The sequence below is a fragment of the Neofelis nebulosa genome, chromosome X (genome assembly GCF_028018385.1).
Source record: "Neofelis nebulosa isolate mNeoNeb1 chromosome X, mNeoNeb1.pri, whole genome shotgun sequence".
Lineage (NCBI taxonomy): Eukaryota > Metazoa > Chordata > Mammalia > Carnivora > Felidae > Neofelis > Neofelis nebulosa.
This window is the reverse complement of record NC_080800.1, coordinates 82,307,820-82,379,908: the sequence shown is the minus strand read 5'-3', so window position 1 is coordinate 82,379,908 and position 72,089 is coordinate 82,307,820. Positions and strand designations below refer to the sequence as shown.

Genomic DNA, 72,089 nt, shown 5'->3' with positions numbered 1-72,089 from the left:
CAATGGGGAAAAACTAAAAGCTTTTCCCCTAAGTTCATAACCAATGACAGGGATATCCACTCTCATCATTGTTGTTCAACATAGTACTAAAAGACCTAGCCTCAGCTATCAGGCAACAAAAAGAAATAAACGGTATCCAAATTGGCAAGAAAGAAGTCAAACTTTCACTCTTCACAGATGACCTGATACGTTACGGGGAAACCTGAAAGACTCAACCGAAAAATTGCTAGAACCGCACTCTCAACAATAGCCAAATTATGGAAAGAGCTTAAATGTCCATCAACTGATGAATGGATAAAAAAATTGTAGTTTATATACACAATGGAGTACTACGTGGCAATGAGAAAGAATGAAATATGGCCCTTTGTAGCAACATGGATGGAACTGGAGAGTGTGATGCTAAGTGAAATAAGCCATACAGAGAAAGACAGATACCATATGTTTTCACTCTTATGTGGATCCTGAGAAACTTAACAGAAACCCATGGGGGAGGGGAAGGAAAAAAAAAGAAGTTAGAGTGGGAGAGAGCCAAAGCATAAGAGACTGTTAAAAACTGAGAACAAACTGAGGGTTGATGGGGGGTGGGAGGGAGGGGAGGGTGGGTGACGGGTATTGAGGAGGGCACCTTTTGGGATGAGCACTGGGTGTTGTATGGAAACCAATTTGACAATAAACTTCATATATTGAAAAAAAGAAAAATTGCTAGAACCGATACAAGAATTCAGAAAAGTTGCATATATAAAATCAATGTACTGAAATCACTTGCATTTCTTTTTTTTTTTTATTTTTTAATATATGAAATTTACTGTCAAATTGGTTTCCATACAACACCCAGTGCTCATCCCAAAAGGTGCCCTCCTCAATACCCATCACCCACCCTGCCCTCCCTCCCACCCCCCATCAACCCTCAGTTTGTTCTCAGTTTTTAATAGTCTCTTATGCTTTGGCTCTCTCCCACTCTAACCTCTTTTTTTTTTTTTCCCTTCCCCTCCCCCATGGGTTTCTGTTAAGTTTATCAGGATCCACATAAGAGTGAAACCATATGGTATCTGTCTTTCTCTGTATGGCTTATTTCACTTAGCATCACACTCTCCAGTTCCATCCACGTTGCTACAAAAGGCCATATTTCATTCTTTCTCATTGCCACGTAGTATTCCATTGTGTATATAAACCACAATTTCTTTATCCATTCATCAGTTGATGGACATTTAGGCTCTTTCCATAATTTGGCGATTGTTGAGAGTGCTGCTATAAACATTGGGGTACAAGTGCCCCTATGCATCAGTACTCCTGTATCCCTTGGATAAATTCCTAGCAGTGCTATTGCTGGGTCATAGGGTAGGTCTATTTTTAATTTTTTGAGGAACCTCCACACTGCTTTCCAGAGCGGCTGCACCAATTTGCATTCCCACCAACAGTGCAAGAGGGTTCCCGTCTCTCCACATCCTCTCCAGCATCTATAGTCTCCTGATTTCTTCATTTTGGCCACTCTGACTGGCGTGAGGTGGTATCTGAGTGTGGTTTTGATTTGTATTTCCCTGATGAGGAGCGACGTTGAACATCTTTTCATGTGCCTGTTGGCCATCCGGATGTCTTCTTTAGAGAAGTGTCTATTCATGTTTTCTGCCCATTTCTTCACTGGGTTATTTGTTTTTCGGGTGTGGAGTTTGATGAGCTCTTTATAGATTTTGGATACTAGCCCTTTATCCGATGTGTCATTTGCAAATATCTTTTCCCATTCCGTTGGTTGCCTTTTAGTTTTGTTGGTTGTTTCCTTTGCTGTGCAGAAGCTTTTTATCTTCATAAGGTCCCAGTAATTCACTTTTGCTTTTAATTCCCTTGCCTTTGGGGATGTGCCGAGTAAGAGATTGCTACGGCTGAGGTCAGAGAGGTCTTGAAATCACTTGCATTTCTATACACCAATAATGAAGCAAAAGAAAGAGAAATCAAGAAGTCCATCCAATTTAAAATTGCACCAAAAAACCATAAAATACTTAGGAATGAACCTAACCAAAAAGGTAAGAAATCTGTATGCTGAAAAGTATAGAATGCTTAAGAAAGAAATTGAAGAAGACACAAAGAAATGGGGAAACATCCCATGCTCATAGATTGGAAAAACAAATTTTGTTAAAATGTCAATATTAACCAATGCAATCTACACATTCAATGCAATCTCTATCAAAATAACATCAGCATTTTTCACAGGATTAGAACAAATTATTCTAAAATTTATATGGAAGCAGAAAAGACTGCATAGCCAGAATAATGTTGAAAAAGAAAACCAAAGCTGGTGGCATCACAATTCCAGACTTCAAGCTGTATTACAAAGGTGTAATCATCAAGACAGTATAGTACTGGCACATATATCAACAGAACAGAATAGAGAAATCAGAAATAGTCCCACAAATATATGGCCAAATAATATTGGACACATCAGAGAAGAATATCCAATGGAAAAAAGACAGTCTCTTCAGCAAATGGTGTTGGGAAAACTGGACAGCAACATTCAGAAGAATGAAAACTGACCACTTTCTTACACTATACAAAAAGATAAATTTGAAATGGATGAAACACCTAAATGTGAGACAGAAAACCATCAAAATCCTAGATGACAACACAGGCAGCAACCTCTTTGACCTCAGCCACAGCAACTTCTTACTAGACATGTCTCTTGAGGCAAGCAAAACAAAAGCAAAAATGAACTACTGGGTCCTCATCAAGATAAAAACTTCTTCACAGTGAAGGAAACAATCAACAAAACTAAAAGGCAGCCTACGGAATGGGAGAAGATATTCGCAAATAGACACTTTTCCAAAGAAAACATCCAGATGCCTAACAGACGCATGAAATGATGCTCAACATGACTCATCATCAGGGAAATACAATCAAAGTACAATGAGATATCATCTCACACCTGTCAAAATGGCTAAAATTAAAAAATCAGGAAGCAACCGATGTTGGCAAGGATATGGAGAAAGAGTAATCCTCTTACACTGTTGGTGGGAATGCAAACTGGTGGAGCCATTCTGGGAAACAGCATTGAGGTTCCTCAAAAAATTAAAAATAGATCTACCTTACAACGCAGCAATTGCACTACTAGGTGTTTATCCAAAGGATACAAAAATGCTGATTCAAAGGGTACATGCATCCCAATGTTTATAGCAGCACTATCAGCAATAGCCAAAGTATGAAAAGAGCCCAAATTTCCATTGACTGATAAATGGATAAAGAAAATGTAGGGCACGTGGGTGGCTCAGTTGGTTAGGTGTCCGACTTCAGCTCAGGTCATGATCTCATGGTTGGTGGGTTTGAGCCTCACATCAGGCTCTGTGCTGACAGCTCAGATCCTGGAGCCTGCTTCAGATTCTGTGTCCCCTCTCTCTCTCTGTGCCTTCCCTGCTTGTTCTCTCTCTCTCTCTCTCTCTCTCTCTCTCTCTAAAATAAATAAACACTTAGAAAAACTTTAAAAAAAGAAAAGAGAAAATGTAGTGTATATATATGTGTATACACTACATTTATATATATATATATGTATGTATATATATACACTACACACGCACATACACACGCGCGCGCACACACACACACACACACACACTGGAATATACTCAGCAATGAAAAATAATGAAATTTTGACATTCGTAGCAACATGGATGATACTAGAGTGTATTATCCTAAGCGAAATAAGTCAATAAGAGAAAGACAAATATTGTATGATTTCACTCATATGAAGAATTTAAGAAACAAAACAGATAAGCATAAGAGAAGGAAAGGAAAAATAAGATAAAACAGAGAGGGAGACAAAGCATAAGGTTGCTGGAGGGGAGGTTGGTGGGTAAATGGGCTAAATGAGTGATAGGTATTGTTGGGATGAGCACTGGGTGTTATACTAAGTGATGAAACACTAAATTATACTCCTGAAAACAATACTACACTATTTGTTAACTATACATGAATTTAAATTAAAAATTAATAATTATTGAGGAAAATGAAAATGACCATCAGAGAAAAGTAGCGTGGAAAAAAATGTGTACTAGTGTGTGGCAAGTGAGGGGAATTGGGAATTAGGTAGTAGATAATTCATGAGCTGAAAGTGGCAAGATAATGATGAATCCCGGATTGATCCTCATTCATATCTTATGTGTGTTCCCTAGACTTCTGGTCTTTTCTCTTTTTCACCAATTATCTCTTGTCAGTGTCTGTTTTCATTTGGAATACATAGAACTTTGCCAAATAGGATGGATGATAACTCTTTTCCTCAGATTAGCATGGAGTTATGATGAAGGAGTAGGCTCTGACATTTGGATTTTGCTAAGAATACTGAAATCTTTCCATAATTTGGCTATTGTTGAGAGTGCTGCTATAAACATTGGGGTACAAGTGCCCCTATGCATCAGTACTCCTGTATCCCTTGGATAAGAGCCTAAATGTCCATCAACTGATGAATGGATAAAGAAATTGTGGTTTATATACACAATGGAGTACTACGTGGCAATGAGAAAGAATGAAATATGGCCCTTTGTAGCAACGTGGATGGAACTGGAGAGTGTGATGCTAAGTGAAATAAGCCATACAGAGAAAGACAGATACCATATGGTTTCACTCTTATGTGGATCCTGAGAAACTTAACAGAAACCCATGGGGGAGGGGAAGGAAAAAAAAAAAGAGGTTAGAGTGGGAGAGAGCCAAAGCATAAGAGACTGTTAAAAACTGAGAACAAACTGAGGGTTGATGGGGGGTGGGAGGGAGGGCAGGGTGGGTGATGGGTATTGAGGAGGGCACCTTTTGGGATGAGCACTGGGTGTTGTATGGAAACCAATTTGACAGTAAATTTCATATATTAAAAAATAAAAAAATAAAATAAAATAAATTAAAAAAATAAAAAAAAAAGAATACTGAAATCTTTTCTAAGTGAGGCATTGGCAGAAATGAGTTAGGTGCTCTTCCCAATTTTCCAAAGGATTCACTTTAAAGTCTAGATCCCAAGAATAATTCCAGGAATATCTCTAGAACAATACACTACTTCCCTATACCCATCATTTCCACCAAGGTTTGTGTGGCTTTTCAAAATTACATGAGAGCTATTTGAACACTTTTAATATCCAAGATTCTTCTGGGGACTGCCTAGGATAATTAAAGGAGTCTTATCGGGGGAAATATGAAGGACAACATTTGAAGTATACATGTTTGATGATTAAGAGTGCAAGTTGAGGGGCTCCTGGGTGGCTCAGTCAGTTAAGCATGTGACTTCGGTTCAGGTCATGATCCCATTGTTCATGAGTTCGAGCCCCATATTGGGGTCTGCACTGACAGCTCAGAGGCTGTAGCTTAATTCGTATTCTGTGTCTCCCTCTCTCTCTGCTCTTTCCCCACTCGTGCTCTGTCTGTTTCTCTCTCTCTCTCAAAAATAAACATTACAAAATTAAAAAAAAAAGAGTGCCAGTTGAGGCAGCAGTTGATTTCTGGGGTTTTATATGATTATATATGCCAGAATGTTTTTTTTTATCATTTTAGCCCTTTTCATAGGTCCCCAGTAACGTTCAATGTTTACATTCAACAAATATTACTTCTCCATAATTTCTTCCAGTACATCACTCCTCAGTTCTGTCCTCCCCCTAAGATGCAGTTGCTCTTTGCCAGAAGGAATCATCTACTCAGATCTCCTGTATAACTGAGCAAGGATCTTTTCAGAGTTGTGGCCAACCTCTCCCCATTTCTTAGCAAGCTGCTTTTGTTTCCCCTAGAAGTGAGTGTCTCAGGATTAATTGATTTAATTAGTCTGCTTTTCTAAACTAGGAATTCTTCTGAGGCCTCCAAACATTTCACCACATGGATCTTGGAACAAAGCTCTCCTCTATCTGCTTGTCCATTCTAAACCATGAGACCATTTTTGTTCCTAAGCTGCACCTAAAATTTTGACATCAGGTGATCCCAACATGCCCCATATCTGTTACCTCTTCCCATAATGTTAACTCTTCCAGTCTCTCATGATTTTGTAGCCAGAATACTCCCCTTCCTCTGAAACCTATCCATTGGCTGAAAATGCCACTGTAATCTCCATCTCTGCAGAAAGCTTGTAACTGACACTCAGCTCTCATTTGAGGACATTCCTTTTCTTGCAGCTTTTATCAGAAAATTGATAGTTCTTTCAATCCCCCATACAACAGTTTTAGGAATGACTCTGAAACCCAATTGTTACTGCCATATCATTACTCTTACAACATATAAAAAAGTCCATGCCATCTTATTTTATATAATTATCTACCTTTGATGATTATTACTGTCTCTGTCATTTACCCTATATTCATGTCCTTACTATCTATCCTATATTTTTCATCTTCACTGCCTTCAATATCCATTTACACAAATGAACTAATTCACTAACTTCACAGATTCTTGGTTTACTCAATTCCAGTTGTCTTTACCTACCCTCTCATGTCCATATGCTGGACATAATCATCATTCATAATTTCTATACTTCTGACACCTTAAACTCTAGTACTACTTACTAATCACTATATCCTACCTTTTAATATCTTTCTTTCATCTCTCTTCACTAAAATTATTATATGATCTAATAGACACCTCAAGTAATTGACTCTCTATTTTCCCTATCAATGATATCCTGTCCTCATTTCCTTTCTCATCTGCAAGTTCATAACTTTACCACGTTTTGCCAATACACTCAAACTTCTATCCTTCTTGACTATTTTATCCTCTTGCTTGGCTGCATTCAAACTTAATTTTCTTTAACTTTTTTTTTTTTCCTATTTCACCTTGGTATGCCAATCACAGCTAACAAAACTAGCATATCTCTAAGTATATGTGCCTCTACAAACTCCAGTCCTACAGCCTCAATTTGGATTTCAGTGCTATCCAGAAGTGCTCCACATATCCCTCATTGGTTCTCTCTCCCCTTTAACCCAGTCATTATTTCAGACATGCACTTCTGTCCTTAAGTCCTCTGCCTTCATAAAATGACTTCATTTCCTACTTGTCAGAGAAAACAGAGACCAGAACATGGGATTCCCTAAAGTTCCTCTCCCTATCGTCACAGCACTATCTGTATTTGCACTCATCATTACAATCATCCCTAGAAGTTCAGCGGGATGGGAGACCTCCCCTTTCAAATCTAAATCCTTCATACATGTTCTGAAACCTCCCTCCCATTCTATTACTTCAAGAACTTGCTCCTTAAATTGTCCTCTTTCCTCCCTCGATCTTTGACATTTCACTATCCACTGGCTTTTTCATCATAGTTAATAAACAGGATGGAGATTATTTGATCATTGTTTTCACAATCGAGTTTTAAATTTTTTAATGTTTATTTATTGTTGAGAGACAGAGAGAGACAGCGCATGAGCAGGGGAGGAGCAGAGAGAGAGGGAGACACAGAATCCCAAGCAGGCTCCAGGCTCTGAGCTGCCAGCACAGAGCCTGATGTGAGGCTCAAACCCACAAACCATGAGATCGTGAGACGGTGACCTGAGCCGAAGTTGGCTGCTTAACCGACTGAGCCACCCAGGCGCCCCCACAACCGAGTTTTTCAAATAATTGTCTCATTTATATGCACTTTTTTTTTCATCTTTCCGTTCCATCTTCAACCTTTTGTAGACTACAGCCCTCCCATCCCTATAGTAAAATGGCTCCAGCCGAGGCAAACTCCAGCAGATACTTTCAATTTTTATATTATTTGAATTCTTCATCAATTGATACTTACTAACATTGATTCTGTGACACAAATTTCTTGTGGTTGTCATACAATGTTGCTAGTAGTTCTCAATCTCTTATGCTGGCTTTTCTTTCTCCTAACTGCCCCTGACATATTAGCCTTTCCTGTGGTGGGCTTTATTTTTAGCTCATTCTCATTTCACTTTATACACACTTGTTGCCTGAGCTCAGCCAGGTCTTTAGCTTTAACAACCACCTATAGGCTGATGATTTGAAAAACCAAATCTGATCTTGCTCCTAACCTGTAGACCTACACTTTCTGCTGCTTCTAAGACACTCTTCAGGCACATCAAACTGTGTGTGCAAAATAAATGTCTCCCCATTTTTATTTTATTCTCCTTCCTCCAAATCTGTTTATCTTTTTTATGTTTTTTTTTTCTATCTTAACAAATAGCAATACCAGCCACATAGTCCAAGTAAAAATTTTGGAGTAATTTTTTATTACTTCTTATCATTATCCTTCATCCACTCAGCTGCCAAGTCCTACTTCCTATTTATCACTTGGATTTGCCCTCCTCTCTATTCCTATTATCAGTGGCTTAATTCTAAGTATTGTTACATCAATAAAATTAGATTACAGCTAAATTTCTTAACTGCTTTGTCCCCTTTCCTACTTAAATTAATCTCAGCAGTGCTCCCAAAGTGATATATCTCAAATACAAACCTGATTCTATCACTTCCCTGCTTTAAATTCTTCAAGCAGCCCCAAATGACCAAAGAATATAATCCAGACCTCTTAGCATATCACTCAAGGCCCTTCATAATTTGACTCTTGACATTCCCTTCTTTAGCTTCTTCGCTATGAAGACCTTACACTTCATTAAATCCAGTCACTCACTGACCTTTGAATGGATCATATTTTCTCATATCTCCCTAATGTCACACATACTTGTTTCTTTTGTATTTTATTTTATCTTATTTTATTTTATTTTAGTTTACTTTACTTTAATTCCAGTATGGTTGCTATACAGTGTTATATTAGTTTCAGGTGTACAATACAGTGATTCAACAATTACATACATCACCCAGTGCTCATCATGTGTTCACTTATTTAGAATTTTGAAGTATCAGGTCTAGAATACCCTGAAACTGGTCTACTGTTTTTCATCCTTAAATGCCCAGTTTAAGTCACTTCTATGTGAAGTCTCACTGAATTTTCTGTATTTAGTTAATTACCCATTTGGGATCTCTCATTTCACCCTGAAATATCATCATAACACTCTTTACATGCATTATAAGATTGATTACTCATACACATACTCCATCCATCTATAACCTCCCTAAAGACAGGAACTATGCCCTCTTATTCATTTTCCTATCTCCAACATCTAGTACAACTCCTGAAACACAGTGGGTATTTAGTAAGTGTATGTTGGATTAATAGATCGAATTTACTTATCACAGCAAAAGCCTTCCCTTGGGTTTTTATTACAAAAAAAAAACGGAATTTGATTTGATTTTCCTCCCCCAAAAAGACATATTTTTAAGATTATAACATATTCATTATTTTTTCAGAGTTCCCATCTTCCTTTTATTCTCATCCTGTGCCCGTATTGTTTAAATGGCTATGTGTGTGGAATGGTGGTAGTCTCCCTTTTCGAATTTGTCACATTAAATGGTATATAAAAGAGCCTGGGGGCAGTGGGTGGGAGTGAAATCCTCTGGCAGGATTTAGCTTGGCATGTACACCTGTTTTCCAAGGCAGACTTGGGCCAGTTGGAAAACAAACAACCTATCCCAATTGTTTTGGCTGTTAAGGATGGTAAATAACTTCCTTGTTATAACTCCCCTGTGATGTTTAAAAACTCCCTATCTGCAAATATTAGGTTCATATATTGAAAATCATGACAGTAACCCCCCTTTGGTACAATTAAAGAAAGATCTCAAGGCAAGAGGCTGAGAGGATGAATCTCTGGGAAAAGGTCTGGGACAGAAAGAAACACACACACACACACACACACACACACACACACAGGTGAGGGCACAGGCATTTTATCAAAGGGAATGCCCACTACCATGAGATTTTAAAAAGGCAGCAGCCAGCATAAAGTTTAAAAGAGTCCTCAAGAAGGTGCATGAACTTGTGGAGTGTGTGTAGACATGGTGAGTCTTATCAGGATGCTGAAGTATGCAACAGCCACAAGTAGAAAATGTGGCTTAGAGTTTGCTGGCACTAAATCAAACATCAATGGGGATACAAGTTTTTTTTCCCTGTAGTCTTCACAGCTTATCCCTTATCCCTGAGTTAGCACGGCAACCTACCAGGTTTCATGTAAGTAAGCTTATGCTTGAGAAGGACCAAATTTGCAAAGCCAACTCAAAATAACTAGGCCAGTAATTATTAGAGTTTCCTGAAAGATAATACAGAGATGGTCACTGCAGGCAGAAGGAAACAGACAGGAGAAGAAATCAGCCAGGGTCCAAGGAATCTCTTAGAGTACCTTGTAATATTATTTATCATTTTGGTTTGTCCTATCTGTTGAAATATTCTGAAGACCTTCCCTGTATCTCCTGCAGCAGAAGGTCCCCTTTAAGGCACAAACTTTACCTTGAGATGTCAATAGACAGTCCAATGCTAATCTTTTATCAGGTATCATAGCAGCTAAAGATATTCATGCCACATTAAGAGCTTCTAAGGTTTAAGTTGCTTGATATATATGGTCTTCCAGAAGTCATGACATTGTATGGGTGGCCTCTATGAATTGAGCTTGTGCTAACAAATTGTAAATACCCAAACATGTGCCTGTTACACCAAAGATTGTGATGAGACCCAAAATAATAGATAAAAAGATAGTTTATTACTTTTTTGTATGGGAAGGCTAGATGTGAAAAGTGGATTTTCTAGTTGGATATAGGGAAACCTGAGTACTACATATGCATACAACAAAGGTCAATTTGCATAGGGTAGATGCGGAGGAATGAAGGAGTACAATATATGACCCTGATGAACAAGTGGTACCACATGAGAGCAAGTAGCCCAAGAGCGCTTGAAAGGTAAAGTTTCTGGTGGGAAAATTTAGATCAGTGCAGACATGTAAGGGCCAAGTAGTCTTAATGGAGGGACGTGGCTATGTATAATATTGATTTATGGTGGGAGGCAGGAAGAGTGTTTAATTCCATGAAAGGAATGTTAATGAGGTAAGGAGAATGCTGGGAAGAGATGCAGGGACCAGAGGGGGAGAGGATGATAAGTAGTAAGTATGGATATTGAACATCTCCAAGAAGACTGGAATTAATTACATAAGTAGTCGTCCAGGCTGGAGCACTAGGTAGCAGGCCCATCATTGCTAGATGTTTAGTTCTTAGGTGACATGCTGTTACATAGATATTGTCCAACAGATCTAAAAACATAGAAAGTGGTGATGATAACTGAGAAATAGTGGACAGTGATCTGTGGGTTGTTAGACAAGGGAAAATCATAGTTGCTGCAGTTGTGGGGGGGTCACAATGGGAAGTGATGTGGGTGTAGTTATAGGGATGGTTTCATTCCTAGGTCCCAATTGTTAAGCACAGTAGAGTCTTAGGATTTTGTGAATGGATAATTTCCTTTCAGGTACCAGGAAGGGAAATTAAATGGCGTGGCACCAGTTGGAGTAAATCAACTAATTTAAAGGCTGTTAGCTTGCACAAAGAGGGCACGCGTGAAGGTGGAAAAGAGTGGGTCAAGAACAAATATAAATGATATACCTGGAATTCCTTGAAGCATCAGGGATAGATAATGGAGACTGCCAATAAGCTTTTGTTCCTCACAAGGTGTCTTTATCTTGTATAAGAGAGGATCTGAAATTACAGGGACATAGACAAGCAAGATGGGTGGGATCTTCAATTAAGCAGTCAACAATAACCATGGTGGCATTTGTATGTAGGTAGGGAACAGAACCCTTATATATTGAAAAGAGATGGAAAGGAGAGAGAAAAGAGGGCAGTTGGGAAAATTATAGGGCATCCAGATGGTCATCCAGGTGAGGTGGAAGAGCCAAGGGTTGAGTTTAGAAACAGAGAAGAGGTTAGAATCTTTACTTGGTGGGTTTTGGCATGGGACTGTAGTGGCAGAACATCTTAGAGAATCAACATGGAGGCTTGAACTGCCAAGTTATGCTGAGATCAGTAGTTATCTAATTGGTAGGTTTATAGTCTTTGAACACCGGGGTGCCTGTGGGAAGCCCAGGGCAGCTTTTAGGAACGTTTCGTATGTTCAGCTGGTGCTTGTTCATTCAGACAGATTAGAAAATGTGGAGGTAGAAAGGAGAAAACAGTATCACAAATAAGCATCACATCCAATCACCGTTCTGAGTATGTCCTTCCAGACACCTTTTCCATAGAACATGACTGCATTGCTCATAGCTGCTTCCTTCCTTCCATGGCTGTTGGGTTAAGACTGTTACTTCTGAGGTGACAGTCATTGTCTGTGTCATTGTCTGTTATTGGCTTGTGGATGATACCTGTAAGGACTCTATGTGGTAGAGGCTGGGAACTCCTGACATGAATCCTGAGCTAGCTTCAAGACCTTGAGGCAAAGTTATAAATTTGAAAAATTATTACAAAAGTGGCTGAGTATTTTCCTTTTGCCCCCCCCACCCAGGAGTTACAGTGTAATTTTTATGGAGAAACTGTGAACTACTTGAACATTTCAAACAATTGAGATAAAAAGGAGCCCAAGTATTTTGGCATTGAGTTGAAAGTAAAATTCCAGATTCAAGCCACAAGCCAAGTAAGGTACAGAGAGGACAAGCAGAACCACAATGCCTCACATTTTTGGGCCTTTGGCATATAGTCTCTTGTGTGCTAGGGGTGCCTGTTTATTATAATGAGAGTCACATTCATTGTCATCTTGGATCCTGTAGTGGCTCCTCATTTGATATCACTGAAATGAGGTGGATCCAGAGCTTGTATCCTATTTAATGATGCTGACTCTTTGTACTCCCAAGTATTCATAGTATTCCCAAGTTGGAATATGTTGTCTCCACAATCTGAAGTGGTCTGTCAGCTTGGTCATGTATCCAAACTGATGGTGGATAGATGAAAATGATGTAATGTGTCTTCTGTTTTCATAGTGTTGTTTCAATATGCCTAAGCTACTATACCCCTAAACACTTCACTGATACGAATTTGTGATGGGTTTATCTCCCACTCTCTGGAGCATATGTGTTTTACTAAGGACTCTAATGTACCTGCTAGTTTTTTCTCATATGATCCAATTAACATGATATCATCTATACAGTAAAACAAAAGGATGTTTTGCAGAATGTCCACACGTTCCACATCTCTTCAGACTATGTTGTAACACAATGTGAGTATTAACATGTACCTGGGACAAAGTCACAAATTAATATGTTGTTTAAATCATGTGAATGTAAACTGCATCTGGACCTTTTTCATGGTTAAGATGAGAAAAAATACATTTGTTAGAACAATAGCCACATAGCATGTACTTGAAGCCATGTTAATCTGCTCTAGCAAAGATATAACACTCAACACAGAAGCTGCAATTGGAGCTAATAACTTATTTCAGGTTGTGGTAGTTTACTTTCTTCTTTCATAATGCCTCTGGTCCAGATTTATGAATAAAATGGAAAAATGAGGGGTGCCTATGTGGCTCAGTAGGTTAAGAGTCTGACTTCAACTCAGGTTATGATCTCGCGATTCGTGAGTTCAAGCCCCGCATTCGAGCCCTGCCTTGGGCTCTGTGCTAACAGCCCAGAGACTAGAGCCTGCTTTGGATTCTGTGTATGTGTCTCTCTCTCTGCCTCTCCCCTGCTCACACTCTGTCTCTTACTCTCTGTCTCCCTCAAGAATAAACATTTAAAAAAATGGAAAATTATGGGAAACGTTATTTAAGTCCATCATCCTTTAAGTCTTTAAGGTGGCAACAAATTTCTGCCACTCTCCACTGGATTTTGTATGCTTTTTTATTTGGTGTCTTGACTGAAATGTAGAGCTTCAAAGGCTTCCCCTTGGATTTCCCTAGAATGATAACTTTTTCCTCACAGGCTAAGGAACAAATGTGGAGGTTCTGCCACTTTTTATTTATATCCATTTTAACTATATATTTGTGGATCAGGAAGATGACAAGCAGATTATATCATGGAGATTATTAGAATATCAGTGAGCCAGATATGGACAAACTCATTAGAACTGCAATGAGTCCGCCTGGGCTAATTCATATGCTCCCTTGCCAACAGAAGACCATGAATAGGCTTCAGGCCTTCAGACATCAATGTCAACTAGAGTCCTAGGTCCCAAAGCTAAAAATGCCCCCAGTGCACAGTTAGCTAAGGAAATGGCCGTAGGTCCCTTTGGAAAAAGACCAAGAACCATTAATATATAAACTTGCTATAGAGTTGCAGTGTCCTTCTTTCAGTGTACCTGATATCTGTGTTATCCCTGCAGGCTGACAAGATAATATACTCAGGGGAGTAAATCTGTTGGATTAAATGCTAAAGGGGGAGTCAGCAGGTATGTGCCCCATATTCAGACCCATCAGTTTTTGTAGCATATGAGGTAGGTCAAATCCTCTCTCACCATGTTCAGTGCCTAATAAATTCCAACTCTTATCTTACAGTGAATTAAATGTCCCACGGTGCCTTTGAGTAATTTTGGAATACAAGGCCCATAAAAATATTTAGACCCTCACCCAAGCATTCTAGAATGGAATTTTTATTTTATTTTTTATAAAAAGGTTTATTTAAAAATTTTTAATGTCAGTATAGCTAACACACTATATTACATTAGTTTCAGGTGTACAGTACAATGATTCAACAATTCTATACATGACCCACTGCTCATCATGACAAGTGCACTCTTTAATCTCCATTACCTATTTAACCCATTCCTCCATGCACTTACCTTCTGGTAACCATCATTTTGTTCTCTAGAGTTAGGAGTCTGTTTCTTGGTTTGTCTTTTTCACTCTCTTTTTTTCCCTTTGCTCTTTTGTTTTGTGTCTTAAATTCCACATATAAGCAAAATTATGTGGTACTTATCTTTCTGTGACTTATTCCACTTAGTATTATACTCTCTAGCTCCATCTACATCATTGCAAATGGTTAGATTTCATTCTTTTTGTGGATGAAAAATCTTCCATTATATAATACACTACTTCTTTATCCATTCATCTATCAATGGATACATGGGCTGTTTCCATAATTTGTCTATTGTAGATAATGCTGCTATAAATATCTCTGTGCATGTATCCCTTAGAATTAGTGTTTTTGTGTTTTTTGGGTAAATAGTAGTGCCATTACTGGATCTTAGGATAGTTCTATTTTTAATTTTTTGAGGACTCTTCATACCATTTTCCACACTGGTTGCACCAAGTTGCATTCCTACCAACAATGCATAATGGTTTATTTTTTTCTAATGTTTATTTATTTCGAGAGAGAGAGAGACAGAAGGGGAGGGACAGAGAGAGGGAGAGAGACAATCCCAAGCAGGCCCTGTGCTGACAGCAGGACTCAATCTCACAAACTAGGAGATCATGACCTGAGCCAAAATCAACAGTCAGAGGCTCAACCAACTGAACCACCCAGGCACCCCATAGTGTTTCTTTTTCTCCACATTCTCGAAACACTTGTTTCTTGTGTTTTTGATTTTGAACCATTCTGACAGGCGTAAGCTGGTATCTCATTGTAGTTTTGGTTTGCATTTCCCGATGGTGAGTGATATTGAGCATCTCTTTACATGCCTGTTGGCCATCTGGGTGTCATCTTTGGAGAAATGTCTGTTCAAGCCTTCTGCCCATTTTTTAACAGGATTATTTGTTTTTGGGGGGTGTTAAGGTATATACTTTTTTCTATATTTTGAATACTAATGCTTTATTGGATATGTCATTTACAAATATTTTCTCCCATTCCATAGGTTGCCTTTTAGTTTTGTTGATTGTTTCCTTTGCTGTGCAGATATTTATTTTGATGTAGTCTCAATAGTTTATTTTTGCTTTTATTTCCCTTGTCTCAGGAGACATATCTAGAAAAATGATGCTATGGCTAATGTGAGAGACTTTACTGCCTATGCTGTCTTCCAGTATTTGTATGGTTTAAGGTCTCACATTTAGGTCTTTAATCCATTTTTATTTTATTTTTGTGTATAGTGTAATAAAGTGGTCCAATTTCATTCTTTTGCATGTAGCTGACCAGTTTTTGCAACACAATTTGTTGAATAGACTGTCTTTTTACCATTGGATATTCTTTCCTGCTTTGTCAAAGATTAATTGACCATATAATTGTGAGTTTATTTGGGGGTTTTCCACTCTGTTCCATTGATCTATTTTTATGCCAGTACCATATTCTTTTGATTACTACAGCTTTGTACTGCAACTTGAATTTCGGAATTGTGATGCATCCAGCTTTGCTTTTCTTCTTCAAGATTGCTTTGGCTATTCTTTTGTGGTTCCCTACAAATTTGAGGATTGTTTGCTTTGTATCTGTGAAAAAAGACTGTTGGTATTTTGATGGGGATTGCATTGAATGTATAGATTGCTTTGGGTGGAATAGACATTTTAACAATATTTGTTCTTTTAATCCATGAGCATGGAATATCTTTGTATTTGTTTGTATCATCTTCAATTTCCTTCATTAGTGTGTTATAGTTTTCAGAGTACAGGTCATTCACCAATTTGCTTAAGTTTATTCCTAGACATCTTATTATTTTTGATGCAATTATAAATGGGATTGTTTTCTTAATTTCTCTTTCTGGTGTTTCATTTTTAGTGTATAGAAATGCAACAGATTTCTGCAAATGGATTTTGTATCCTGTGATTTTACTGAATTTATTTATCAATTCTAGTAGTTTTTTGGTGGAGTCTTTCAGGTTTTCTCTATATAGAATCATGTCATGTGAAAATTATAAAACTTTGACTTCTTCCTTATCAATTTGGACATCTTTTATTCCTTTTTGTTGTTTTATTGCTGTGGCTGGGACTTCCAGTAGTATGTTGAATAAAAGTGGTGAGAGTGGACATCCTTGTCTGGCTCTGACCTTAGTGGGAAAGCTCTCAGTTTTTCTCCATTGAGTAGAATGTTCACTGTGGATTTTTCAGATATGGCCTTTATTATGTTGAGGTATGTTCCCTCCAAACCTACTTGATTGAAGGTTTTATCATAAATGGATATTGTACTTTGTCAAATGCTTTTTCTGCATCTATTGAAATGATCATAGGGTTTTTGCCCTTTCTCTTACTGATGTGATGTATCACATTGATTGATTTGTGAATATTGAACCACCCTCGCATGTTGGGAATAAATCCCACTTGATCATAATTAATGATTTTTTAATGTCTCGTTGAATTCAGTTTGCTAGTATTTTGTTGAGGATTTTTGCATCTATGTTTATCAGAGATACTGGTCTGTAGTTCTCTTTTTTCTGTGGTATCTTCATCTGGTTTGGGTATCAGGTTAGTACTGGTCTCATAGAATGAATTTGGAAGTTTTCCTTATTCTTCTATTGTTTGCAATAATTTGAGAAGATTAGTTATTAACTCTTTTTTAAGTGTTTGGTAGAATTCACTTTGAGGCATTCTGTTCCTGGACTTTATTGGGATTTTTTTTTTAATTTTTTTTTCAACCTTTTTTATTTATTTTTGGGACAGAGAGAGACAGAGCATGAACGGGGGAGGGGCAGAGAGAGAGGGAGACACAGAATCGGAAACAGGCTCCAGGCTCCGAGCCATCAGCCCAGAGCCCGACGCGGGGCTCGAACTCACAGACCGCGAGATCGTGACCTGGCTGAAGTCGGACGCTTAACCGACTGCGCCACCCAGGCGCCCCGATTTTTTTTTTTTTTGATTACTGATTCAATCTCAGTACTGATTCAATTCAGCCTGTTCAAATTTTCTATTACTTTCTGTTTCAGTTTTGGTAGGTTATATATTTCTAGAAATTATCCATTTCTTCTAGGTTGTCTAATTTATTAGCAAATTCTTGTTCATATTCTCTTGCACTCATTTGTATTTCTGTGGTGTTGTTATTCCTCCTCTTTCATTTGCGATTTTGTTTGAGTCTTCTCTCTCCCTCCTTCTCTTTCTGTCTCTCTCTCTCTCTCTCTCTCTCTCTTGCTGATGAGTCTAATTAGAAGTTTATCAATTTTGTTAACTTTTTCTTTTATTTTTATTTTTTTTTAACATTTATTTATTTTTGAGACAGAGAGAGACAGAGCATGAACAGGGGAGGGGCAGAGAGAGAGGGAGACTCAGAATCTGAAACAGGCTCCAGGCTCTGAGCTGTCAGCACAGAGCCCGACGCGGGGCTCGAACTCACAGACCGTGAGATCATGACCTGAGCCGAAGTCAGACGCTTAACCGACCAAGCCACCCAGGCGCCCCTCAATTTTGTTAACTTTTTCAAAGAACGTGCTCCTGGTTTCATCGATCTGTTATACTGCTTTTTAGTTTCTATATCTTTATTATTAATAAATCTAAACAAATAATTTCTAATCTTTATTATTTCCTTCTGTTGTTTTTTGGGTTTTGTTTCTTTTTCTAGCTCCTTTAGGTGTAAGGTTAGGTTATTTATTTGGAATTTTTCTTGCTTCTTTTTTTTTAAATCTGATATTTTAGATTTACTTATTTATTTACTTACTTACTTTATTTATTTATTTATTTATTTATTTATTTATTTAAATTCAAGTTAGTTAACATACAGTGTAGTATTGGTTTCAGGAGCAGATCCCAGTGATTCATCACTTACATATAACACACAGTGCTCATCCCAACAAATGCCCTCCTTAATGCCCATCACCCATTTAGCCCATTCCCCCCCACACCTCCCCTCCAGGAACCCTCAGTTAGTTCTTTGTATTTAAGAGTCTCTTATGGCTTCCATCCCTCTCTGTTTTTATCTTATTTTTTCTGCCCTTACCCTAGGTTCATCTGTTGTGTTTCTTAAATTCCACATATGAGTGAAATAATATGATATTTGTCTTTCTCTGACTGACTTATTTCGCTTAGCTTAATACATTCTAGTTCCAACCATTTTGTTGCAAATGGCAAGATTTCATTCTTGTTGGTTGCCAAGTAATATCATATATATATATATATATATATATATATATATATGTGCGCCAAGTAATATCATGTATATATATGTATATGCGCCAAGTAATATCATATATATATATATATATATATATATATATATATATATATGATATGTATGACATCTTCTTTATCCATTCATCAGTAGATGGACATTTGGGCTATTTCCATAATTTGGCTATTGTTGATAGTGCTGCTATAAACATTGGGGCACATGTGCCCCTTCCAATCAGCATTTTTGTATCCTTTGGATAAACACCTAGTAGTACAATTACTGGGTCGTAAGGTAGTTCTGACATAAGCCTGTATTGCTATAAACTTTCCTCTTGGAACCATTTTTGCTGAATCCCAAAGGTTTTGGACTGTTGTGTTTTCATTTTTGTTTGTTTCCGTGTACTTTTTTTATTTCTTCCTTGATTTCTTGGTTGACTCATTCATTGTTTAGTAGCATGCTATTTAACCTCCATGTATTTGTGGTCTTTCCAGATTTTTTCTTGTGGTTGACTTAGTTTCATAGCATTGTAGTCGGAAAAGATGCATGGTATGACTTCAATCTTTTGTGATCTAATATGTGATCTATTCTGGAACATGTTCCATGTGCACTTGAAAGGAATGTGTATTCTGCTGTTTTAGAATGGAATGTTCTGAATATATGTGTTAAATCCATCTGGTCCAGTGTGCTGTGTAAAGTCACTGCTTCCTTGTTGACTTTTTGTTTGGATGACCTGTCCACTGATGTAAGCAGGGTGTTAATGTTATTATATCACTATTGATTAGTTTCTTTACCTTTATTATTAACAGTTTTATGTATTTTGGTGCTTTCATGTTGGGTGCATAAATATTTATGATTGTTACATCTTCTTGGTGGATAGTCCCCTTTATCATATAGTGTCCTTCTTTGTGTTTCTTTTTAGTTTCTATATCTTTATTATTAATAAATAATAAAGTCTTTGTTTTATGTCTCTTTTGTCTGATATAAGTATTGCTACTCTGGCTTTATTTTCAAATCCATTTGCATGGTAAATATATCTCTATCCCCTCACTTTCAATGTGCAGGTGTCTTTAAGTCTGAAATGCATCTATTGTAGGCTGGATACCAATGACTCTTGTTTCTTTATCCACTCTGTCACCCTGTGTCTTTTGATTGGAGCATTTACTCTATTTACACTCAAAGTAATTATTGATAGATATATTTATTGTCATCTTGTTACTTGTTTTTTGTTTGTTCTGTGATCCTTTCTTCTCTTTCTTTCATGGTTTGTTAGTTTTCTTTAGTGATATACTTGGATTCCTTTTTCTTTATTCTTTGCCTATCTACTAATGGTTTTTGATTTGTGGTTACTATTAAGTTTGTATATAAAATCTGTATATAGAAGTCTATATTAAGTTGATGGTTGCTTAAGTTCAAACCTCTTCTTTTCTCCTCTCTCCTCCCAAAAAATTTAGGTATATGGTGTTATATTTTACAAACTTTTATTTTGTGAATCCCTTGAATTATTTTTGTAGAAATACCTATTTTTGTTGATTTTGTGTTTTCTACTTTTCATACTCTGACTTATGGCCTTTCTTTTCCACTCAAAGTGTCCCTTTTAATATTTTTTATAGGGGTGGTTTAATGGTCATGAACTATAGTTTTTGTTTATCTGGGAAACTCTTATCTCCCCTTCTATTCTGAATGATAACCTTGCTGGATAGAGCATTCTTGGCTACAGATTTTTTTCTTTTCAGTACTTTGAATACATCATGCCACTTCTTTCTTGCCTGCAAACTTTCTGCTGAAAAATTAGAAACAAGTGTTTACCTTGTGTATAACTGTCATCTTATCTCTTGCTACTTAAATTACTATGTATCTTGGTGTGGACCTCCTGGGGTTGGTTTTGTTGGGGGATCCCTGTTCCTCCTGGATCTAGATATCTGTTTCCTTCCAAAAGCTAAATACATTTTCAGCTATTATTTCTTCAAATAAATTTTGGGCTACCTTTTCTCTCTTCTTCTTCTGGGATCCCTAAATGTGAACGTTATTATGTTTAATGGAATCACTGAGCTAATAGTCCTTAAGTCTATTATCATTTTGCATAATTTTTTTTCTCTCACCTGCTGAGCTTGATTACTTTCCATGAGTCTGTCTTCCAGGTCACTAATTCATTCCTCTGCTTCCTCTAACTTGCTATTTATTCCATCCAATGTATTTTTAATTTCATTTATTGTGCTTTTCATCTCTAATTTGTTCTTTTTGTCTCTTTGTTAAGAGTCTCACTGATGTCCTCCATTTTTTTCCCAAGTCCAGTGAGTGTCTTTATGATCATTGTTTTAAATTCTCTATCAGGCATGTTACTAATATCCATTTCACTTAGGTCTCTTGCTGTGGTTTTGTCCTGTTCTTTCATTTGTGGCATATTCTTCTGTCTCCTCAGTTTGCCTAACTCTCTGTGTTTGTTTCTCAGTATTAGAAAAGGCAGTTCTGTCTCTTGCTTTTGAAAGTAGTGGGCAGAACATGCACTTTTAATTAGGTGGCACTTGTTCTTCTCCACAGGAAACATGTAGCTCTCAGGGAGACCTGGGCAAGCTTGGGCCACTCCACAAAGCAAGCACAGGTGGGCAGGTGGGAGCATGGTGCTGTAAGCTGTGCATACCAGTACTCCTCTACGAGGGATGCACAGCTGCTGTGAAGACCAGGGTGGTAGAATGAAGCTATTTTAGAGAAAATCTTTCCTGGAGAAAAGTTTTAATGAGTGACTGTATTAAAAGGGAATTCAAACACTTGATCTAGTCTATTCAGTACACACGCACACACACACACACACACACACACACACACACACACACCAGATGTCAAACTAAATTCTCAGACCCTTCTTGTAGGATAAAATCTTCTACAATCATGTTAAGTAGATCTATTAATCTACCTATCTAATCTATCTATATATGTAAAGAGAAAAGGAGAGAGAGAGAGAGAGAGAGCAAGTAGGGGAAAGGGGCAGAGGGAGAGAAAGAATCTTAAGCATTAAGCAGACCCCATGCTCAGAATGGGGCCCAACGTGGGGCTCAATCCTACTACCCTGAGATCATGACTGGAGCCAAAATCAAAATCAAGAGTCAAACACTCAACTAACTGAGCCACCTAAGCGATATGTGTGTGTGTGTGTGTGTGTGTGTGTGTGTGTGTATAATATTACATTATTATATATTATATCATTATATTATTATTATATATTTTATTTTATAGAGAGAGAACAAGTAGGGAAGAAGGCTAAATTTTTCTTTTAAATGCTTGTGTGAAGTAGTACTCTTTAGCAATAAATTAAAATGGCTACAGTGACATTTATTCTCACATTCTTTACATCCAGAAAATAATTATTAGCTGGGTGGTAAGATTAGTTCTAAAAGTTAAAAATCTTCTAATGCACACTGTTACTTGTGCAATTACATTTATTTAACTTCATTGTCACTTGAGTGGAGAGAATAGTCTCTAGCTGAAAGAACTCTAGATGAGACCTAAGCTGATATTTCTTAAAGTAAGAGCTGCATGGTGCTGTAAAGAGAATGGACAGCACAAAATATAAAAATCAGAGATCAGGAAAACACATGAAACAAGAGGGAATGAAGTGTGGAAATTGTTCCATGACTCCAAACTCCATTGGGTGATTGAGTGATGAATACCAAAATTTGTTCTTCCTTCAACCAATCATAGAAATTAAATTTATGTTATGGAAAACACTTTCCTATAGTTCTCAAGCATTGAGAACCTTCTGAAACTTTCTAGATATTTATGTAGCATAGGAGTCATTAAGAGTAATTTTGGCAGAGGTCTGGATACTAAATTATATGGTAGGATGTTGCCTTCAGACGCTCTGTAGACCAAAAAGAAAAGTTGTGTGTGTGTGTGTGTGTGTGTGTGTGTGTGTGTGTGATGGTGGTGGGGAGCAGAGAACAAGAAAGAGAATATATGAAGGTGTATACTGAAACAAATATTAGTCATACACAGATATATTTTCTGTAAAAGCTCTGTATAGCCTCCTTTCACTTAACTATATATTTGGCAACTTTTCATGTCAATACAAATTTACTTCTATAACATCAATTCCCAATTGATACATTCTATGCTATCATAATGTTATCTATAACCTTTACTGCTTAAACAATTAAGAAATATGTGAATTGTCTTATATTTTAGTTGTAACCCTGATTTGCTATACACTCTGTACTCAGTATTTTTATATATTCTCCACATATATTTTATGTTTGTATATAATTCAAATGCTATATCTATATGTTTATTTTTATTTATTTATTTATTTTTACTTGATCAGGCCTGAGACGGAGACCACAGTAATGTCTTTTTATTTATTTATTTATTTATTTATTTATTTATTTGTATTTATTTATTTATAATATGAAATTTATTGTCAAATTGGTTTCCATACAACACCCAGTGCTCATCCCAACAGGTGCCGTCCTCAATACCCATCATCCACCCACCTCTCCCTCCCACCCCCCATAAACCCTCAGTTTGTTCTCAGTTTGTAGGAGTCTCTTATGTTTTGGCTCCCTCCCTCTCTAACCATTATATTTATATGTATATATTTTTATTTAAAACTAAGTCTACTTAGATTCATTTTTATGCCAGTTACATTACTTATATGCCACTAAATCATGTTTTAATGTTCTGATGGCTTTAAGTATATTGTGTTTGATGATAAAATTTTAATTCCCCCATATTATTCTCCCAAAAAGCATATTATATTTCACTGTAAATATAATGAAAGGACCACTGGTAGGCTTTTTTTTTTTTAAGCTTATTTATTTATTTTGAGAGAGACAGAGACAGGACAAGTGGGGGAGGGGCAGAAATAGAGGAGAGAGTGAGAATCCCAAGCAGGCTTTGCGCTGCCAGCACAGAGCCTGATGCGGGGCTCAGACCCACGAAGCCACAAGACCATGACCTGAGCTGAAAGAGTCAGACGCTTAACTGACTGAGTCACCCAGGCACACTGGTATGCTTTTTTTAAGCTGATTTCTCAGATATGCAAAGATATATTCCTTTGTTTCTTTTTGGCATCTCTGAACTCCCCCTTAGACCTTTTCCACATGCCCCCACCTGCATCTTCTTTCTATTATTTGGGGAGTTGGTAGTTAAAACTTAGTTGAGGCAATACAGTGTCCTCCCTGTGGCCAAGTGATGGAAACGCATCATTTCAATCAGTAAAGTAAAAACAATGGAATAGTTAATTACATCAGTGAGGTTTAGTTTACATTTTTTAAATGGGATTAATGAGCCCAATATAACATCACTGGTGTGAGAAGATGAAAATTATGGAAAATGTCTAGCCTACAGCAGGCTTTCACCAATTGTTACTCTGTCACATCCCACCTCTTCTCTCCTGTGAAATAAATTACTTTGGCACTCACTTAGCATTACTGTCATAGAGAGCAATGGTAAGAGTTGGAAAGGAAAGTGCGCGCTCATTGTCATAATGTATGACTGAGATTTGGTGGAATATTTTTGTATTATGACATGTCACCAAATGGAGTTGGGGAATGGGGAAAAATTAACTAGCTACTTTTATTTCGTGCATTGTCCTCTCCCCTCTTTTTACTGTTTGATTGACACATAATTTTCCATGGAGCCTAAGAAGAAAGAATTAATTCCAAAATTTAATAAATATTTGTTAATGCACTGCTGGTGGGAATTCAAACTGGTGCAGACACTGTGGAAAGCAGTTTGGAGTTTCCTCAAAAAGTTAAAAATAGAACTACCTTATGATCCAGCAATTGCACTACTGGGTATTTACCCAAAGAATAAAGAGCACTAATTTAAAGTGATACATGCACCTGTATGTTTACAAGAGAATTATTTATAATAGCTAAATATGGAAGGAGCCCAAGTGTCCATCAATGGATGAATGGATAAAGAAGATATGGTAGAGGCACCTGGGTGGCTCAGTCAGTTAAGCATCAGGCTCTTGATTTCAGCTCAGGTCATGATTTCATGGTTTGTGAGTTTGAGTCCCACATTGGGTTCTGCAATGATAGTGCAGAGTCTGCTTGGGATTCACTCTCTCCCTCTCTCTCTCTCTGCCCTTCTTCCTCCTCCTCCTCCTCTCTCTCTCTCTCTCTCTCCCTCTAGTTAAATAAGTAAACTTTAAAAATATGATATATATATATATATATATATATATATATATAGGGAGAGAGGGAGAGAGAATGGAAAACTATTTGGCCATAAAAAAGGATGATATCTTACAATTTACAAAGACATGGATGGAGCTAGAGAGTATAATGCTAAACTAAATAAGTCAGTACAATTCATACAATTTGAATTCACTAATATGTGGAATTTGTGACACAAAATAAAACAATAAAGAGAAAAAGAGAGAGAGAGAGAGAGAGAGATCAAGAAACAGACTGTTAACTATAGACAACAAACTGATGTCTACCAGAGGGCAGATGGCTGGAGGGGATGGGTTAAATAGGTGATGGGGATTAAGGAGTGCACTTGTGATGAGCACAGGGTGACTTATGGAAGTGTTTGATCACTATATTGTACACCTGAAACTAATATAACACTGTAGGTTAACTAACTAGAATTAAAATGAAAAATAAATATTTATTCAGTGCTGTAGTCCAAAGACAAGAAATTATAACTACCACGCAGAGGTCAGGGGGCTGCAGAAAACCATTACTAATCTTACATGTCCTCAGAGCCTTTGGGTGCAAACTTGAGGAAGAATGCTAAAGCCACCACAGAAATTCATGTTTGATATCTTTTGGAATGCATATAAATAATGGGTTTTATCTCTATTTTATTTTATTTTTTAATATAAACTTTAGTTAGCACACAATGCCATATTGGTTTCAGGAGCAGAATTCAGTGATTCATTACCTACATGCAACACCCAGTGCTCATCAAAACAAAAGCCCACCTTTATACCCATCACCTATCTAGCCCATCTCCCACCCATAACCCTCCCTCAACCCTCAGTTTGTTCTCTATTGGTAAAGAGTCTCTTGTGGTTTGTTTTCCTCTCTTCTCTTTTGTCTCCCCCCTTACCATATGTTCATCTGGTTTGTTTTTTAAATTTGACATATGAGTGAAATCACATGGTATTTGTCTTTCTCTGATTGACTTATCTCACTTAGCATAATACATTCTAGCTCCAACCACTTCATTGAAAATTGCACGGTTTCATTCTCTTTGATGGCTGAGTAATATTCCAGTGTGTGTGTGTGTGTGTGTGTGTGTGTGTATACTATATATCTTTTATATCCATTCATCAGTAGATGGACATTTGGGCTTTCTCCATAATTTGGCTATTATTGATAATACTACTATAAACTTTAGGGTGCGTGTACCCCTTCAAATCTGTGTTTTTTAATAATTTGGGTAAATACCTAATAGTACAATTGCTTTATCATGGGGTAGTTCTATTTTTCGTTTTTTGAAAAACCTCCATTCCTTCTCCAGAGGGGGTGCCTGTGTGGCTCAGTTGGTTAAGCATCTGACTCCTGATCTCAGCTCACGTCTTGATCTCAGCTTTGTGAGTTCAAACTCTGCATTGGGCTCCATGGTGGGCATGGAGCCTACTTAAAAATAAATATTTAATTAGTTAATTAACTAATTAACTAAACAGAAACCTTTGAGGGAGAAGTAGGAGGACTCGTGGCTTTTCTCATCCCACTCTGTTTTTAAATGTCATGCAAATGTGTATCACTGGTAGGACCTAAACCATATACAGATCTTGCTGGCCAAGAAACCTAAGAAATGTAATTGATGGGCTTCCAGCTTCTGCAACACAGGGGAGTGCATAGAAGTGCTAGCTGACAATATCTGGAAACATCCTCTGAGTTCTATTCCTCTAAACTTTCTGATTTTTTAAAACACCAGATTTCCTATATTAAATATTCTGTTTATTTTTTTATTTTTTTAATGTTTATTTATTTTTGAGACAGGGAGAGACAGCATGAACAGGGGAGGGTCAGAGAGAGAGGCATACACAGAATCTGAAACAGGCTCCAGGCTCTGAGCTGTCAGTACAGAGCCCGACGCGGGGCTCGAACTCACGGACCGCGAGATCATGACCTGAGCTGAAGTCGGATGTTTAACTGACTGAGCCACCCAGGCGCCTCTAAATCTTCTGTTTAAAATACCTAGTGCAGTTTCTCTTTTGCTGTCTAAATCCTGAGTTATGTACACTCCTCAGAGATTCTGACTGAATAGTTCTTATAGAAGTGGACTGTGATCCATATTTTGAGAAGTAATGTTTTTGAGGGATTTCCTCCCCCCTACACACAGTATTGGAAGGAATAAAATTACACCCCCTCTTTATGCTTACCTTGTCCTATTGGCTATTTCAGTGGAACATTTCTTGTGTGTAATCTACCCAGTAATTTCTTTGGTAAGTAAACATTGCACTAACTTCCAGAACAACAGGATAGAAAATTAGAGAAATAATCCAACAACTCAGGTAATCTTGGGTAAATTACTGAACCACAAAAACAACAAAGATATGTTCCTAAGAGCCCAGCATCCCAAGTCTCCAAATTTGCTATTCAGCTCCAACCAGTTGTTTCCAGTCAGAAATGTACAGCCAATACCGCCAAATTTTCAAATGATTTTGAGAGATTTTTTTTTGGGGGGGGGGCGGTATGAAATGACCTTTTCAAATACTGACAAGGAAGTAAATAAACAAAACATATCTGTGGGCCAGACCTAGGGACTTAAGGATCTAGCCCTAGGAACAACTAGTTTGTGACCCTGGCCGTAGGACTAGAGCATGTGCTAGAGCATGAGGATTCAAAATGAAAAATGAAAAATTCAAAAATGAAACAAACTGTATTTTGTATCAAAATGGTCCCAAGCTATGGAGAAGAGAGGCACACAATACAAATATGCACAAGATATGGGTGCATCACAGAAGAGGGTGGAATTAAGTCGAAGTCGGACAGAACAGGTCACTGGTGGAAGTGATGTATTATTATCTGAGTTTCAAAGAGTGTGTAAGAGCCCCTAATGTGGGGAAAGTGCATTTCAGGAAGAGGGAGCAATACATACAACATTGCATAATGAAATGACAGTCTTCATAGGAATCTGTAAGAAATTTAGTATTGCTGAACCATAAAATAAAAGAGTGGTGAGGTAAGGGCAAGTGGAAGGGATTGAGATCAGAAGAAGTAAGACCCATAGATCAGAGGCCTTACTTCTAATGAGAGATAATGAAGACTTGAAATTGGGAAATGGAAGTGATACTGGAAAGGAGAGCATACACAAGCGAAAGTTTTGCACAGATGCACCAGGACACATATCCATCAACAGGGAAATGAATGGGATATTGCACAGCACTCAAAGTGAATGAACTACATCTACATGGATGAATTCTAGAAACAAATCATTTAGCGAAAGAAACAAGTCCCAAATTACTACATAGAAACAGATACAAATTGCTGTGAAATTTGAAAACAAAACTAAAAAACATTGTTTAGGCATGCATGTATGTGATAAGAATATATGTAAAAAGATCATGGTAATAAACATAAATCAAGATAATGGTTTCTTCAGCAGGGCAGTTTGGGGAAAATGTTGAGATTTAAATTATCAGTAATATTCTAGTTCTTTGGCTGGGTACCAGATTCACAGGTTTCTACTGAACGAAAATGTCATGAACGAAATGTCATGATTACGTACTCTGCTTATTTCTGCTCTTTGTACTTAGGGCTATGAGAATTAGCATTTTGGAGGTGGAATCAATTGGTTTCCAGTCATTTTGTTTTTTACCTTAAATTGGTTTTAAATCAGTTCCTCTAAGGGAAGAGGCCTCACTATGTGAGGCCCACGTGCTTTTACATCCCGCTCTTTTTACCCTTTGCCCTTGGCCCTGCTTCTCCTCCAAAGGGAAGAGGGTGACGCCAAGCAGTCGGTGAAGGGGGAGGGGCAGCCCGTGGATCTAAAGTGTTCCCATTGGTGTGGAGAAGGAGCTAGAACCAGGCTCGAGCTGTAGCGTGGAAAAGAGGGGCGAAGGGGGCGGAGCTAAGCGGGAGGCGGGGCTAAAAGAGCTTAACGAGAGCGAGGCGCAAGTGCAATTGTCCGCGCTTCGCTGCGATGGCGGCGGCGCCGGGCACAGTCACATTGCTGGCGGCGGAGTCTTCCCCTCAGGAAGCTACCGTCCCTGCCGCCTCCTCCTCCTACACCGCCTGCGCGGCGGCGGCGGCAGTGGCGGCAGTGATTGTGCCAGCCACCTCCACCCCTGCCAGCCCGCCTGCCGGTGGCTGTGGCGACGGCGGCGGCGGCTTTGGCGGCTCCACTATGGCGGCGGCGGGGAGGGGGGGCAGTAGTTTTAAAGTAGACACCCGCCCTTGCCTCAGAGAAGGTGAGTTCCCGTCCCGGGGTGTGGGGGCGGCCCCATCTCCTTCGCTGCCTCTCCAGCCCGTCCGCGATCCGACTGGGCGCGGTTCACCACCGCCCCCCCACCCCCCCCCCCCCACCTGCTGTGGCGCAGTAAAGGCCAAGCTCGCCCCGCCCCGCCGTAGTAGCCCCGAGTGTGCAAGATGGACCGAAGCAGAGAGGGTCTTCCCTACTTCTCCCCACACCCCCGAAAAGGATGGGGGGGGTCCCCAGGAAAAGGAGCTGCAGGTATTCACAAAGCAGGAGTTTGAAGGGAAGAAAAATACCACTTAGTTTCTCTCCCAACCAGGGCGCCTTAGTATGCTCTATAAAGTTGAGGTGTGATTTGGTAGAAAGGAGACAAGGTAGAGGTGCTGTGGAACTGGAGGGTCAGGGAAAGGGAAGGGGGACTGATGGAGAAAGGGGGCAGAGATAAAAGAGAAAACGCTGCAGAAATAAATAAGAGGGGGGAACTTCCTTTGGTGAAATTCAGCATCCTGCAGTGTAGAAACTTTGAATAGGATATTTAGAGAGGAGATTAGGAATTTGGGGAGGTTAGAGTGTATACATGAGCTTTAAAGTAGGAGCTGTTAGATTTTAGGGTCATAGGGTCCGGTGGAGGGGGTTGTGCTAAGAAGAGAGTAAAGGAAGCGTGGGAGAAGCACAGATTTCAGATACCACATTGGAGAGTTTTCTTTGGCTATTTGAGGGTGTGACCTTGTAGAGCAAGGTTTAGGGACCCATCTTTGAGATGGTTTTGATTTTAATAAGTGCTGTTGTACCTACCAACACATACTACTCCTAACATAAAAAAGAGATTTCTTGACTATTTCAGTATAAATGCTATTTAGTTCACACAAATACTATATACTAGTAAACAGCAAACTGTAAAATTTGCCATTGAGATGCATTTTAAAGCAGTATTTGGAAATGCTTCTTAGGTTGTAGAGACCAATTCCACTACAGAAGATCTCAGTAAAGCATTTTGCCATCGTAAATTTTGTAATTAATTTCCATTATTTGTGTGTTACCTTATGTGCTAACTTGCCTCCAAAGTGAACGACGTGGACACCAAAATGGAGTTTAAGTTCCTTTTCCTTAGAACACCCCATTAAAATTAGCCCATAAAAATGATTTTCTCTTCACATTCTTAAGTGATATATCCCTGTGTGCTATTTATTACCTTTCACACCTTTCACTTTGGGGGAATGGCAAAGCAGTAAAAAAATCCTTTACAATATTTGTCATAGACACATGACATAAATGCCACTTACTAAATATGGAAGTTAGAAATACACTGTGATATGGTGATGTCTTTGTATTTATTAACTCTCTTACTGAAGGCAACCTTGGAAAGATTCTACTGTCTTCAGTCAGCCTGGATTTGTACAGTTGTTTCGGGATGAAAATATGAAACCTGGATTTTTTTTTTTGTTTCTGTACCAAACTTTCTGTGTAACCGGAAAGAACGAGAGAACAGTTTTATAGGTGGTCAAGATCACAATTCAGTCTGGCTCTCATGGCCTTTTCACAGTAAGGTTTAGGACCAGTGTCTCATGCAGCAAATGGCTTTTTGCCTGTCTCTGTGACTGGATTGGTTATAGTATTTTTTAATTTATGCAGGTATTAATGGCTTTAAGAGGTATAAATTCATAATGTAGCACCCATACCCTGTCTACACTATTACTAACTGACAAAACAAGGAGAGCTCTAGCATAGAAGTCTGGTGCAGTGAACTTAGGTTCTGTTGTTTATCCATTAGATTTTGTGACCCTGAACAGATCACAAACTTCCTGGGTTTGGGTTTTGACATTTCTGAAATAGAGGTATTGAACCAGCCAGACTCTTAAGGTTGATTTCTGGTGTGACAGTATGAACCATGATTTTGCAGTTCTGCATTGATACATACTCTTAATGACATTTCCATGGCTGTGCACTAGAACAGTAATTCATAAGCCATAAGAAACTTTGACCGTAGTTATCACTTGACATTCAGTGAGTAATTAAATCTGTGTTGTTAGTGTTGAGACAATTTACTAAGCTATGAAAAAAACAAATATAATTGCTACCTAAAAATTATCTCTTACTATTTCATTTTAGGTAAATATCCTTAATTACGTGTTCACTCCAAACCAAAACGTTTACCTTTCCACTTAATGAAAGATAAATATGTAATATAGTACACTGTCCAAAGCACTATTACATCGTAAAATATTTTTGTTTGGATATTTCTAAAGACTATAAATGGTTGCCAGTTATAAGATACTGGATAAAAGAGAAGAGAGAAAAATGTTTCTTGATGGTGTGCCAGTATTTTTTGCTTTTTTTTTGTTTTGTTTTTAAGCCCTGGTTAGGAGATTACTCTAAAAGGTGACAAAGAATTGTCAAGATTCCAGTTGTTATAAGTATACTCCAGATAGAACCATTAAAAGTCGTTTAATAAAGCATTTGGTGATCTTTTTTCAACTATAGTCAACACTCCTAAGGATCTCATCTGTCTTGGGGTTGGTAATGAGCAAATGACAGTGGAGATTAAAAATTGCCAAGCAGGGAAGATTAGAAGTTTCAAAAGTTACAACTGGGGAATTGGGCAATAAACTTAAAAACAAAACAACAAACAAAACAAATGCCAGGTGAATGGATATGACAAAACATACCTGCCTAGAATTCATGGTAAAGGGAGTCATGAGATTTTGTAGGACACTTCATGTTTAATGGCTCAAAAAAGGAATTTTCACCCAATATTGATGTTCCAATGTTATCATAGTAAACATCAAAACAAAAATAAACAAAAACGCTCTTGTTTGTTTACCTCTTCATTTAAAAAAATAAATTATTAAGTGAATTCTGTTTTAGATTGGAGGACATGCTGGCTTTTTATTTAGTTAATAATCCATTTGTACAGTAATTACCTAACAATTACCTTTGTCTCCATATTATTCAGTGAAGTTTCAAGTCCATCATAAGAAAACCTAGTTAATGGCCTTTCCTTCATTTATTGGAGAATTGTTTATTGAACTCCTGTGTGTGTGTCACTATGCTCAGTGATGAGGATACAGTTGAATTAGACACAGCTGTATTAAAGAACTCTAGATTAAAGAAGTCAATAGTATTGCTTGATAGTGAAATTATAAAATGAATAAATAAATAATTGGGGAAAATGCAATCTTAAATATCATTTGTCAGACTCTTAAACTATCAGGGCCCTCCCATTGTTTATTATAAATCTGCATTCTACCCATGGTGTCTTATATATTATAGGTACACTAAAACACATTATAAATCTAATGTTGGTATCTAGGAAGGAATAATTAGCAAACTGTTAGAGTTAACATTTATTCTTTGCATTTGTTAGGGTAGGAATGTCTGGAGAGAGGTTAATGACCACTTGTTAGTTTCTGATCTTCTGTCTCTATGCGTCTTTAGGTGTCAATATGTGACAATATTGACTAAGCCTGCCCCTTCATGTATTAATCACATATTTGTTTGGATTTGAACCTTGATTCTTTTCCATGTGAAACCAATCTTGGAGATCCATTCACATTTACTAACCTATTGGAATGAATGGCATGGTGACTTTCTGATGCAATGTAGCTGTCATGGGATCAAGTAAATTAGTGGATTTACACAGGACTTGAATTCAGTTTGTAACTTCACAAGCAGGCAGGACTCCGGAGCTAACTAGCCACAGAGTGCTTATAATTATGAAGGTCACATATTTCGTTTAAAGACAAAGTAAATATTAAACTTATAACTACTATTCCCAGTTATTTTATTAATTACATTACATTTTGTAATTATTAATATGTTATAGGAAAGCCTTCATTATTTTTTATTGTGAGAATCTGTGTAAAACACCCAAAACTTGCTAAACTTATAAGTCAGGTACTAATCTTATAAACTGAGAAAATAAAGATACTAGATAGCATTATAACTGGGTGTTCATAATGCTTACAGGTACACATCTGCACTTCTAGCACAAATAATATTTCTGAAAACTCCTTAAGTGGGTTGTGACATTTAGGGGAAACAGTGTTAAAATACCTTGGCAAGGTTAACATGGTCCATTTTCCACTATAACTTAGTGTTGAGCTCTGTTCATCTTTCCTTTATATGAATGGTATTAAAAGATCACAAAGGTCGGAGCTCCTGGGTGGCTCAGTTGGTTAAGCGTCCAATTTGGGCTCAGGTCATGATCTCACAGCTTGTGGGTTCTAGCCCCGCATCAGGCTGTGTGCTGACATCTTAGAGCCTGGAGCCTGCTTAGGATTCTGTGTCTCCCTTTATCTCTGCCCCTCTCTCTCTCTTAAAAATAAATAAAATGTTTTAAAAAGTTAAAAAAATTGCAAAGGTCAAGTCAGCTATTTAAAAAATGCTTTTAAATCAAGAACGCTTGAGGGAGGCTATCTCAAAAGGTGCAGTCATGGAGAATACAGCACGTATGCTCTTTGCAGAATTAAAATGATGATTTCTTGGATTTATTAATAGCTGACTTTAAATCTGTGACTGAGATTTATATTATTGCAGCCAACTCTTTTGAGTTTTTCATTCTTGTCACTTTATTAAAATAGGATGCAAAGACATGAGAAAGAATTAAATATGGCCTTTTGTAGCAACGTGGATGGAACTGGAGAGTGCTATGCTAAGTGAAATAAGTCATACAAAGAAAGACAGATACCATATGTTTTCACTCTTATGTGGATCCTGAGAAACTTAACAGAAGACCATGGGGGAGGGGAAGGAAAAAAGAAAAAGAGAGGGAGACAACCAAACCATAAGAGACTCTTAAAAACTGAGAATAAATTGAGGGTTGATGGGGGGTGGGAGGGAGGGGAGGGTGGGTGATGGGTATTGAGGAGGGCACCTGTTGGGATGAGCACTAGGTGTTGTATGGAAACCAATTTGACAATAAATTTCATATTTAAAAAATAGGATGCAAAGAGTTTTTTACAATGTTAGATTTTTTTTTTTTGCATCAAGATCAGTTGGACTATGTAATTCCCACCTCAACAAAGCATTAAAGCAGTTAATAGCTAGTTATTGCCATAAACATCTGATGGGTTATCTTGAGGAATAAATTTGGTGTTTGGTACAACTAAATCTAATTGTCATGCAAGTAAGATTCATTTTATGAAATGTAGCCGTTTATAGAGTGATCTAATTTGAATAAGCTTAAATTTATCAGGGTAACCAAGTAACATTTAATTCTAGTGAAAGCAAAGTTCTCTTACTTAGAACTGAAGGATGTTATAATCTTCCTTTCCTCAGAGATCCTGTGTGGTTTTTAATTTCATTAGCAAGGGTGGACCAAATTGTAGGCATAGACTCATCATTTTTGTCTGACTCAAGCCATAATTGTTTTTCTTTTATCACAAAAATGTATTTCATCCTAAGTTGTCTGGTGTTATCTAGTAGTATTAGGAAAAAGTTTCAAATAGGATAATTTTGATTTCACACTCAATTGCACTTTTGTATACAGAGGTTAATGGTATTTTATAAAACTTTAGCATAATAATGCAGCTATTTGGAGTAGACACAATCCAACAATGGTCTCTACAAAAATGAGTTTCTAGGAAGTAAATCCTCTTTGCTTTTTATATTATCAAAGGTAGGTACTCTGGAACAAGCTGAATTGAATATTTTTATGTCAACATGGGGGATTTTAATCCATAGAATGTGAATTATTCATCCTTACATTTGTGTTTCACTTACTTAAAAACATCTCTCAGCTATTACTAATGCCTCTCCTTAAACTTCTGGAACTTTTTCATAGTCCAAATCTACCTGAATCTAGAATCATATATTTTAAATTTTAGCTTTCCCAATCCTTTATTTTCTATAATCTCTCTGGGCCTTAGCTTCCTTATTTTGAAATGAGGACATTAGACTAAATCAGCTATAAACTAGAGGCAGTTTTGCCCCACAAGGGATATGTGTTAATGTCTGGAGATATTTTTTGGTTTTGACAACTGGAAAATGCTGCCAATTTCTAGTTGGTAGAGGCTGGGGGATGCTGCTAAATGTCTTACAGTGAATGGAACAACCCCTCATAACAATGAATTATCTGGCCCAAAGTGACAATAGTGCCAAGAGTGAGAAATGTTGGACTAGATTATCTCTAAAATTACTCTGATCTGAAATAAACTGACTATATATAATACTAAGTAAAAATTTCAGCTTCTGCATTAGTAAACGAGCATATTTTATCAAGTGACTTTGTGTGCCGAACATTTTTTTAAAATTTTTGTTTCATTTATTATTCACCACATCCTGGGAGAGACAGTATATTTCTTTACTTTTTAGATGAAAAAACTGGCTCCAAGTGGTTAAATAATTTGCTGAAGGGTATATAGTTAGAGATCCAGATGGGATTTGGATATGTTTGACCAACTCAAAAGCTTATTTTTTTTCCCTACTACCCAGTATTATAGGTCATAGTTTTTCGCCCCATTCCAAATTATTACGAAAGCTTTGCTTTCTCAAGTCATGTAAACACTTCTTGTAGGAAGGAAATAAAAAGACTAAACACTTTCACTAATAGAAATTTAGTTGATTCTCTCACTAAAGGCTAAAGTCATGTATAAATATAGTAAAATTGTAAAAGCACCAAATACATGAACTTTCTTCTCAGATCCTGTTTATAATTTGTCACAAAACCATTCTTTGATTTAAAATAACCCTCATAATTGTTATTCAAGAGAGGATCACTTACGTTATAGTAGCAAAACAAAGGTTTATTACTTACGCATTTTCCTCTGAGGGATGGGTTGACTCTGCAGGGGAACTCCCCTTCAGGGAGAAGAAGGTGCTTTTGTCTTTTATTTTAACACTTTCAGTATTTTGTTTCTTATTAAACTGCCATTTTAAGCATTTTTAAGTGTGCAACTCAGTGCCATTAGGTACATCCACATTGTTAGGCAACCTTCACCCCTGCCCATCTCCAGAAATCTTTCATCATCCCAAACTAGAACTCTGTACCTGTAGGTTATAGTTTTGTTATATGACCATCTTTCTCCAATCTAAAGAACTTTATGAGGTGTCTAATTTCTGTAAAATAACATATTTATAAGCTATGCTTAATTTTTTAACAGTTGGCAACCTGAAGAAGTGTACCATTTATTGTGACCACAGAGGACAGCATTGCAAAGCAGTTTTACTCTCTTACACTTTGAATAGAAATGGAACCATGCATTAAACATTGGTTTTATCTTTTCCATATCCTGTCGGTTTAAGCCTTCACTCCTTTATCAGCCTTAGGTTCTCTTCCCATTTTGAACCTAGTTTTTGATAGTACTTTCTTATTCCTCATGGCTTTTTTTTAAATTTTTTTAACCTTTATTTATTTTTGAGACAGAGAGAGACAGAGCATGAATGGGGGAGGGTCAGAGAGAGGGAGACACAGAATCTGAAACAGGCTCCGGGCTCTGAGCTGGCAGCACAGAGCCCGATGCGGGGCTCGAACTCACGGACCATGAGATCATGACCTGAGCTGAAGTCAGACGCTTAACTGACTGAGCCACCCAGGCGCCCCCCTCATGGCTTTTTTTAATGTTAAAACACAAAGAAATGTTATCAGCATGAGAAGCTTCTGTATGTTTCAAAGACAGTATATCCCAGTCCATATTTGAGAGCACAGCATTGTATCATTAAGATCTCGCTATCAAGCTACCTAAACCGGGCTTTGATTCTGAGTATAAAATCTTGTTCCCCTATCCATATTTTTTTTCCAAGTTTATGATGGCATAAAATCCAAATATGTCAAGCAATAAAGAACAAGTGAGAAGTACTATGCTAGGAATATTAGAACAACATGTCTATGATTAACTGGGAGGGATTTAAGTTCCCATGTTCAAAACTTTATTTGCTGCAGATGAGGGATGAAATCACACATCACAGCATTTAATTTTGTCATTTGATATTCTAATGTGTAATCTATTTATATTTTTAGCCATAGCTTTCCTAACTTATAACTAAATGAGATTGAAAGATGCAGGACCATTTGCCATGAATTTGTTGTATTCATTGTCAGGAAAGAAAACTGAGCCACTTATATCTATATTATAACAAAAATTATACTATAATTTGCTTAAAGCAATTTGACATTAGCTATGATGACTAAAACATTATATTTGGTAATAGAAATTCTGTGTATGTTTTTGCAAAGAAATACTTTGGAGAGAACCAATTTTAGGGTTAGGACAAAGATAAGGAAATGCAAATAATGGAGGAGTAGGGGCAAAATATTAGGACCTTTTGAATTTTTAGGCCCTAAACTCTGTATAACTATGTAGCTGTTTAAAACTTCAAATCATCTTTTGTGTTTCCTGATAGACTTATTATTTGGAAGCGGCTAAGATATTTGGACCCTTCTATAAGAATACCACCAAAATTTTGCTTCTCTCTGTATTTCTCTCTAAAATATAACATTTTTTTTTTGGTGACTATCAACCCATATATGGTCAAGTACAAGAGAAACTTTAGAAATGGAAATCTGAAAGGTGGAATATGTTATTAATCATAAGCTAGTTAATAGCAGGGTAAAGACTGTCATGCAGTCTCTCTCATTCTGGTGCTTTTTAAAACTCTTAATGCTTTTGGAATTAAGAATCGGTGTGAAGCCCATATTTAACAACCAACCAATAAAAATATATTTGTTTCATCCACGTTGCTACAAAAGGCCATATTTCATTTTTTCTCATTGCCATGTAGTATTCCATTGTGTATATAAACCAATTTGACAGTAAATTTCATATATTAAAAAATAAATAAAAAAAATATATTTGTTTCAAATTCTAAACAGTTTATGAAGAGAAAAGATGTGAAGAGAGTACAAAGAAGAAAAAAGAAAAAGGGGGAGATACAAATTGCCGAGTTTCTTCAGGTATTCATTCCTACCAGAACCAGTTCCAAAGACCCAGTTTTTTGTGAGAATACTTAACTTTAGTTCCTGGCATATAGTGAGTACACAATAAGCATTAGTTCCTGTTCCAGTCATCTTCCTCACAGCCAACATCATTTGTTCACATGACTCCTAATTTAACATCTACTCCCTGATGTTTGCCTGCCTTCTAGGTCTTCCCCCTAAGACAGGCTGAAAAACATCTGCACTATCTATAACCAATTACCTCTCCCACTTTCAGAATTTGCTATAGACCATTTACTTCTGAGAGTCCAAAAATCATGTCTCAAAAGTGGAGATAGGGATAGAGCAGGGTCCAAAGGAACATTTATTTAGCATCTCTTGTGAAGTAGACATGCATTTCTCATATATGCCAGACCTAGAGAGGAAGTTTCTCATTTAAGACTTTGGCCTTTTTAAAAACTAACTCTCAGGGATATCTTGGGCAGACTTAGATTGGAATCCTGGCTCTGATGCTTCCTGTGTAACTTTGGACAAATTGCTTGACCTTTCCAGGCCTCAGGTATTACCTTTAGAAAGTAGAGATCATCACATTCATATCAAATTTAGGGGAAATGCAGTTTGAAGAGAACTTGACAGTGTGGGATGCCCTCTGAAAAATAATATCCCATCATGTATAATTGTTGTCAGTAAGAAGCCACCTTCTACAAACCTCTTGTCTATAGATTCAGGATCTGAAAAGATCTTGATAGGCCAGAATTATTGGTAGAATCTAACAAAGGAAACTTAAATGAGACAACTCTAAGTGTATATTGGGTCTGGTTGGGGATCCATAAAAATTTCTATCTATATAACTATGTCCTGGAGTGACAGTTTAACAGCTCCAGGTGAAAAAGAAGCTTGTATTTTTTTCTAAATTTTTTAATGCTTACTTATTTTTGATAGAGAGAGAGAGACAGATTGAGAGTAAGGGAGGGGCAGAGAGAGAGGGAGACAGAATTGGAAGCAGGCTCCAGGCTTTGAGCTGTCAGCACGGAGCCTGATGTGGGGCTCAAACCCACGAACTGTGAGATCATGACCTGAGCAGAAGTCAGACGCTTAACTGACTGCCACCCGGGTGCCCCAAGAAGCTTGTATCTTTTAAATTTTTTTCTTAAAACAATTATCTTTATTCAAGTTAAGCACAAATTTATTATCATTGTGGGGATGGCTTATTTTTATTTTTTACTTAAATTTTAGTGAACATTCAGTATAATATTGGTTTCAGGAGTAGAATTGTTATTCATCATTTACTTACAACACCCAGTAGAAGCTTGTGTTTTACAAAAGTTAGCCTGTCATGAGTCAATAGTATGATGTGCCCACCAAAAAAATTGGTGAGGCTATCTTAGGCTATATTAATAGAAGAGAAATATTCAAAACAGAGAGGTGAATATACTTAACACTACTGAACTCTACACTTAAAAATGGTTACAGTGGTAAGTTTTATATTATGCATTTTTACTACAATAAAAAAATGAGGTGATGATCTCATTTTACTATTTTGTTATTGTGACCCCATTAGGGTGATTGTGCTTATGTTACACTTTATGAATTGCAGGATTTAGGTAAACAGTGAGAGCACTGGACATTCAGCTGGATGACAGAGCTGGGATCAGTTCACTAAAAGGCTAAGGCGGGGAGCAATAAAGATGTAATGGTTCTACTAAAATATTTGAGGATTGCCATTTTAGAAGAGGGATTATATTTACCATTCCTTCAAGGAATAGAACCACGACTAGTAGAAGCACTAAGACAGCATGGTCTGAGTCTGATCCCTGGATGAATGTTGGAACAGTTTCACCCGTGAACTTGTAAAAAACTGTACATTCTTGGTCCCCAACCCCAGAACAACTGTATAAGAAGTTTGGGGATGGGACCCCAAAATTAATCTTTTAACAGGCTTTCCAGATGATTCTGATGCACACTAAAGTTTGAGACCCCTACTCTCCAGGAAAACAAATTTCCATTCAACGAAAAAACACATGAAAATTTGGCTAGCAGCGATTCTCAACCTTCACTGTGCAACAGAATCACCTGGGAAACTTTAAAAAACAAAACAAACAGGGGCGCCTGGGTGGCGCAGTCGGTTAAGCGTCCGACTTCAGCCAGGTCACGATCTCGCGGTCCGTGGGTTCGAGCCCCGCGTCAGGCTCTGGGCTGATGGCTCGGAGCCTGGAGCCTGTTTCCGATTCTGTGTCTCCCTCTCTCTCTGCCCCTCCCCCGTTCATGCTCTGTCTCTCTCTGTCCCAAAAATAAATTAAAAACGTTGAAAAAAAAATTAAAAAAAAAAAAAAAAAAAACAAGAAAGTATGATGGGAAACCACTCCCAGAGATTCTGGTTAATTGATCTGGAGTGGTGTCTGGGTATTGGTATGTTTTAAAAACAACCTAAGTGACTTTAATGTGTAGCCAGGGTTCAGAACTACCTTGTGGAAGGTTGAACAGGATCACTAAGTAGGCAGTTCAAGAGATTACTTGGGGACCCTACTTAAAATTCAGATTCTTGGGGCACCTGAGTAGCTCAGTCAGTTAAGCGTCCGACTTCGGACCAGGTCATGATCTCACAGTTCATGGGTTCAAACCCTGTGTCAGGCTCTGTGCTGACAGCTCAGAGGCTGGAGCCTGCTTCAGGTTCTGTGTCTCCCTCTCTCTCTCTGCCCCTCCCTTGCTCATTCTCTGTCTCTCTCAGAAATAAATAAAAACACTAAAAAATAAATAAATAAAACTCAGATTCTTGGATTTCAACTCTGGAGATTTATATAGATAGTGCCAAGGAATACTTCTTTTCTTTCTTTTTTTCCTTTTTTTCTAAAATCTTTTCGGGTTTGACTAAAAGCAGTTAGCTTGATAAGTATCATTGTAGATGACCTGTATACCAATCAGCTTAGTCACCAAATAGGTATTGGACAGCCGTTACGTGTAAGGATCTAGCCTGTACTGTAGAGCAGTGATTCCCAACATGACTGATTATCAGAATTATATGGATTGGACTAACCACAGAGATTTTTTAATCCAGCATGTATGATGTTGAAAAACTGTGCATGTGAATTTGATGTGATACCCTGATTGAGAATAATTTTTACATGAAGATTTGTTCCTGAAATTTTGAACGCAAATTTAATAGTATTGAATTGATTGGGAAAGCATGCTGTTTAAAGAAAATTAGCATAAATCCTCCTATGTACATTTTAATGTGCATCAACACACATCTTTTTTAATTTCAGATTTTTCTGCATTTCAGTTTTGACTCACTGAAGTCAGAATATCAGCACACTCATATTACACTCGGAAATAATTTGCCATTGACAAGTAACTGTAGGTGAATTTATTGAATTTAATTAGGGCCAAAACTCCACTTCTTGCATCAGGAATAACATTGTATAAGCTTCAATGTGATAGATCTAAAAGCTTATCATATTCATAGCAAATTCTAATCTCAGGATTTAATGCCCTCTAGTTTTGACAGATATGCCTCTTACATCCATTCCTTCCTTTCTGTGCCTGCTGCCCCTCCTGAGGCTTCAAACCTCAATGACCCATTCCTGCAACTGATTCCTAATTCATATGCCCATTGTGAGCCACTTCTTTTCCCTTTTTGAATGCAAAATTCAATCCAAATGCCCTAGTGAAGACAATTATGATTTGGCCTCATGGCAACCTTTCAATTACTGTCTTTCATATACTTGCCTCTCCCCAAGACATTTATTCCAGTTTTTTTTTACCTGAATTATATACACCTTTTAAATCTTAGAACCTGTTGTGTTTAAATCAGAACCTGTTCTCTAGAAAGCTTTTCCAAAAGTCCTCAGCAGGAACACACTGTACCTTGTGTTTTATATCACTTCTGACATTTCATATGGGGATCATAGTTTTTTCTATACACTGGCTATACACTTACTAAAATTACTAAATTGTAAATTCCTTGAGATTAGGAATTATTTACTTGCTGTGTCACTTCCAACATGTGGATAGTTATGTACGTATAATAGAAAAATTCAAGAGAAACTTCCAGTTTTAGTTCCACCAAATAACAGATGTGACAAGTAATTTTGATTGTACTAAATCCCTATTTTCTAATCTTCAGAATATGTGAAATGCCACTTACCTCGCAGATTTGTTTTAAGGACTATAGGGGTAAGCTGTTGTTTTATTTGACACATAGAAGGCCTTCAATAGATGCTCAATATTTTTTCTTATCTCTTTCCAGAATCTACCATAGTACTTTGAAACTAACTTCAATAAATATCACAAAGCTAGGGGCGCCTGGGTAGCTCAGTCGGTTAAGCGGCCAACTTCGGCTCAGGTCATGATCTCACAGTTTGTGAGTTCGAGCCCCGTGTCAGGCACTGTGCTGACAGCTCAGAGCCTGGAGCCTGCTTCAGATTCTGTGTCTCCCTTTCTCTCTGACCCTCCCCCACTCACACTAGGTGTGTGTGTCTCTCTCTCTCTCTCAAAAATAAACAATCAAAAAATTATTTTAAATAAATAAATAAATAAATAAATAAATAAATAAATATCACAAAGTTAAATGATGCCTAAAGGCACTAATGGCCTGAACAAGGGTAGTGTTACAGGAAATGAAAAGGAAGAGATGGATATGAAATAATGTTATAAGCTAAAATTGATATGAAATAGTGTTTTTTCTGGGGAGAAGAAAGGCTGAGATTTTAAGCCTGGAATATTGTGCCATTTAATAAAGAAAAACAGACCAAGAACTTGTTTGAGGAAATGAGTCAAAGGCAGTACATCTAGGCAATACCATTCTAAAGAAAAAGGTAAAGGGGTGCCAGTAACTTCATGGGCTTCATGGAAATGATGTGGGGCACCAGTAATGAAACTCTAGGTTAAAATACTCAGACTTGGTATTTCCAAATTTGAGTGTCAGTTTCGAACACTGAGTACTGAGACTTGGGGAAATATGGAATTAAATAGTTCCAGATTTAATTCCATATTTAGGAGAGAAATGAGTGTTAAATTTTAGGAATTATTGAACCTCTAAATCAGTAGTTTCCTTTTGTCTTCTTAAAGGATACATTCTATCCATAATAAGTTATATTGCTGACAAATGAAATATTTACTAGTGAAAAATTTTAAAGGGAAATTTGAAATCTTACCAGCACACTCAGATTGCATATAATCGTTAATTCTGAAACAAGGGAAGTCCTGAAATGCATTTTAACCTCTTTATCTTGCTGAGTTTAGAGTCAAAGTTAGATAAATCATATATATTCTAAAGCAACCTAAAAAATTAAACTCAGAGGGGATGCTATCTATATATTACAGGGATAAATATTTAACTGTCAAGGCATTTCTGACATGTTCCTAATTACAGTTATTCTTTATTTTTTAAAGTAAAATTAACATACAGTGTTATATTAGTTGTAGATGTACTATATAATGATACAACAATTCTTTATATTTCTCAGTGCTCATCAAAATAAGTGTACTCTTAATGCTTTTTATCTATTTCACTCCTTCCCCCACCCACCTTTCCTCTGGAAACCACCAGTTTTTGAGCTGTATTTAAGAGTCTGTTTTTGGGTTTGTACCTTTTTTACTTTGTTCATTTGTTTTGTTTCTTAAATTCTATATATGAGTGAAATGGTATGGTATTTGTCTGTCTCTGACAGACTTATTTAACTTAGCATTCTACTTTCTAGATCCATCCATGTTGTTGCAGATGGCAAGATTTCATTCTTTTTTATGACTGAGTAATATTCCACATTTGAGTAAGATGTCACATCTTTTTTATCCACTCATCTATGGATGGACACTTGGGTTGCTTCTATATTTGACTGTTGTAAATAATGCTGCAGTAAGCATAGGGGTGCATGTATCTTTTCAAATTAGTGTTTTTGTTTTCTTTGGGTAAATACCCAGTGGTGGAATTAGTAGATCATATGGTAATTGTATGTTTAATTTTTGAGGAAGCTCCATACTGTTTTCCACAGTGACTGCACCAATGTTGCATTCCCACTGATAGCATATGAGGGTTCCTTTTTCTCCACATCCTCACCAACGCTTGTGATTTTTTTGTGTTTTTTATTTTAGCCATTCTGACAGGTATAATGACACTCATTGTGGTTTTAATTTCCATTGCCCTAATGATCAGTGATGTTAATTACAGTTATTCTTATCTTGGACAGTTTTTTAAATAAGCCTTTTTAGTGCATACAGTGATACTGAAAATTAAGCTTAGTTGAAGATATCCAAAATAACTTCTAAAATAAGTATATTTAAAAGCTTTTTTAAGTTTATTTATTTTGATAGAGAGAGAGAGAGAAAGAGAGAGAGAATGGGTGAGGGCCAGAGAGGGAGAGAGAATCCCAAGCTGGCTCCATGCTGTCAGCACAGAGCCCGAGGCGGGGCCAATCCCATGAACCAGGAGATCATGACCTAAGCTGAAATCAAGAGCCATATGCTTAACTGACTGAAATAGAAAGGCTTACATGTATTTTGCAAAAATTAAAAGAAGATAATTGAAAAGAATAAAATGTTAAATTTTCTCCCTTTGTTCCTTTTCTAACCCCATTTCCCAAAATTAACAACTTTTAAATTTAATTTATAACTTCTCATATTTTTTCTATGTGGTGTATATTTAATTTTTGTTAGTGTTGGGAATTTGATATATTTATTGTTCTACAATTTTTATCTATTTAATGTGTTATTGGCATTTCTCCATAAATATGTGGTATCAGCTTATTCATTTAAATACCAAATAGCAAGCAAAATTTGATGTTTTGTGATTTATACCCTATAGATAAGCTAATAAATTTTGTCAGAATACATTGCAGCTGTTAAGAACTTTTGATAGAAGTGTGAACCTCAAGTGTAAATGCAGAAAGTTTCAATATGTGTTATTAATACAGTGAGAAACACTATAGTATAATTTCTAGATGTTATTATATGTACATTATTTTATAGCTTTGAGGGGCTTGTGTGAGACATGTTTGGCCAGATGAACATGCTAGTTTAAAAAAAAAAACAATGGAGGATGTTTGCCTACCATCAGCAAAGTTAGTGGTTCCAAATTGTTTTTAGGTAACATTGGAGCCATAGCTCTAGACAGGTGATAGTCTTAAAACAATGCTTTTCTAAGAATTATCTACTGTAAAACAAAATTCCAAGGCTATTTTTTTTAATCCTGCCTTTCATTATTGGTGCCCTAGATCATTCTACGAATTTCATGAAGTTACCGATACCCCACATAACATAACTTTCCTTTTGGAATGGTATTGCTTAGACTTATCATACTAAATAAGTAACTCTTGCTGTATCAGACATTGGAAGCATACTTAATATACACATTTTATTTAAATTGCCTACTCGTTAAGCAAAAAGCTATTACTGTAGCCTCGCAAGTACTCAGATTTGAGGTGACACGTGAAATGAATGAAAATGATAACTTCTAAGTATTAATTAATGTGTCTCACTTCCCTTTATTTTATTCATAGATATGACTTGGAATGAACAGGAAAAGACTGAACTTTTTACAGATAACTTTTGTAATATATGTGGAGTGGTGCTACAGTTTGAATCACAAAGGATTTCACATTATGAGGTAGGATAAAAATAATGGGAATAGAATCTAATGTAGGCTTTTGAATGTGGCAGATAAACTTCATATTTTATCGTTTTTGGCTCTTATGAAAATCCTGTGAAGTAGATGGAATTATTTCCCTTTGATGGATGATGAGACTGGCTCAGAGAGGGACAGTAACTTTACTAGCTTAAGTTTGGGGAATTTGAGTTTAAAATATTTTTGATTCCGAGCTTCTTTTCTTTTATTTACACCATTCTGCCTCCCTTTGTATTCATCAAACCACTGTCTCTTCAAGTGCTTGTAGTAAATATAAGGGAGGCATTTTAAAGCTTGAGTAGGTAACTATTAATGTTAATCAAGGCGTATTATAAAACTCCAGAGTCTTTGTGTACAGTAAATGAAGGCTATAAAAACAAAATGAACCTGTCTTGCATTTGCATTTGACTTAGCCAACAGTTTTTTTTTAATGTTTGTTTTTATTTATTTGAGAGAGATAGAGACAGAGCCCGTGTGCACACACACATGCACACAAGCACAGAAGGGGCAGAGAGGGAGAGAGAGAATCCCAAACATGCTCTGTGCTGTCAGCGCAGAGCCCAACATAGGGCTCAGTCTCAAAGTATGAGATTATGAACTGAGCCAAAATCAAGAGTCAGATGCTTAACCGACTAAGCTGCTCAGTTTCCTCTTAACCAACATGTTTTTAAGCACAGAACCATAAAATTCTAAAACTAGAAGAAGGAATGTTTAATGTTCTTACTCCTTTGGTTTACTGATTAGAAAACTGAGTACCAGAGGGATCATGATTTTTCATAGCATCATTGGCATGACTAAGCTTAAAAATGATTCCTTCTTTCATGTCCAGTGTTCTTTTCTCTAATTTGGTGTTACCTCTCATTTCTATACAGTGAGCTATTGGATTTATTTCATATCTAGGGTCTGGGTTACTAAAAGTACTAGATAAATTTACTCTAAAAAATATAATGGCAGCTTTATTTTTTAAAACACATCTTGTCTTAGGGACGCCTTGTTGGCTCAGTCGGTTGAGCGTCTGACTTCGGCCTAGGTCATGATCTTGCTGTTTCCGAATTTGAGCCCTGTGTTGGGCTCTGTGCTGACAGCTCAGAGCCTGGAGCCTGTTTCAAATTCTGTGTCTCCCTCTCTCTCTCTGCCCTTCCCCAACTCACGCTCTGTCTCTCTCTTCCTCAAAAATAAAAATAAACATTAATTTTTTTTTTAAATGTCTCATTTTGTCCATTGCTAATATTATTGGTAGCTATATTTCCTTCTTACGTTGACTGGGATTCAATTACTGTAATGACAGGGAAATTTTGTTAGATGTGGATTGAGAGGACATACATTCAAGCTTTAACTCCATCACTGCTGTGTAACCCTGGGCAAGTCATTTTACCTCTCTGAGCATGTTCCTTGAACCTGCAAAATAGGGGTGGTAAAATCTCTCTTATTAAATGTGTGAGAATTAAATGAAATCAAATATGTGAGAGTGCCTAGTACATCTTCAGACCTCATAGTTCAAAGATTCAGAGTTAGTAAAGAGAGACACACAATCAAGGGGCTCTGTGATAACTGTGGTTAGAACCATTTGAATTTAAATGTGAAAAAAACAGCTTTTTATGGGCTTACGAAGTACTATTCAGTGTAGAAAATACACAAAATCATGAGAAAATCACATTCAGTTATAATTCTGTCACTTGTAGGTAACCATCACTTAACTTTTCTTTTGCTGATATGATTCCAGTATGCTTTCTGCACGTGCATACACACACACACACACACACACACACACACACATCTTAACAAAAGAGAATTGTATCTGTTGGTTTTTACTTGTTTTTTCATATAAGAGCATATTCTGGACAATCTGCCCTATCATTACATCTTTTTATTTTTTCTGTAATATTTTCATGGTGATAAGGCATTATGTAATGTTGTGGCTTTTTTATTAACAAATATTTATTGAGAACTTCCAGTATTTCAGAGCTTGGATTGTTAGGGGGATTAAATTATAAATAATATACTTTCCTTATTTTCATAGACTCTACAAATAATGCAGTCAATAAAAATGCACTGTAAAAAAAATGTATTATACTAAAAAGCAAACATAGATAAGTTTACACATTGTATGACTACAAAATGTTTGTTACTAGCCTATAATAAAAAGTTGGCACTTTATAAAATGAGATTGATATTTAAAACATTGCCAATTATAGTACTTTGAAAGTTTATATATTTTCAAAAAGACTGTTTTTTTTTAATAAAAACATTTTACAGAATTCTGAACCTTTGAAAAGCTATTCTACCCTGGAAAGTTTTGGGGAAAGCAAAGCTAAATTTCCTAAGAGCCAGGTTTGCTATTCACTATATTATGAAATAAGTACTTTTGAATGAATTGTTTTTCTTTAAAATTCCAAAATACATTTTTGAAACCCAATATGGTTTTAATAAGAATAGAAAATTGGCTATATATGTCTCTTAAAATTTCATTTATTATCATCAAATTTATTCTAGATTTTATAGGTTACGATTTTTTTCTTTTTTTCAAGTTTTTGTTTAACATATAGTGTAGTATTAGTTTCAGGGATAGAATTTAGCGATTTAACATTTACATACAACATTTGGTCGTCATCACAACAAGTGCACGCCTCAGTCCCCATCACCTATTTAACCTGTCCTCAACCCACCTCCCCTCTGGTAACCATTAATTTGATCTCTATAGTTAAAAGATCTCTCTCTCTCTCTCTCTCTTTTTTCCTTTTGCTTGTTTGTTTTGTTTCTTAAATTCCATATATGAGTGAATTCATATGGTATTTGTCTTTCTCTGACTTACTTATTTCATTTAACATTATACTCTCCAGCTTCATCCATGTCATTTCAAATGGCAAGATTTCATTTTTTTAATGGCTGAGTAATATTCCATTGTATATATATACCACTTCTTTTTTATCCATTCATCAGTCAATGGATACTTGGGCTGTTTCCATAATTTAGCTGTTATAGATAATGCTGTTATAAACATCTGGGTGCAGGTATCCCTTTGAATTAGTATTTTTGTATTCTTTGGATATATACCACTAGTGCAATTGTCGGACCACAGGGTACTTCTGTTTTTAACTTTTTGAGGAACTTCCATACTCTTTTCCATAGTGGCTGCACTAGTTTTCATTCCCATCAACAGTGCAAGAGGGTTCCCCTTTCTTCACATCCTCACCAGCATCTATTGTTTCCTGTGTTGTTGATTTTAGCTATTCTGACAGGTGTGAGATGATATCTCATTGTAGTTATGATTTGTATTTCCCTGATGATGAGTGATATTGAGCATCTTTTCATGTGTTTGCTGGCCATCTGGATATCTTCTTTGGAAAAAGTTCTATTCATGTCATCTGCCTATTTTTAAAAGAAAAGTTTTAATGTTTATTTTTGAGAGCGAGAGAGAGCGCGGGGGGAGGGGCAAAGAAGGAGACACAGAATCCAAAGCAAGCTCCAGGGTCTGAGCTGTCAGCACAGAATCCAACATGGGGCTCAGACTCACAAACTGTGAGATCACGACCTGAGCCGAAGTCAGATGCTTAACCCAACAGGCCACCGAGGCACCCCTCCTCTGCCCATTTTTTAATTGAATTACTCATTTTGGGGTGTTGAGTTTGATAAGTTCTTAATATATTTTGGATACAAACCATTTATCAGATATGTTATTTGCAAATATCTTCTCCCATTCTGCAGGTTGCCTGCATACTTTTTTTTGTTGATTGTTGATTGTTTCCTTTGCTGTGCAGAAGCTTTCTGTTTTGATGAATTTCCAATTGTTTATTTTTGCTCTTGTTTACCTTGCCTCAGGAGACCTATCTAGAAAGAAGTAGCTACAGCCCATATGAAAGAAGTTACTGCCTATGTTCTCCTCTAGGATTTTTATGGTTTCAGGTCTCATATTTAGTTGTTTAATCCATTTTGAATTTATTTTTGTGTATCATGTAAGAAAGTGGTCCAGTTTCATTTGCATGTTGCTGTCCAGTTTTCCCAAAGGACTCCACCTAAAAAACTGCTGTAACTGATAAACAAATTCAGTAAAGTCACAGGATACATAATCAACATTCAGAAATCTGTTACTTTTTTAAATTTTTTTAATGTTTATTTATTTTTGAGAGACAGAGAGAGAGAGTGTGTGTGCGGGGGAGGTGCAGAGAGAGAGAGAGAGAGACAGAATCAGAAATAGGCTCCAGGCTCTGAGCTGTCAACACAGAGCCCAATGCGGGGCTCAAACCCACGAACCATGAGATCATGACCTGAGCTGAAGTCAGATGCTTAACTGACTGAGCCACCCAGGCACCCCAAAATCTGTTACATTTCTATACACCAATAATGAAACAGCAGAAAGAGAAATTAAGGAATAAATTCATTTATAATTACACCAAAACCAGTAAGATACCTAGGAATTAATCTAACCAAAATGGGGAAAGACTTGTACTTTGAAAACTATAAAACACTGCTGAAATGAAGAGGACACAAAGAAATGGAAAGACATTCCATGTTCATGGATTTGAAGAACAAATATTGTTAAATGTCTATACTCCCCAAATCCATCTACACATTTAATGCAATCCTTATCAAAATACCAAAAACATTTTTCACAGAACTAGAACAAACAGTCCTAAAATTTATATGGAACCACAAGATACCTGGTGTGGTGAAAGCAATCTTGAAAAAGAAAAGCAAAGCTGGAGGTATCATCACTATTCCGGACTTCAAGTTATGTTACAAAGCTTTAGTGATCAAAACAGTACTGGGGCGCCTGAGTGCCTCAGTCAGTTAAGTCTCCGACTCTTGGTTTTGGCTCAGGTCATGATCTCACAGTTCATGAGTTTGAGCCCCACGTCAGGTTCTGCGCTGACAGCTGTAGAGCCTGCTTGGGATTCTCCGTCTCCCTCTCTCTTTGCCCCTCCCCTGTTCTCTATCTCTCTCTTAAAATAAATAAATAAATATTAAAAAAGAACAGTATGGTACTGGCACAAAAATGGACACATAGATCAATGGAACAGAATAGAAAACCCAGAAATAAATCTACAATTATACGGCCAATTAACCTTTGACAAAGAAGTTTTGAATTTTAATGATGTTGCAGTTATTAATATTTCCCTTTTTGTATATACTTATTTGTTTAAGCAACCATTTCTTGCACTTTTGTCATATAGATACTTCCCTCTATTTTCTTCTAATACCTTTAAAAGTTTTATTTAATATGTTAAGGTGTTAATCCATCTAGGATTGATTTTTGCATGTGGAGGAGGGTGTTGATGACATTTTTTCCATACAGAGAGCCAGGTGTCTCAGCACTGTTGATTTCACAGTCCATTCTTGCCCCATTGATTTGTAGTGACACTTCTTTCATATTCTAAATTTCATATATATGTTTGTTTTGTGGCTATTATTCTGTGTTATTGTATTGCTTTGTTTGCCTTTCTGTACAAGAGTTTTGCTTCATTGCTATAGCTTTAAAATAAAGATGTAGTCAGGAAAATTTATATGAAAAAAATCATAAAGGTAAAAGACAAATCACATATTGAGTGGTATTTATAGCCCATGTAGGTAACAAAAGATTAGTGTCTAGAATATATAAAGGACTATATATCAGTTAGAACAAGAAACAACCCAATAGAAAAATGGGAAAGTAATATGAACAGGCTATAGAAGAGATACTCAGCTTCACTAGTGATCATACAGGAAATGTAAGTTAAAGTGATGAGCTGTGTTATCAAAATCATCATGTCAAAAATTAAAATCTAATAGCACATAACACTTCAGGAGAATATACAAAGACAGAAACCTTTAAATTCACTGCATTTGGAGTTGTGGCTGCTGCAACATCTTTGGGGACAAATTTTATAATATATATTATAGTTAAATATCCTCAAATCTTGTAAGTCAAGAGAATTCTACTTCTAGGTATCTACTTTAAAAAAAGCCTTGGACATGTATATTAAGAAATGTGTTTACATGTATTCAATGGAGAAATGCTTTTAATAGCAAAATAAACAAATATAACTGCCTTCAATATATGACTAAACGGGTAACATATAGAGTAGAATATTATGCAGCATGTAACAGAAATGAATGAGAACTATCTGTACCAATATGGGTAAATCTTAAAAATATAATAGAGAGTTATAGAAAGCAAGTTAAAAAGGATATGAATATAATGGTTCTATTTTCATAAAAATTTTAAATGATGATAGTATATAATACCATTTATGGGTACATGCATATGTGGTAAAAGAGGAAAAGCATGAAATAAAATGATATAGATCAACTCTAAGACAGTGGTTACTAATGGGGAGAGAGTGAGGAGGAAGAGATTGTGGGCATGAGGAAGTAGAACTACATATGTGGTGGGTATGGGCTTCAGCTATATTATTTCCTGTGCTTTTCTATAAGATGGATATATTTCATAATTTAAAATTCTGTAGTGATTGTCTCACAGCATGTGCTCAGGAATATTAGTTTCCCTTCTACCACAACACCAATATTTTGTTATTCTTATATATTTTGTTACACATTTTTAGAGATTTTCCTAATCTCTAATATGCTTAATTAACCTTGAAGGGTTAAAATCTTCACATAAAAGAATTTGAGAGGTAGCCAGTGCAAAGTTGATATGACAGTTCCATGACATCATCAGGGACCTAGGTATTTTCTGTCTTTCTGTTTTGATGAGCTAGCTTTTGTCCTCAAGATCCCCCATAGTCCCAGATGACTGTTTGAACTCTGACCTTTCCATCTTAATTCCAGAAACAGGAGGGAAGAAGGCTGGAAGAGGGGCTCATCTCCCAGCCTGTTAAGGAGATTTCTCAGAAGTTCCACCGAACAGTTCAGATTATATCTTTTTGGCCAGAATCTAGTCATATGGTTACATTTTGCTGAAAGGGAAGCTGAAACATGCAGTCTTTTATCTGGGTATGTTGCCCAAGATGTGTAAGTAAGCAGAAGAAATTTGATACTGAGAAGCAACCAGGAGCCTGTTAAAAACAAGAACATAAAGTTATTGACCTCTAAATTATAGTATTATTTTCATTTTAACTGAGATTTAGAGATTTGAAAAAGCATGTGAAGCTCTTTCGTAAACTTGGTACACACCACATATATTACAACTCACAAATGCCATCCTGAAATTCAGAGAGGTGTAAATTTGGGGTGCCTCTGTCATTGAATGTACAAAGTCATATTATATCTTTTTTCAGAGTGAGAAACATGCTCAAAATGTTAGGTTTTATTCTCAAATTCATGGGGAACAAAACGAAGTGCCTGGTAAGAAAATGAAGATGGATGTTAAGAAATTTAAGGTAAGTGGCCTATATTGATGTCATAATTCTAAACTTTGAGTTATCAAATCATTCTAACAAGATTGTGCTTATTTCAACATTGTGCTTATTTCAGGTGCATAGGAGTAATGTAGTGGACAGAAACAAATTTTGTGATCTCTGCAACATGATATTTAGCTCTCCAGTTGTTGCTCAGTCTCACTATGTGGGAAAAGTCCATGCTAAAAAACTGAAGCAATTAATGGAGGAGCATGATCAGGTATCTCCATCAGGATTTCAGCCAGAGTTGGGTAAGGTTATATTCACCTCTTTAGCTTCCATACAGGGTCTCCCTGTCATTTTTTCCCAACCTGCTACCCATTTTTTAATTAGAGAGACTTTCACTCTGGAGCAATAACTGGATTCTTGTTCTTCTGCCCAGTAATCTCTTTCTGTGTCTTTGTCATTTAGTATGGAGATTGTAATTGCTAGCTGAATTTTAAGAAATGTTATGACCTTTCCTTTTCAGTTTATTAAATACAAATGAAAACAAGTTATTTGCTATGCTGCTATAAAGAAACAATAAAAAGCAGCCTGAGCTGTCCAGGTTCTAATCAAATCACAAAATCTTAGCTCCTTCTTACTTCTTCCCCTTGCCATCTATCAGTTTTTTTCTTTAGTACTTTCTAAAGCATTCTCTCACATGTTCAGACCAGTGTCTTCATCATAATATAGTTATGGTGTAGCATTTTCTGACTATAATTATAAGCAAAAGAAATACATACCTTATGGACTCTCCTTCAACCTTGATAGTTCACTGCTTTTTCCTCTGAATATAAAGAAAAAGTACCACCAACATTATCAATCAGTAATGAGCACTTATTTTATGCTAGATCCCAAAGATACAGAGAACTATAAAACATTGCCTCTTTCCTCCTTCCAGTGATGTTGAGTCACCAGCACATGAGATATCTATCACAAAGATCTCACTTCTGGCCTAAAGTGGAAGAGTATACCCTGGAAAAATCAAACTTGTGTTTTGAACAAAAAATGAGAACAAAAAATGAGATGATTAATCCTCTGCAATAAATAAGTTACCACATTCACACTAGCTTCAACACTTTAGGAATAAGGCATGCATAGCATGGAAAATTTAACAACGTTAATTTCCAACTCATATTGTAGGCCTCATACAGCATTAAAACATACTTTTATCTTAATAAATTAAATCAGAATTATTTTTAAACTTATTCTAGTATTTCTAATTTTTGCATATTTGTTTTTCTTCCTGTCGGTCCAAAGAGGGTTGGAATCAGTTTGTCCTACAATAGAAATTATCGTGTAAAGTCTTATTTTCAGTCCCCACAATTCATTAAATTGAGCTCAGAGAGGTTATGAAATATAAGAGCTCTGAAATAACTGTAATTATGGAAACATTATTGTATAGCCTTAAATAACTGCATAAATTTTATTTTGATACAAACACCACAAATCTGGACTGAATACACTTACTGTGCTACTCAGGAAAGGCACCAACTTAGAAGCTGGCACCCTCTGTTTTACCCTCACTAATTTCAAGAATCATCCTAAACTCTCATGCTTTCGTTTATTTTTCAAATTAATGTAATAAGCTAAAAGCTAATGCTGATATTCTTCCTTCCTGTACCTTTGTTGGAGAAACTTGGTGTCAGACTTGCATCCAAATTTTTGTTTTCACAGAAGGAAATTCTTTTTATTTTTTTTATTTTTTTTAATTTTTTTTCTTTTTTATTATTTTTTTTAATATATGAAATTTACTGTCAAATTGGTTTCCATACAACACCCAGTGCTCATCCCAAAAGGTGCCCTCCTCAATACCCATCACCCACCCTGCCCTCCCTCCCACCCCCCATCAACCCTCAGTTTGTTCTCAGTTTTTAACAGTCTCTTATGCTTTGGCTCTCTCCCACTCTAACCTCTTTTTTTTTTTTTCCTTCCCCTCCCCCATGGGTTTCTGTTACGTTTCTCAGGATCCACATAAGAGTGAAACCATATGGTATTGTCTTTCTCTGTATGGCTTATTTCACTTAGCATCACACTCTCCAGTTCCATCCACGTTGCTACAAAAGGCCATATTTCATTTTTTCTCATTGCCACGTAGTATTCCATTGTGTATATAAACCACAATTTCTTTATCCATTCATCAGTTGATGGACATTTAGGCTCTTTCCATAATTTGGCTATTGTTGAGAGTACTGCTATAAACATTGGGGTACAAGTGCCCCTATGCATCAGTACTCCTGTATCCCTTGGATAAATTCCTAGCAGTGCTATTGCTGGGTCATAGGGTAGGTCTATTTTTAATTTTCTGAGGAACCTCCACACTGCTTAGAAGGAAATTCTTTTTAACCTGAGTACCTTTATCCAACAGCCCTGTGAGGAAAAAGTCCAAAGATAGCAAGTTTTCAAAGAATTCTGAATTTCCCTAATACTTTATAATGAATGGAGATCTGATAGCTGAATACATGTTGATCACTTCTCATTACAACTATTTCAGCAGGTGTGCCTATTACTACTTCTGCAGAATCAACTTTTCTGAAGCCTCTTGCTGTCAAGCTTCCTCCAGGTGGGATTAAAGACAAGACTATGCCTTCCTCTTCCAGCAGTGCTTTGGATTTGAATAATCCAAACAAGTATTGCAAGCTCTGTCCTGCTTCCTTTAATAGTCCATTAATGGCCCAACAACATTATGTTGGGAAAAAACACAAAAGAAATGAAGCTAGGAAGAAGTTTGTAGACAAGATAAGAGAGAAACCTCTTCCAGCAAAATCAGATGCAAATGGTAAACAGTAAAAATATACCAAAACTCTTTCATAGAAAAGTTATATTTTATGAAACATATTGTCTTATGTATATATCATTTTACTCATATTGAGTAGTAGGTTGATAGTACTCATGGGATTACAGAATTTTAGATGAGTAAGGACTTCAGGGTCCATCTGTTGGTTTCTAGAAAATGAGACTCAGAAAAGTTTAGATGACCTTCATTAGTTATAGAATCGAGTACAGGTATTCCCATGGTCTCATGTTATGTCATAGGTACATAAGGAAGCATTTTTAATTAGTGACACTGTAGTTATATTATTTAGTTACTAAGTATGGTTTAAGTGTCTCTAAGGTACTAGGCTACTTATTCTTGGGAATACAAATGAGGGTATACCATTTTCCCTGAAGGAGCAAGTGTGTAAACTAGTTACGTTAATGATACTTCATTGTAAGAGGCTACAGGCATGAATTTTTGTGTACATATTTTTGGTAACCAGGGGAGTAAAACATGGTTCAGAAAATGTTCGTAGAGGAAGTATATGATTTAGATTTGTAGAAGTGGGAAGGAGAGAGTATTAACAAAGGAACTAGAAAGAGTGGCAAGAATTCAGGCACAATAAAGATTCTGATCCTGACTGAAGGAATCCACTTGCTCTTCTAACCATATTTTTTTTTTCATTTTTCCCCCACAGGCACCTTCTCACTACTAGTGTATTTTATTCGCGTTTCATATTCTCTCTTCCACCCACTTCTCTTCCTCCACTCACTGTTCTTTTTCAGTTATTTCCTTACTAGAACTTTTTGCTTCATGTGAAAATATTTATCACTCCCTCCTTAAAGCCCTAATCTTTGTCATATGTAACTCCTAAAGCTCTACTCTTCTTGTGTGTTTCTATTTCTTTTCTGTTTTCTTTGGGGCCTCTTTTTTTAATTCATTACCTAAATGTAGGTGTTCCTGTGGCTCCATTTTGCCCTCACTATACAAATATGATCTGATCTGTTACCCTGATTTCATCTTATCTGTATGCTTATGACCTTTCTGTCAAGCTTTGGACTCATATCCAACTGGCAGCTACTGCTTTACCTGAATACTTCATAGCCATTTCAATTCCATTCGTTCAAAGTAGAAACCTGTAGTTGACTGTGACTCCCCCAAAATTACCTTCTTCACTTTTTATATCTAATGAAGCACAAAGCTAAGACTGTTTTACCAGTTCCCTTATCTCTAGCCCTGCTTTTCCCACACTAGATCAGGCCCTCAACATCTCTCCTAGAGCTTTGCTACTCAAAGTGTGGTTTGTGACCAGCATCATTAGCATCATTTGCAAGAGTGTTAGAAAAAGAATCTCAGTCCTCACTGAAGACCTACTGAATCAGAAACTGCATTTTGGCAAGATCCCTAGATCATTTGTACTCAATAAATTTTGAGAAGCATTGTTCTAGAACATTGCCACAACCTCCTAACTACTCTCCCTGCCATCAGTTTTGTCTCCCCAAATCTACCCTTAATTTAACCACTAGAGTGTTTCACCTAAAGTGCACATCTTTCCGTGCCATTCCTCACTTTAAAACCCTCGATTGTTTCTCTATTTTCTGAGGATAAAAATCTAAGCTTCATAGCTCCTTGCCATCTTGTTCCTTCCTGCCTTCTCCAGGCGTATCCCCTCCTACTTCCTGCCATGATCTGTGTTAGGTCAGAACCTGCAAACTGCTTTTGGTTTCCAGAAACTATTACCCTATTTCTCATCTCTCTGCCCTTGTTCATGCTGCCGTTTTGTCTGAAACATCTTCTCTTCAATTCCTACTCATTCATTAACGTGCTACTTCCCTGGAAGCCTTTTCACTTCCTTCAAGACTTATCTTCTGTGCTTCCTTAGCCTGTGTGTCTAATTTTCTCTGTATGTGTCTTTATCCCCCACCAGAATGTAAGGTCTTTGAGGGTAAGGACTTCATCTAACTTGTCTGTATTTCAAGTGTTAAAGATAGAAACTGGCACAGATTAGGCCTACCTCAGTAGAGATTAGTTTAATATATGAATCCGTGCACTATTAATTTTGATATGTTGAGTGCTAACCTATGCTTATAGTATTTAAGTTTCCTAATTAATATGATTCAACATATCCCAAAAAGTTACATAGAGACCTGTGTTTCTATCTAGGATTTTGAAGAATGTTGTCTTAGACAAGTGTAGAAATAGAAGTGGTAGGGCTTCATAAAGTAGTAGATGTTTGGAGAAATGCCAAACTTTTACTTGTTACAGTATTTTTCCTATTGCTGGGGTGATGATATCTGAAATAAGTACCTTCTAATTTAATGGCTAGAATTAGGTAAAATTGGAACTGAGTCAGTTATGAGAAGTGTGTGTACTCTGGTCACTTCTAAAGGGAGGGTCATGTTAGCACTCTCAAATTTCAAGGTTATTAGTATAAGAGAAGAAAGATTTTGGTGAAATTTTCATCTGGCCAGGGAGGGAGTGCTGACCACTAGCATAATAGAACAAATTTTCCTTACTACTTTGACTATTCCATTTTAAGAAGAGTAAATATTTGAGGATTTAAAAACTGGCTGAAGAATTTAAATTAGCTAGTGAGAATTTCAAAGAACAGAACAGAAACCCATATTATAAGCAATCAAGTGGTAAGACAAAAACAACTTGACATGTGACACCTTAATTATTTCACTTATCACCCATTTCACCCTTCTTTCTGTCTCTGCCTTATTTTCCATCCACTTTGTATGTGTTCCTACTATACCTAATCTCTGTCTTTTTTCATCATTCTCACTGCTTTCCTCATGTCCCTCATCCAGCCCAGATCTTATTAGCACAGGGATGGCTACCATAACGATATGGAACTAAAGTATGTATGCATTTTTTACTTATTGTATTTGTTTTGTTTATTTTACTAATTTGTAGCCTCGTTATTGCACTTAGATGTCTCACCTTCACCTGTACCTCAATATATCTAAAATGGAATTAATAATCTTCTCTAAAACCAACTTTAATTTCCCAAGATTCCGGCCTTTACCAGTAGTACCACTATTTATTAGTCACCTACATTTGAATCTTTGAGGGCATCTTCGACTACTGAATTTTGCTACATCCTGTCCATCAGCAAGTCTTATCAAGTCTTATTAGAACTATTTTTCCTTCCTGTACCCTTCCATTACGTTTGCACTACCATAATTTCACATTCCCAATTCTGTAACAACCTTTTGGAAGGCTTTACTTATACCTCATTGTTATTCTCTCCCTAGTAGCAAGAATTCAACCCTAGATCAGTTCCACAGTCCACCTTTTCTACTTTTATATTCAGAATACTGGGTGATGCTATGGAAAGTTTTGTAAAGCTACAGATTGGGTACCTTGAAAGTCTTGGAATCCAACCTCTATGGACTTGAAGTCCTACTTAATCTTTACCTTCCTCTTCACTCTTCTCTCAGCAATGGTATTAAAACCTGCCCCACTCTCCAAGACTCTCTTCCACTCTTCTACATTTCCCCTTCTCACACCCTTCAGGTAAACTTATATCCCACATTCAATCAGTCACTAAGTTATGCCAATTTTAATGGTATATTTCACCAATCTCCCTGTTCCATCTGTTCTAGCCCATGCCTTCCTTATCTCTTGCCTGGCCTAGTATATTTACATAAATGTGGTTTCCTTGCTTTAAGGTTTGTTACTCTCAAATTTATCCTCCATATTGCAGCTAGAGGAGAGATTTGTCTCAAACACACAGCTGACTATGTCACTTACTACTTAAAGCATTTCAAGTTTTCACAATACACAGGATAAAAAGTCTAGGCTCCTTAGCATAACATATACATCTCTCTGACCTGACACCCTTTTGCCTCTCCATCTTGTCCTGTTCTATTTTATTCTACAACAATTCCAAATTTTAAGAAGCTCCTATAAGCACTTATATGCTTTTTTCATGCTAGTCCCTCTACGCACAATAATCTTCTCAACTCTTTTCATCAAGTTAACTAATTTTCATCCTTCCACGTTTAACTAAGGCATCATCTCTTCCAATAGCCTTCTCCAGACTACCACACTGTGCTTAAGTGCCTCTACTTCTTTGAGCTTCCATACCCCTTAAGCATACTTCTTACCTTTTACCTAATTAGAATGAAATCCTTTATTTAAATATCTGTTTCTCACTTGGGTTTGTGAGAAACCTGCCCATTTTATCCATCTTGTACACCTAGAATTTAGCATGATGGTTGGTGCCATATAGGCCCTCAGTGTTTGTTGAACAGATTATTTGAAATCAACACATCATACTCATTTCTATCTCTGCCATATCTGATACTGTTTTCATCCCCTGGAATGCCCTTTTTTACCTTCCTTATGATTCAAATTCTTCTTGTCCTCCAAGATCCGTCATAACTTCCCTCACTACTCTAGCTATTCTCCCCTTGACATTCATCCCCCTGACATTCTCTCCTTCCTGTGATTTCTCACAGATATCACTGTTCATTGACAATTGCATTAATTATAGCTCCTTAACTGAATTAGCCTCCTTAAGACAAAAGATTATATTTTATTCTGCAATATCCATCTCAGTGCTTTATATGGTAAGGAGTATATATTTTTTCTCAATATTTGCTAACTGTTAATTGAGAGGCAGTGTCACATAGAAGGGTAAACATAGATTTGTTTATCCTTAGAAGGAGATATGTTTGAAGTCATTTACCCAATTGTATCTCAGATTCTTCAGGTGTAAAATGAAAATAAGGCTACTTCACAGGATTGACAAAGGATGAAATGAAACAGTATGTGCAGTACCCATCACAGAATAGGTTCTAAACAAATGTTACTTTTTTAAAATGTTTTGTTCTTCTGTCATAATTTTAAAATAGGTAAATTAGACATTTTCAATTTTTCCTCATAAACTAAATCCCACATTGAGTTGCATTTTTGTTTACATGCAACTCTCAATTGATTACTTTTCATTTAAGCTATTAGACCAATGGTTCTCACCTTGACTACATGTTAGAATCATGCAGGGAGCTTTTAGAAATCTCAATGCTCAAGCCATCCCTCAAATAAATTAAATTAGAATCCCTAGAACCTATACATTAGTGTTTTGTTTTATATTTTTTAACTCCCCAAGTGATTGGGCTATAGAGCCAAGATTGAGAACCACAACATTAGACTATAAAGACATGAATTTCCCCCAATCTATTCTTTGAAAACAAAGATCTTAGTCTGGGGAGTTATGAGATAGGACTGTGGTTAGGAGAAAAGTGGGCCCCACAATTGTTAGGTTATGGAAGATTCTGAGTGGTATGAGATGCAGAGAAGCTTGAGTTTCTGGGTAAAGTCAGAAACAAGGAGTCCTAGCAGAGCTGAAGGCAATAAAGCTGGACAGGGCCAAGGAGCAGACTCAGATAAGAGAATAGAAAGTGTAAGAAACACAGTGGATAAATAGGATTTAGAGTACACTTATCTTGATGAGCACTAAGTAATGTATAGAATTGTTTAATCATTATATTGTGTGTCTGAAACTGATATGGCACTATATATTAATTCCACTTCAATTTAAAAGAGGAAAAGAAAAAGAAACAGGGGAGTCAGGTTGCAGAGAATTAGACCAAGAATTCTGATCTTGGAGCCAATAAATAAGCTTCATATCTTCACAGAAAAGGTTTATACCATTTAGTATATATTTTTTTGTATTATTTTTTGAGATATATTTTTTGAATATATTATTTTATGAGATGTCTGTATCTAGGAAACAACACAGAATATCAGTGTATGAAAAAGACAAAGGCTAAGGTAATAGTAATCAGACTACAGTTCCAGAACTGCCTCTGTATCTTTTATATGTGACCTGAAGCTTCTCTAAACATCTCTATTACGTATATTATAATCTCCTGATATAATCTGCGAAGAAGCAAAGGAGGAACTGAGGAGAACATTATGAATACTATATTCTTTATAAGCACTAAACAAATAGGTAAAACCCCTAAAATATAATCTGAGTTTATAATCATAATGAAGATCATCAGCTTGATAATTTAGGGGAGTGGTGCTCAACAACAGTTGTATAGAAAAATCATCTAAAACACTTTCTATTTTATTTATTTTTGTTGTTGTTTTTGTTTTAATATATGAAATTTATTGTCAAATTGGTTTCCATACAACACCCAGTGCTCATCCCAAAAGGTGCCCTCCTCAATACCCATCACCCACCCTGCCCTCCCTCCCACCCCCCATCAACCCTCAGTTTGTTCTCAGTTTTTAACAGTCTCTTATGCTTTGGCTCTCTCCCACTCTAACCTCTTTTTTTTTCTTCCCCTCCCCCATGGGTTTCTGTTAAGTTTCTCAGGATCCACATAAGAGTGAAAACATATGGTATCTGTCTTTCTCTGTATGGCTTATTTCACTTAGCATCACACTCTCCAGTTCCATCCACGTTGCTACAAAGGGCCATATTTCATTCTTTCTCATTGCCACGTAGTACTCCATTGTGTATATAAACCACAATTTCTTTATCCATTCATCAGTTGATGGACATTTAGGCTCTTTCCATAATTTGGCTATTGTAAAACACTTTCAAAAAGTAAGAAAGCCTGGTTCTGCTCCTGGAGATTCTGATTTAAATGGTCCAATGTGGAGCTGTAACATTAATATTTTTAAAGTTTTCCACATGGTTCTAATGTGTAGCTAACATTGAGCACCATTAACACAGACGAAACCAGGATTCCTGCTTATCTTGCATAACTTGGGTGTTCTCAAAATGTATGGTGTTGGCCAAGCAAATATGAGCTTTAATTTCCACAGTTGTTAAATAAGGGTATTGATAATTTTTTGAAAAGGATTGTTGTTGGGGCGCCTGGGTGGCGCAGTGGGTTAAGCGTCCGACTTCAGCCAGGTCACGATCTCGCGGTCCGTGAGTTCGAGCCCCGCGTCAGGCTCTGGGCTGATGGCTCGGAGCCTGGAGCCTGTTTCCGATTCTGTGTCTCCCTCTCTCTCTGCCCCTCTCCCGCCCGTTCATGCTCTGTCTCTCTCTGTCCCAAAAATAAATAAAAAACATTAAAAAAAAAATTAAAAAAAAAAAAAAAGGATTGTTGTGAACATGCAGACTCCTGGATTTAGTCCTTAGCTTTGCAGGAAGTCCAAAATCTTCAAGGTTGACCAGCCTCAAATCAGGGACTGACGAGACCACAAACTTAGAAAACGCTGATAAATAATCAAGGATCTATAAAGGTATTCTCTTAGTGTATTCCCCACACATTCTCTAAGAATAATTACCTGGGGTATTGTTAAAACATAAATTCCCTGTCCCAGAGACAGAGGATCATGTTTTAGAGGGAGAGGCTTAGGGATCTATATTTTAATTTTTTAATGTTTATTTATTTTTGAGAGAGAGAGAATGACAGAGCACAAGTGGGGGAAGGGCAGAGAGAGAGGGAGACACAGAATCTGAAGCAGGCTCCAGGCTCCAAGCTGTCAGCACAGAGCCCAACGTGGGGCTAGAACTCATGAACTATGAGATCATGACCTGAGCCGAAGTCGGATGCTCAACCAACTGAGCATGCGCTCCTTAAGGATCTATATTTTAAATAATACTTCAAGTAATTCTGGAGTCTGGGAAACATTGTAATTTAAGTTAATATATTGTCATTCTGGTATTGATTTATGGTAGGAGAGGATAATATCTTTTTTCAGTTCCTAGGGTTTTTAAAACCTGGATATATCATCCAGGGTATTCCTTTTTTGGTATCAAAGAATATGAGAAGCCGAATTATAATCAGAAGTAGACTTGATTAACATGAAATCAGACCACTGGGAGAAAAGATAGTTACAAGGAATCATTCATTCAGTCTTTGGCATAACCTGCTGAGCTCTCCTTGGCCCACTAGAGTTATGTCAGTAGTAAGCAGAGTCCTCATGTTATTCAAAGTTGCATCTTTCTTTCTCATTAACAATAGTCTTCTGTTTCTATGAATAATATTTGCTTGGACAAGACCAATATCCTTGATTAATTTAGCATCATTTGAATGATTAAGTTGCTGTTTGATTTAAAAGATGAACTTGCTTCATCTTAAAATTACTGCATCCACCAATTTATTGCCTCTTCTTTAGGGTGGGATTATTTTATATTTGGCTTATGAAATTTATTAATTTTCTACCTCTGACCAAAGAGAAATTGGAAGGATGATGAGGTTAAGAAAATAAAGATTAATTTATCCTCTGCTTTCAGCTCTACCTAAGAAGCAGAACAGAGAAATAGCTGGCATACCTATTCTATAGTTTTTGACTCTTTTGAAGTAGTAACTAGTAGTTTTGTTTTAGAATTTTTCTTTCAGCTTTTATCCTGAGAGTGGGGCTCACTGAACCTCTCTCTTTTCTAATATCTGTCTGTGGGAATTACTTTTGGTAAACTAATGCACTACAGTGATTTCATGTAAGAGAGTAAAACTTTGCTTTTGTTTAATCTTTTGGAACATTTCAGGTTTTTGTTGGATGGCAAGAGAACTAGGGGCAAGAAAAAAGAGGTTGATTAAGGGATTAAGAGGCAAAGGTTAATTGGGCATACTAAATTTGAAGTGTCTACTGCACTTCCATGTAGAAACAATAGGCAGGCAGATAATAGTCTCAAGAAAGAGGCCAAGGCTAAAGAAGCAGTGTAGTGTAGTGTAGTGTGAAGAATTCTGGGCTTTAAATTAAGAAACATGGGCTCTGAGAGGTTAGCTCTATTACTGACCTGCTCTTTGACTTTGACCAAGTCTTTTGACCTCTCTGGGCCTTATCTTTAAATTGGGAAAGTTCTGTAGATGATCTCTAGTAAATTCCTGTCCATATTGACCTCCTTAAATTTGACTCTCTCTTTTTTCAGCATTTAGTATGAGGACCTACGTTTGCCATATTTGTAATATCACCTTTACATCTTTAGAAATGTTCCGGTCCCATATGCAAGGAAATGAACACCAAATTAAGTGAGTATTTTCTGCTAAAATGCTCCTGTGATACCAGAGAGTAGGGCTTCTGTCAAGTACCCTTGCATGTATTTTATGAATACATAAATACTGTATGAATACCAAATACAGTTAATGGTATTTGTCACAAAGTGCATGGTACTAGAATCTCCTAGGGAGTTCTCTAGCCATGATAGTATACTTGCAGAGCTGGATAATTGGCACCTCTTCTGACCAAACAGCATTGTTCTTCTCATTCTCATTGAGCCATGAAAATTCAAATAATTCCTGGAAGGTTGGCTTAGTTCCAGGGATACAGTGGTCTGGTCATCATCCTTTCAGCAAGGTATAGTGGTTATGAACAAAGGTCTTGCTGTTAGACCTGGGCTGGAATATCAGATTTGTCTTTCTAACAAGTGTATAACTTTAGACAGTTCCAATTTAAAGTGGTTATAATGAAATACAAAAATATATGTAAGTTTCCTGGCCTGGCACACAATAGCACAATAAATATTTATTCGATTCTATTCTATTGTTTCAAGGAGGAGAGGATTAAGTAGACAATTAGGGACTTGATCAGTCAGATAGCAGGACAGAGGGGCACTTGGGTATTGTATTTTTGGTTTGTTGCTTTGAAAATCAAACCATAGTGTTTCTGTTATATTATTTTATTCTAGTTGAAAATATCTACTTTGAGTCTGAATACGTAGGAACTAAATTGTGCAATTCACCAAATTAACCTTCATTTAGACTCTTTTTTAAAATCTCAGGGTTCCAAGCCACTCTGGAAAACAGTGTGGAGGTTCCTCAAAAAATTAAAAAGACCTACCCTATGACCCAGCAATAGCACTGCTAGGAATTTACCCAAGGGATACAGGAGTACTGATGCATAGGGGCACTTGTACCCCAATGTTTATAGCAGCACTCTCAACAATAGCCAAATTATGGAAAGAGCCTAAATGTCCATCAACTGATGAATGGATAAAGAAATTGTGGTTTATATACACAATGGAGTACTACGTGGCAATGAGAAAGAATGAAATATGGCCCTTTGTAGCAACGTGGATGGAACTGGAGAGTGTGATGCTAAGTGAAATAAGCCATACAGAGAAAGACAGATACCATATGTTTTCACTCTTATGTGGATCCTGAGAAACTTAACAGAAACCCATGGGGGAGGGGAAGAAAAAAAAAGAGGTTAGAGTGGGAGAGAGCCAAAGCATAAGAGACTCTTAAAAACTGAGAACAAACTGAGGGTTGATGGGGGGTGGGAAGGAAGGGAGGGTGGGTGATGGGTGTTGAGGAGGGCACCTTTTGGGATGAGCACTGGGTGTTGTATGGAAACCAATTTGACAATAAACTTCATATATTGAAAAAAAATAATAAAAAAATAAAGGAAAAATGAAAATAAAAAAATAAAATAAAATAAAATCTCAGGGTTCCAGAACAAATATCCATTACATTTATAGCTCTATACAAAGAACTAATTAAAACTTTTAAAATAATGTGACATTCAAATCAGACAATCCTCAGGGCATTAAATATTATTTGTTCTTTCCCACATATCCCAACATGTCTTACATGTTTAGTACTAAGGCAGTATCAGCTATGTCTGCATGTTTGTACCCATCTTCCCTTTCATCTCAGCCCTGAAATTTTTTTTGTATTTAAAAAATTGTGAGGTGCCTGAGAAATATGACTGTTCCTGCTGCTTCTTTTTAGCATAAAAAGTGATGATTTACAGCGTTTATATTGAAGTAAGCTTTTAATATTTGTTTGGACTTTTGTTGTTGTTTTTTCCAGACTAATCTTTTTAAAACAAAGAAAGTGTTCAGAATAAAATAGCCTAGTAACAAGAACTTTCTACTCTTTTCTTTGCAGAGAATCCATTATTATCAGTCTAGTGAAGAATCCCAAGAAGACACAAGACTCTTACCAAGATGAATGTGAAGATTACATCAAAATGCAGAAATCAAGAGGACCAGAGCCCAAGATTTGTTTCAGGAAGATGGAAGAGAGTTCTTTGGAAGCCCGTTGGTACAGGGAAGTAGTTGATTCTAGATCCACACATACAGTGTTTGAACAGAGACTCCCATGTGAGACTTTCTGGACATACCCAGGATCATACAGTATTTCACAAACAGCAGAAAACCATTTACCTCATTGTTTACCAGCTCATTCAAAGAAGACATATGACTCTTTCCAAGATGAACTGGAAGATTACATCAAAGTGCAGAAAGCGAGAGGACTAGATCCAAAGTTTTGTTTCAGAAAGATAAGAGAGAACTCTATAGAGACCCATGGGTACAGAGAAGTTGACTCTGGACCCAGACAACAAATGTTTGAGCAAAGATTTTCACTTGAGACTTCCCAGACTTACCAACAACCATACAATATTTCACCAGTGGAAAGCAAGTTGCATTATTGGTTACCAGTTCATTCAAACAGAACTTATTATTCTTTCCAAGATGAGCTAGAAGATTACATCAAAGTGCAGAAAGCCAGAGGACTAGAGCCAAAGACTTGCTTCAGAAAGGTTAGTGATAGCTCTATAGAAATCCATAAGTACAAAGAAAAGGTTGATTTCAGACCCAAACATAGAATTTTTGAGCAAAAAGTCCCATTTGAGACTTCCCATGCTTACACAGGATCATACACTATTTCCCAAGTAGTGGAAAACCAGTTACCTCATTGCTTACCAGCTCATGACAGCATACAGAAACTAGACTCTATATCTTCCTGTCAACCCATCAGAGACTGTTTTCCAGAAAAGCCAGTACCCCTGAGTCTTAGTCAGCAAGAAAATAACTTTGGCTCATACAGTGTAGAATCTGAAGTTTACAAGCACCTCTCAGAAAACAATACCAGTGACCATAAAGCAGGTCATAAACGAAGACATCAGAAGAGAAGAAGGCACCTGGAAGAAGGTGAAGACAGGTCAGAGAAAGAGCAATCGAAGCATAAAAGGAAAAAGAGTTATGGTGATACAAATCTAGACAAGGACAAGAGCATCCGACAAAGGAAAAGAAAGGGAGATCAAGTCAGCGTCAGTTCAGGAAAGCTTAAACATCGAAAAAAGAAAAAAAGCCATGGTGTGCCCACTGAGAAAGAAGAACGTAAGCACAAGAAAGGGAAAAAGAAACCTGTTGAAGAAAAGACAGAAGAGGAAATGCTTTGGGATGAATCTATTCTTGGATTTTGAATTTTTAGTTTTGTTTACCCAAGGATGAATTGAAGAAATCAGTTATGGATTTAGACAAAGACAGGAACATCCAGAAGAAAAATACCAGTGGATATAGTTAGTGTCAGCTCCAGAAAGCTTAGTTTTTGTGTTTATAATTTGAAATTGAATTGAAAGAAGAAACAAACAAGCTTAAATATACTGAGAAAGAACATAAGAAGAACATAAGAACACAACCAGAACATGAGAGAAAAAGAATTCTGTTGAAGAAAAGACAGAGTCAATGTTTTGGGATGAGTCTGTTTTAGGAATTTCATTTTGTTTACCCAAGGATGAAATGAAGAAATCAGTTTAGAAAATGGATTTAGACAAAAACAAGAACAGCCAGTGAAGAAAAGCATAGGAAGATATGATCATTGGCTATTCAGGAAAGCTTAGTTTTAGGGGGTGTAAAAATTGAAATTGAATTGAAAGAAGAAACAAGCATAAATCTAGCCTCTGAGAAAGAAGAACATAAGAACACAAGAACAGAAAAGAAAAGGAAATCTGTTGAAGAAAGACAATGCTTTGGGAGGAGTCTATGCTTGGAATTTGAACTTTTTAGTTTTGTTCCCTTAAGGTTGAATTGAAGAAATAAGTTGAAAAGTTTGATTTCATAAAATTTATGTTACTTGAATGCTTCCTAAGTGAACAGTTAACTTTAACCTCTAACAAAAGCCAAGTGGAGTAAAAGTATTCAATATGCCTTTTCCTCAAGTTAGTTTTTCTCATTTTTTAAAAAAATTACATTTCTTATATAAAATGTAATTTTGCTTAATGAGGTTGTCTCTACTTCTATTCATCAAATTGCTGTAGTGGTGAATTATTTGCCCATGAAAGATTAATTTATTTTAAATGAGAGAATTACGAGGCATTACAAAATCCATTCCTTGTTTGGGTTTGTGTTAGTGTTGGTATTTTATTGTTATTGTGTGTTTGTTTTTTGATTTTCTCTAAGAAAAATGTATGAAACAATTTAGATCAGTTTTTTTTTTGTTTGTTAAATCTAATTTGCAGTGTATTTTTGTATTTTCTAGTTCTAAAAGTGGAAAATGAAACTGTCTGTAATAAGTTTAGATGATATATAGTTTTAAAAAGCTCTCAAAAAGTACTGATACAAAATCAGTCTATATTCTGGAAATGTTTATATTATATTAAAGTGTTTTAATTTCTACAGATTGTTTTATGTAAATGATCATTTCCCAGCCAAAGATGATTTTATTTTGGGAGTGAGAGTGGAAATAATGAAACCTCTCAGGACCTCTCAGATCACAGTGTAAAGTTGTAACAACTCCATTCATTCTACATCTTGCTTATGAAAAGCTGATATTCAGACTGGAGCTCAGTTTTAAGTTTAAAAATGTGACCAACTAAACACTTGAAACTGAAGAAGAAAGAATTTATAAGTGGAAAGGGCTGTGAGGGTGCATTACCTTGAAACTCTTTCATACTTTTTTTTTTTTTACTCTGGTGCTCCCTTTTATATGATAAGCACTTCCTGTAAGCATTTGAGCATCACCATGGTATAGTAGAAAGAGTAATCCTGGGAATTCAAATCCCAGGATTCTGGTCTCAGTTGTACTATCAAGTCGACTGTGTGATCTTGTGGGAATACCATCAGAATCCAACATGGAGTCATTAGAAATAAGAAAAATAGGCTATAGTATTCATATCCAAAAAAGGCTCTTATTCAAAAAAGTAAATAAATTTAGATGGTGTTATATCTGCACATAGGTGGGACTTTTAACAGTGTTTTTTCTTGAGATTTCACTGAAACGTTAAATAGGAGCTGAAGCATAATATGATTGTTTGGGTTTATACCAGGTTGAATGAATAGTCTGAAAGGGAGTTAGATCCCAAACTTTTATTCCATGAGACTGTTGGTATAAGATTATTTGCTACTACTACAATACTACTGCCCTTCTTTTTAACACATCTGGTATACTAGCGAAAGGAGAAGGAAAAGAAGAACCAGAGTAGCAAACAGACTGGAATTAGCCACAAAAAATGGCTAAATTTCTTTTCTGAACATGGCAAAAAAAATGCAGCTTGTTTTCACAGAAAGTAAAGATCAAGTGAATTGTAAGCATTTTTAGAATTGATAAATTCTTTTGCATAAGTCCATTTTGTGTTGAAAAGTGGAGGGTAAGAATTCAAAACTATATAAGAATATTTACTAAGACACCAAATTACCATGATCTTTTCCAAATAACTTAAATAGATAAATGATTTATTAAAATTAGCAGCACCCAATCTCATCAACACTGTGTAAATCATGCAATATTTTAATATTAAAATCATTTAAATTAGGTGGGGTAGCAAGTTGGGGGACGGATAAGGGTGTGGTGTTAACTACATTCTTGGAGAAGTTACTATTGACTTGCTCTAGAAAGTGGTTTTGCAAATTTTTAAAACAAAAACTATTTTGACAAAACACACTTTTTGTTAACTCTATCATAAAGTTAATTTTCTATTAACTGGGAAGTATTTTCTAGGTGAAGCTGGAGACAAGGACCTAGAATCTGACTTTGGCACATTTGCTATGCTCCCAACTTCTGCCACTGAGCACAAGGAGGTTACAGTATAAGTCAAGATATTTAAATATATATACAGGATCCAAAAATAACTCTACTTCTGGATTTGAGTGCTGAATCTAGTAAGATTAAATTTAATGGTATAAACATTAAATCCTGCATTTGGATGTAGAAGATAATACAAAAATATATTTGAGGAGACATAGTTTAAGATATTGCATGTGAAAACAGTGTTGAGATTTTTATTACATGCTTAGTTTGAAAGACAAATATACCCATCCAGACATAAGATCACATGTGATCTAAGCAAATTACCAGTCAATATTCGGACAAATTAATAGCACCTAGTCTCATAGGTATATCCCCAATTAAATAGAAGATCGAGGCAAATTATGGCTGAATTTGGAAAATAATTTTCAACAATTGCAGTCTTAGGAAAAAAATAGAATTGACTGCCTTTTTATATGCATGCCTTAAACAAATAATAAGAGCTGGCTATCACCATTCAGCCAGTAAAGAACCTGAGAAAAAAATGAACAGATTCTATTCCACAAACAACTCACAATCTAACAGAGTAAATAGACCAATAAACAGGAAATTGCAATATAAACTTGATAAAAGCTACAATAGTACTGAAGGATGCTCTGGTTTGGAGGGTAACAAAATTAATGGAATGAGAAGTGGGCATTCAGGAAAGGCTTCCAAAGGAAGTGACATCTAAATAGACCTTTTCCTCTTAATTCAAAGACATTTCTTTGATACATTCACTTGGCTATATAATAGGTCCTTCAAACTTAATATAACCACACAGAGTGCCTGCTTCTGTCATTACCAATCATTCATCTTCCAGTTTTCCCCATTTCTATAAAACCGTCCAGTTGCTCAAGCCCAAAACCATTTTTGAGAACCTCTTCACTTTTACATTAGTCCATAAGCAATCCTCCTTGATTGTATCACCAAAATATCTCTCTTAATGTCCAATTCTCTTCATCTTCACTGCCACCACTCTAATCTGAGATATCATTTCTCGCTAAAACTAAAAAAAAATAGGTTTGAGAGCAACTGAAACATTCAAAGAAAACATCAGAGGTTCTGAATTACAGGTAAGTGGGTAAAAACTACACAGAATCAGCAAGAGATCAAAGAGTGCTGTGGTGAACTAGGTTGTGGTGAACTAGGTCCTTGATTTCAGAATGATCCAGCATAGTGTTTTCCTCCAGAAGAACAAACCCACATACACAAAGAAAACTGCTAGTTTCAGAAACAAAATTGAATAGTACAAAACACTGGGTAAGGGTAAGAGAAAGTAAAAATAGTAGTGGATAGGGGAAGAATCCAGAGAAAGCAGATCCAAGGAAGTCTTGTGACAGCAAAATAAACCTCTAAAGGTGTGAGTAGCACCTTGGAAAGCCAGACCTGCAGAATGTGAACACACCAGAAAAATGAAGATAACAAAGTAAATGAAAACTATCTCAGTATTTTAAAATGAGCTGAAAGAAAGAAAACATTTAAGGACTTTGATATACAGCATAAATTCACAAAGAGAACCCAGAAATAGACAACAGAAAAATGTGAAACAAAAACTGACAGAACTAAGTAAATAAAAAATAAGCGAAGATTAGATTGCAAGGAATACAAAAGAGAAGAGACACTGTGGTAAAGAAGGAAATAATTGAAAAAAAATTTTAATTCCATAGATTGATAGAACAGAT

At 36.5% G+C, this 72,089-nt stretch overlaps 1 protein-coding gene across 8 annotated transcripts; it reads left to right on the top strand.

Moving 5' to 3' along the window:
- The first annotated feature begins 28,832 nt into the window (after nucleotides 1-28,832).
- Nucleotides 28,833-69,017, top strand: ZMAT1 (zinc finger matrin-type 1). Of its 8 annotated transcripts, none has more exons than XM_058712863.1 (8): nucleotides 28,833-29,124; nucleotides 37,939-38,019; nucleotides 45,495-45,601; nucleotides 52,834-52,935; nucleotides 53,030-53,204; nucleotides 55,457-55,714; nucleotides 64,545-64,644; nucleotides 66,505-69,017. In XM_058712863.1, exons 1-8 carry the CDS (start codon nucleotides 28,857-28,859, stop codon nucleotides 67,823-67,825), a joined length of 2,412 nt encoding a protein of 803 aa, XP_058568846.1. In that variant the 5' UTR covers nucleotides 28,833-28,856; the 3' UTR covers nucleotides 67,826-69,017. The 8 variants fall into 8 exon arrangements, with proteins under 8 accessions (XP_058568846.1, XP_058568850.1, XP_058568845.1 ...); XM_058712867.1 differs by having other exon boundaries at nucleotides 55,433-55,498; XM_058712862.1 differs by having other exon boundaries at nucleotides 55,433-55,714.
- The last annotated feature ends 3,072 nt before the right edge of the window (nucleotides 69,018-72,089 follow it).

Bases quoted from the DNA above. Each gene is read 5' to 3' on its own strand.
- ZMAT1 (XM_058712860.1), top strand. From the start codon at position 28,857: ATGGCGGCGGCGCCGGGCACAGTCACATTGCTGGCGGCGGAGTCTTCC. The intron at 45,602-52,833 runs GTAGGATAAAAA...ATCTTTTTTCAG, and splicing joins AAAGGATTTCACATTATGAG to AGTGAGAAACATGCTCAAAA. The intron at 53,205-55,429 runs GTAAGGTTATAT...CAACTATTTCAG, and splicing joins AGGATTTCAGCCAGAGTTGG to CAGGTGTGCCTATTACTACT.